Source organism: Paracoccidioides lutzii, assembly GCF_000150705.2.
Source record: "Paracoccidioides lutzii Pb01 unplaced genomic scaffold supercont2.40, whole genome shotgun sequence".
Lineage (NCBI taxonomy): Eukaryota > Fungi > Ascomycota > Eurotiomycetes > Onygenales > Ajellomycetaceae > Paracoccidioides > Paracoccidioides lutzii.
Genome location: NW_015440986.1, coordinates 14362 through 85760, shown reverse-complemented (window position 1 = coordinate 85760; position 71399 = coordinate 14362). Strand labels below are relative to the sequence as shown.

The 71399-nt window shown below is 39.0% G+C and overlaps 14 protein-coding genes across 14 annotated transcripts; 6 read left to right on the top strand and 8 right to left on the bottom strand.

Moving 5' to 3' along the window:
• Positions 1 to 12004: 12004 nt before the first annotated feature.
• PAAG_12601 (hypothetical protein) lies at positions 12005 to 12230 on the bottom strand (the record flags this gene model as incomplete). The annotated part of the gene is made up of 2 exons (XM_015848074.1): positions 12005 to 12088; positions 12207 to 12230. 2 exons carry the CDS (start codon positions 12228 to 12230, stop codon positions 12005 to 12007), a joined length of 108 nt encoding a protein of 35 aa, XP_015702316.1.
• A 30113-nt stretch (positions 12231 to 42343) lies between these two features.
• PAAG_12600 (hypothetical protein) lies at positions 42344 to 43493 on the top strand (the record flags this gene model as incomplete). The annotated part of the gene is made up of 3 exons (XM_015848073.1): positions 42344 to 42404; positions 42540 to 43160; positions 43231 to 43493. 3 exons carry the CDS (start codon positions 42344 to 42346, stop codon positions 43491 to 43493), a joined length of 945 nt encoding a protein of 314 aa, XP_015702315.1.
• Positions 43494 to 43992: 499 nt separating this feature from the next.
• PAAG_08597 (thymidylate synthase) lies at positions 43993 to 45075 on the bottom strand (the record flags this gene model as incomplete). Its single annotated transcript, XM_002789447.2, has 1 exon — positions 43993 to 45075. One exon carries the CDS (start codon positions 45073 to 45075, stop codon positions 43993 to 43995), a length of 1083 nt encoding a protein of 360 aa, XP_002789493.1.
• Positions 45076 to 45543: 468 nt separating this feature from the next.
• On the bottom strand, positions 45544 to 47433 carry PAAG_08596 (queuine tRNA-ribosyltransferase; the record flags this gene model as incomplete). The annotated part of the gene is made up of 8 exons (XM_002789446.2): positions 45544 to 45730; positions 45805 to 45992; positions 46051 to 46128; positions 46190 to 46247; positions 46318 to 46638; positions 46767 to 46850; positions 47037 to 47287; positions 47356 to 47433. 8 exons carry the CDS (start codon positions 47431 to 47433, stop codon positions 45544 to 45546), a joined length of 1245 nt encoding a protein of 414 aa, XP_002789492.2.
• A 1465-nt stretch (positions 47434 to 48898) lies between these two features.
• PAAG_08595 (hypothetical protein) lies at positions 48899 to 49153 on the bottom strand (the record flags this gene model as incomplete). Its single annotated transcript, XM_015846562.1, has 1 exon — positions 48899 to 49153. One exon carries the CDS (start codon positions 49151 to 49153, stop codon positions 48899 to 48901), a length of 255 nt encoding a protein of 84 aa, XP_015701359.1.
• A 674-nt stretch (positions 49154 to 49827) lies between these two features.
• PAAG_08594 (hypothetical protein) lies at positions 49828 to 50628 on the bottom strand (the record flags this gene model as incomplete). Its single annotated transcript, XM_015846561.1, has 2 exons — positions 49828 to 50513; positions 50595 to 50628. 2 exons carry the CDS (start codon positions 50626 to 50628, stop codon positions 49828 to 49830), a joined length of 720 nt encoding a protein of 239 aa, XP_015701358.1.
• A 734-nt stretch (positions 50629 to 51362) lies between these two features.
• PAAG_12599 (hypothetical protein) lies at positions 51363 to 52179 on the top strand (the record flags this gene model as incomplete). The annotated part of the gene is made up of 3 exons (XM_015848072.1): positions 51363 to 51404; positions 51472 to 51564; positions 51793 to 52179. 3 exons carry the CDS (start codon positions 51363 to 51365, stop codon positions 52177 to 52179), a joined length of 522 nt encoding a protein of 173 aa, XP_015702314.1.
• Positions 52180 to 52613: 434 nt separating this feature from the next.
• Positions 52614 to 52885, top strand: PAAG_12598 (hypothetical protein; the record flags this gene model as incomplete). The annotated part of the gene is made up of 2 exons (XM_015848071.1): positions 52614 to 52811; positions 52874 to 52885. The coding sequence occupies 2 exons, from the start codon at positions 52614 to 52616 to the stop codon at positions 52883 to 52885; spliced, it is 210 nt and encodes a 69-aa protein (XP_015702313.1).
• A 1522-nt stretch (positions 52886 to 54407) lies between these two features.
• PAAG_12597 (hypothetical protein) lies at positions 54408 to 54850 on the top strand (the record flags this gene model as incomplete). The annotated part of the gene is made up of 2 exons (XM_015848070.1): positions 54408 to 54564; positions 54708 to 54850. The coding sequence occupies 2 exons, from the start codon at positions 54408 to 54410 to the stop codon at positions 54848 to 54850; spliced, it is 300 nt and encodes a 99-aa protein (XP_015702312.1).
• Positions 54851 to 56123: 1273 nt separating this feature from the next.
• Positions 56124 to 56324, bottom strand: PAAG_12596 (hypothetical protein; the record flags this gene model as incomplete). Its single annotated transcript, XM_015848069.1, has 1 exon — positions 56124 to 56324. One exon carries the CDS (start codon positions 56322 to 56324, stop codon positions 56124 to 56126), a length of 201 nt encoding a protein of 66 aa, XP_015702311.1.
• A 17-nt stretch (positions 56325 to 56341) lies between these two features.
• On the top strand, positions 56342 to 58759 carry PAAG_08593 (serine/threonine-protein phosphatase PP1-alpha catalytic subunit; the record flags this gene model as incomplete). Its single annotated transcript, XM_015846560.1, has 3 exons — positions 56342 to 57778; positions 57858 to 58010; positions 58382 to 58759. 3 exons carry the CDS (start codon positions 56342 to 56344, stop codon positions 58757 to 58759), a joined length of 1968 nt encoding a protein of 655 aa, XP_015701357.1.
• A 1858-nt stretch (positions 58760 to 60617) lies between these two features.
• On the bottom strand, positions 60618 to 63309 carry PAAG_08592 (hypothetical protein; the record flags this gene model as incomplete). Its single annotated transcript, XM_015846559.1, has 6 exons — positions 60618 to 61422; positions 61484 to 62579; positions 62648 to 62879; positions 62935 to 63042; positions 63113 to 63128; positions 63206 to 63309. 6 exons carry the CDS (start codon positions 63307 to 63309, stop codon positions 60618 to 60620), a joined length of 2361 nt encoding a protein of 786 aa, XP_015701356.1.
• Positions 63310 to 64866: 1557 nt separating this feature from the next.
• Positions 64867 to 65945, bottom strand: PAAG_08591 (hypothetical protein; the record flags this gene model as incomplete). Its single annotated transcript, XM_002789441.2, has 2 exons — positions 64867 to 65376; positions 65472 to 65945. 2 exons carry the CDS (start codon positions 65943 to 65945, stop codon positions 64867 to 64869), a joined length of 984 nt encoding a protein of 327 aa, XP_002789487.1.
• A 471-nt stretch (positions 65946 to 66416) lies between these two features.
• PAAG_08590 (hypothetical protein) lies at positions 66417 to 68787 on the top strand (the record flags this gene model as incomplete). Its single annotated transcript, XM_002789440.1, has 4 exons — positions 66417 to 66426; positions 66491 to 66530; positions 66630 to 68472; positions 68560 to 68787. 4 exons carry the CDS (start codon positions 66417 to 66419, stop codon positions 68785 to 68787), a joined length of 2121 nt encoding a protein of 706 aa, XP_002789486.1.
• Positions 68788 to 71399: the final 2612 nt, after the last annotated feature.

Here is a 71399-nt window from a genome sequence, read left to right as displayed (position 1 = left end):
TGCCTGCCTGCCTTTTTATTCTATCAATCATTGTATCAATCAACTATTTCCTGCGCCAGATTCTTTGTTTCCCACTTCCAAGATCAGTTTTTTTCTCATCCTATAAAAATGACACGCCGCGGACCAAAGCCTGGAGCCACAGCTGGCCAGAAACGAAAAGCTGAAGAAGAAATGTCGATTAACCCTCACACAAAAAGAGCAATGAAACGAAGGGAAAAAATGAATGAGGAGGAGGCCACTATTGAACGGGCGAAGAATGCAGATCGTGCAGCAGTAAATTATCATATTCGACAGCTGAAAAATACCGATGCATTCAGAGAGGCAAATACTGAGGATCAAAAGAAGATGATTGAGGATAAAAGAACAGAGATCATGAATAAAAGGTAGTTAACAAATCTTGAAATCTTGTTAATATAAATATTAATAGAATATAGACTTAGCACCGGGATTACAGCTTCGATGCTGGAGCAGAGACAGGAAGATATCTCAAAACCAAGTGAAAAGTAAGTTCTATATTCTACTAATCATTATATTAATCATTCTAATGATTTATCACAGGTTTGCCGCATGGAATCATTTGTTAGATTCTGAGGACACCATGCAAGAAGTGAAATGGCGGCTGGAAGATGAAAAACGGTTTGGTAAAGAAAATATGCCAACTGAGGAAGATTCCCGGGCTGCGTATGAGGAAGGGGTGAAACTGATGAAAAAAGGAGGAAGTCTTGCTGCTGTTTTATACAAGCAGTGGATTCTCTCATGGAAAGATATCAGCAATTCTCTTTTTCAAAAATTCCGACATCATTCTTTCAACAATACTGCCAGTCATCATTGATTTTTAAAAAAAATTTCAAATCAGGAGCTTTCTGTTTTGAAAATGCTGCTTTGTGCAGAACAAATTGACTCAAATTTGGCAAAGAGATGGTGGAGTGAGCAAAAGACTGAAGATTCAGAAAAGGATATTGATGCTCGTAAACAGGCTCATAGAGCCTTGAAAGAGGAAATGACTCCAGAGGAATTTATGCAAATGAGATGGAGCCCGGATGAGTGCATGCTTTTTAAGTCTGAAAGTTGATTTTTTTTTTGTTTTTATGATTATAGCAATCATTCTACTAATCTGTTTTTTGTTGAAAAATTTTTTTATATTAAAGCAAGCTAACTTAGTTAGTTTAGTACATTATCTGTTTGTTTTGATTTTCTTATTTACTTTTTTTATGATGTTATAATATTTTCAATTTTTCATTCATTCATTCTTTCTTTCTTTCTTTATTTCTTTATTTTAGAATGATGAATACTTTTTCTTTCACTTTCTTTTAAAATGCCTCCATCTGGTTATTCATATCTTCTTTCTCACAAAGATCTTATTATTAATCTTCATCAACACAATCTAACTCAACAAGATATTATCTCTCAATTGAAACGAGATCATAATCTTGAAGTTAGTCGATCAACTCTTGTTCGTTGTCTTCGAAAATGGAATGTTAGAAAAACCAAGAAATGGGAAGCTGATGAATCAATTCACAATCTTATTCAAGAATTGTTTTCACGAGGCTTGCAGGATGCTGATATTCTATCAGTTATTCAACAAAAGCATCCTGAGTCTCAACTCTCTATACGTGAGCTTCGTCAAATTCGGCAGCAATTGAAACTTCATCAGCGAAGAGATGACTATGAGAGTGATGAGATGCAGAAAGAGCTTATATCTACTGTACAGAAAGAGCTTGACAGTGGATTTATTCAGGGTTTTGGAAGAGGACATCTGTACACCCATTTTAGGCAGCAGGGGCATAGCATTTCACGGTATGTTTTGATTAATATAATGATTAGTATAATACTAATAAAATCAGAGATCGTCTATTCAAAACAGTTCGGCTTCTCGATCCAGATGGAATTACACGTCGGCTAAATGATCTCCAACGTCACCGAGGATCCTACATTGTTCCCGGACCAAATTATCTTTGGTCTATTGATGGTTATTGCAAGCTTCAACATTGGGGAATCGAAATCTATGCAGCAATTGATGCATATTCTCGATATATAGTGTGGATATATATTGGAATCACAAACCGTACTGCTGTTTCTGTTCTTCGACAATTTCTTGATGTTCTACAAGCAACCGATACTTTTCCTCAGGTTATTCGTTCAGATAGAGGAACCGAAACTTCAATGATTGCAGCTGCACAACTCAAACTACATCAAGCAACTGATTCAAATACTTCTTTGAATGAGTGCTATCGATTTGGAACAAGTACACTAAATCAACGAATTGAATCTTGGTGGGGACAACTTGCAAAACAGTTGGCAAATTACTGGAGAGTATGAAATTCCATATTCTTTCTACTAATTATTATACTAATCTTTATGCTAATCTTCTCTCAGCGCTATTTTCTGAATCTCAGTCATACAGGTCTATATCACACCAATAAATTATCTGATCGTATTGCCTTTCTCGCTGTATATATGCCAATTATTCGACAAGAGATGACAAACTATGTGAGAGTCTGGAATAATCATCGAATTCGAGCTCAACGTAAACGACCTGATGGGGTATATGGACAGCCCTGGAAGCTCTATTATCATCCTGATAATGCATTACAGCATGGCTTAAAACCAGATTCACAAGTGCTTTCAGAACTTCACATGCACTTTGAAAACTGGGGTATGTAATATCTTCATTACTAATATCTCTGTTGATCTAATATTATAGAGATACTAATAGTTGACAGATATTAATGAGTATCTACCACTGGAGACAAAGAATTGGTGTCAGAATCAGATTTCAAAATTGGGATTTTCTTCTGGAAGAGTCACTGCTGCAGCTGTCAATGAACAGGGTGAACGTATACATAAGATAATATATCTTCAGCTGCGAAAACTTGTACATGATCATATAAGATCTCAACAAGTTCCTATTCTACAGGAATCTGAAAAGCCAACTGGTGCTTGGGACTGGCTGACAGAGCGATTGCAGGAGCATGAGATGAATTTTGATAATATGATGGAAATGAAAATCTATGATGAGAATAGTGAGAATAGTGAAGATATCAAGCCTGATATCTCTGATGAGAACAGTGAGGATGTTAAGCCAGATGTATCACAGATGTAATTAGATTGAATATGAATAAGTATTCTACTAAGTATTCTACTAAGTATTCTACTAATATTCTCAAGAATATACTTTTTAAGTTTGTTACTATAACAATTATTCTATAAATTTTATATTGTAGTGCTACATGAATTTTGAACTAGATATATATATATATATATATACAATGTATGTACACCGGACACACAGAATATATGTATTCATATACTCAAACACTCTATAACTTGAAAATTATAATCATATATAGTTATATATTCCAATCTAAAGTTATTGACAGTATTAAAATATATATCAATAAACAATTTTCTTAATTGATACAGAAATATTCTGTAGTGTGTACACTGTAACTAACTCTTTGAAGATATTTTATAATATTACTCATCATGTCTAACACTCCCAAAGCAGTTAGCTATTATACTAATCATTATACTAATCAGGTTACCGAAATCCACACACACACACATACAATCTCTCACTCTCTTACCCTCAAAAACAGATATATATATACACACACTCAAATTTTCCTGTTCTTCTCTTTGTTGTTTATTATCATCTTGATTTACTTCACTATGTGGACACCATTCTGCCCCAATTGTCCTGGATTTTCTCATGAAGCACACTGTAATAGTGAAGCTGCCTGTCCTTATTGTGGCAAAGCCAATCCATCCACACCAAAATCCTCCATCATCTCTTCAATAAATGATGAAATCATTGTCATTGAAGATAGTCCCAGTCCTCCAGCTCTGACACCGTCACTCTCTGCCACAATTCTTGATCCTGGACCTCCTCAACGAGCACGTCAACTGGCCATTCAAAAAACACAAAAAGTTTAACAAATGACCCCCAATGCTGGTACACCAGTTCAACGTACATCACCTATAAAAGAACCTGCGATCAAACCTGAGCTGAATCAACTATCCTCCTTGCGAAAATCCTACAAAATTCTTATTCATATTTGGAAGTGTGAATACAATGATGCCAAACTACAAACACACTATAACTGGGAGTCAATTCGAAAAATTCAAAATGAAATCTACTCAGATTGTGTGTTTTTCACAATGGAGGATTTTCTAGAAATCATCACTGCCAGACTTGATACAGCCTGAAAGAATATTCTTACAGTTGTTTCTCCAGTTGATGTATTCATTTCTGCCTCAGTTACAGGAAAGGATGGTGCAGTTATGCTCACTCCTGATGTTTGGATGTTGGATTTGGAAAAGTTATTGAGTTCATTTAAGAAAGTGCACTCATCAACCTCAACAACTACAATTATTCACATTTGTCTTGTTACCTATGATGAGTCCAATCACCCCATTGAACAACCGTCGGAACTGAAGAATATCAAAGTCAAATCACCAGATATCAAAGTCAAAGAAGAGAATACCTCCATATCAGTGATCAAACGCGAACGTGCTTTCTCAGTCGATTTACCCATTCTAAATCTTATCAAACGAAGACGGCCGTCCCCAATCCCTACAAAATCTGAAGACAAAGTTAATGAATTGAAGACAATGAAGCTTGAAAAGGATCTATTGTTCAAGTGGGAGAAGCTGGAATCAGAGACAGAGGAGGAAAATATAAAGAAGGAGATGGAAAACACTGTGACAGAGATGGAAAAGAGTCATTCTGATGAAATTGAAACACAATCAAACTATCTTGACCCACCTGCAAATGGGACAAGATTTCGGCATCAGCGTCGAGAGTGATTGATAGAATGATTGATAGATTCTTTTGACCTCAGAGTTGAGGGTGATTAGTAGAATGTTTGATAGATTTTAGTATGCGCTGTAAAGATTGATACTAATGTGAAGAATTATTTTGCTAGCTATTATTCTCATAATAAGTCTTATTTCTCACAGATCTATTCTTGCCCCTATTCTTACCCCTATTCTTACCCCTATTCTCACCCCTATTCTTGTCACTCATGTAATCAATTGAGTTAGTGTGCCTTGATCACAAAATTTTCTTACACAGAGGAGCTATAATCAACAAGCTCTATTTGATTACAAATTAAATGAATATGATTGGTGCGTGTTCATGGTAACACTAGTATAAAAACCATCAAAAAAACCCATTTGACCCAAATGTCACTATAGGCTGCCGTACATAGTTTGTCTAGTTTTGACTTATAGACCTTCAGTGTCTGGTTAAAGAACTTCTCATTCATGATGTCAAGACAGAAAAAATGAGGTGGCCTGTCAGGTCTTGCACCCTGTGAAAGGCTGATTTTGATGAGAAGAGTCTGATGATCAGAGGAGGTGTAAAGAGATCTGTCCACCTATGTGTCCACTTCTTTGATAACTAATTCCAGGATGGCCCAGGCCAGGTCTATCATGTTATGCTCACATGTGAGAGTGTCTGGGTCCATGATGAGAGTAAAGTTGAAATTTATGATTCATTGCAGGAATGATTCTGCCCATATGCTTGGAGGCACTGCTGGTTATCACATGGAGTGCTTGATATTGAGATCACCAGTGAGGAGCAACAGAAGTATTGGAACAGATCAGGAGAGAAGACAGCTCACATCTTGTTCAGAATTCTCTGTGCCTGAAGATGCATTGTATATGTTGACTGTCTGAAGCTGTAGACCTCAGACCTGTATGTGCAGCATGTGAATGTCTCAGTTTTCTGCTCAGAAGCCTGAGACTGCATGAGCATGAATTTGTAAGTGATTACATACATAGATGAGGACCTGTAGCTTCCTGTCCCACTTTTCAATTGAGGCAAAGCAGTTGAATGCTGAATGCTTTTTAAAGATGTGTTGACTTAAGTTTCTGTAAATTCAGAGTTCCTGTATGAGAAGAATATCAGTCTTTCTTTCAAATACTAGATTGAGAGCTGTCTTGTGTGCTGAGCTCTCTTTTTCTACATTGACTTGCATAATCTGCAGGAATTGTAGAGACCTAGAGTTCTTCTTCATTGAGTAGCTGAAAGGAGGATGTTGTTGTGTGAGATGATATGTTGAGTGTTGCATTAGATGTTGAGTTGGATGCCATGTCTAATGCTGTGTCTGATGCTGTGCTCAATGCTGTGCTTGATGCTGTGTTTGATGTTGACATGAGATTAGATCTACACTTAGTAGAATCATTCAATCTCAGGTCTGCTGATGAATCTTGATCACTGCATTTGCTGTTACTTATCTTGATCAAGTATACCTTACTCTGTGCATTGCAGATACTTCTCAGCTGATTTCTTGAGTGTCTTTGAATAGTCTCATTCTTTATCTCTGATCTGGTAAGACAGGATGAATCATTCACAGCATGTGATTCAAGACAGTTAATGCAGCAATTGAGGCATCTACATGCTTCATTCTTCTTATAACAGGATAGATTTTCTTTCACATGATTCTTAGAACTGCATTTTTTGCAGTGAGAAATGCAGAGGCAGTATCTCTCTTGATGAAATTCTCAGTATTTGCTGCATTATTGTATTTTGATCTTAGATGCCTTTCTGATCACTGATCTTTGATATTCATATAGTTTCACTTTTGATAGCAGATTTACTGCTGTCTCTTGTGAAAAGTGTAATATAAAAGTGACTGTTGGGTTTTCAGAGTGTATTTTTGCTCAGTGACTCTGGACATACTTGATTCTGATTTGAAGTATGAATTCTTCTGTCATAAATTCTGCTGAGAGATGCAGAGTTTCATCATCATAGTCACTAATCTTCATGAGCAGCTCAGAAATCAAACAGATAATTCAATGTTCTTTCTTCTCTATCTGAGCATTGATGAGAATGGTTGCTAAAACATTCTTTTTGACTAGCAGGGTCTTCATATCTTGCAAGCTTCTAGAAATGATGACAATATCTGTGGGGATGACTTGAACTGCTGTGATGACTGCTGTCAAAGACTCTGAAAGTTCAGTCTTCAGCTTTCTAAGAGTAGCAATTGAGCTTGCTTTGTGAGTTAGATGATCTGAAGACAGACATATAAGAATTTGTGATGTTTTTTCTTCTCTGAGATTATTTCTAAGCAGGAGTTTCTGTAGTATGATTACTGATATTTTTATTACATTGATACTGTCTGCAGCTGTCTTTGTGTAGATAGAAGCTCTTGCATCATTTGCATCAGTGAAGTCAGCAGACTTGATTGTAGTGAACTGCTTAACTATTTCTAAACTTTCATTGTATCAGTTCTTGACTAGTGCCTTCACAGTGACTTCAAAAGTCAGTGTTCTTGATAGATCTTTTGTCTTCATGACCTCTAAGTCTTCTTCAATCTGATCAAGCATATTTGCAGCAGCTAGTGCTTCTGTATGAGATTTCTGTGTCTCAGTCTCATGAGTGACTAGAAGATCACTAGTCATCAGATCATGTAGATTGAGATGTATTGATGCAACATTTCTGCTCTTTGAGCTGCCTGCTGATGTAGAAGAGCTTAAAGACTTCATATCATTCAGTTCATATGTGCAGCAGATGATTGAGATGAGGAGATGAGGTCTCTTGAGTGAACAGTGTATGGGGGAGCAGATGTGTGTCAAGGCTCAGGACATATTCAGTGTTGTTGAGAGGTTGAGCACACTGATGATGCTGCATCAGCACATCATCAGACTTGCTGTCTGAGAGAATGAGAGAGAGCTTATAGAAATATGATCAGAATTGATTAAGATATTTTTTAATCTCAAATGTGTCAATCTGTGTTGTTCAAGGATAGCCCGGGTAGTAAGCAAACTTCTCAAGACAGGGGAAAAATTGGCCTGGATCATATGATTACGCTCTGTTAGAAATATTATGTGACCCCTATGTGTTGAAGTCTAGACTTCCTATTATGGACTAGTGTACCGCACAGTAGTATATAGCATCTCTGAGATAGCTATCAAATACAACCACTTTAGTGTGAAGGATAGATTGCTTGATTGATTATATAGCAATCACTAGCTACGCGGAAGTTATATACAGTGTAGATTATATAAGAAGGTGAATAGACCTGACACCCCCACTCACTGATGTAACTGTACTCAAGATTACATATAAAAAATAGCTTGTAGCTAGATATCAGTATATAATTTGACTGGAAAATCCATATTGTTGAAAAATCAGTCATTTTCTTCATATAATCATTTCTGTCCATTTACTGTGTCTTCTAATATCTGCTGTCATAGAGTGTATCTAGTTGTCTCAAGTGGCTTGATCAGTCTGTCTGCTGTGTTCTCAGTGAACAGAATGTAATCAATCAAGATCTTATTCTTACAGACAAGATCTCAAAGAGTATGGAAGCAGATCTCTATATGCTTAGAATGGTGCAGAATAGCCTCACTTTTGATCAGTTCAATCATCAATTTATTATTCACTCAAATTTTATATATTAGCTTATTGACCAGTGATTTGATTGAGCTGTCATTATCATCAAGATTATTGAGTCTGGACAACATGAGGTCAGCATCCTCCAGCAATTCCCAGAGGCAGACAAGCTCATAGACAGCCTCTAAGGATGCAATATATTCAGCCTCAGTAGATGATTTTGAAACACCTGTCTGCTTGCTGCTTTACCAAGCAACAGAACCCCTTGTCATATAAATGACATATTCAATGATGAAGCAAGAACCTGGATCACAGCTCACTCAATCAGCATCAGTGAACATCACAGATTCTATATCTGTGTCTTTTCAGTAGGACACACCTATGTCAGGTGTACCTTGTAAATATCTAAGAATTCACTTGAATGCTGCTCAATTTTTTGAGATAGAGCAGAAGCTGAATCTTTCTAGAAAGTCAGCAGCAAAGCTTATATCAGAATGTGTGTTAGCAGTGAGATATTGCAGAGAGTCAACCTCTGATTGATAGAAATGTAATGTAAATTCCACTGTATAAGTAATCAGTTCTTCATTATCACTCATAAAATCAACATTCTCCTTCATAGAGGAGGATGTTGAGTGGCAGTCATTCATTGAGAATTCTTCAAGCAGGTTCTTTATGAATAGTGGCTGGGACAGTGATAAAGATTTGACATCTCAATCAATCTTCATTTTCAAATACTAGTTTGATTCATTCACATTCTTGATCTCATAATTAGCAGTGATCTGGGCTTTTGTCCATTCAATATCTGATATATTCAGACCATATAGGTGAACATTGTCTATGTAAATGATTATATAGATCTTGCAGATGTCATTTATGAAAAAACCAGCATCATGAGAACTGATATGGAAGTCTGTTTCCAATGGCATTTTTCACAGCTTCTCATATCATAATAGTGCTGCTTGCTTCAGACTATATAGTCTCTGCATCAATTCAAATACCAGATCACCACATCCCTCACAGAACCTGGTGGGTTAGTGCATATATATATGTTCATTGGTGGGAAGCTGGGCATTTAAGAATGCTGTAACCATGTCAATCTGCAGAACATGCCATTCTCAGAATATCAAGATTGTCAGAAGTGCTCAGGAGGTGAAGGTTAATACAACTGATGTGAATGTCTTTGAATAGTTGACATTCTTTTCTTGATAATTACTGCATACTACCCAGTGAGCCTTATATCATTCAATTCTACCTGCATTATTAATCTTTTTGTTGAACACCCATTGGCCATGTAGAATCATCATAACTGAGGTTCTTTCAACTAGCCATCATGCACTAATCTACTTAAAGTGGTTAATCTCCTTAACACAGACATGAAAGTAATATTTCCAATCTGCAGACGCCTGAGCCCAGGTGAGATTCTTTGAAACTAGCAAGCTGGTGATCTCAGAGTCTGCAGAAATGTCAGTCAAATTGTCAGTGAAATTTCTCACTGAGGCCTCTCTCACTGAAGTAATATTCTCAGTGAGCATTGAAGAATCCTTCATCTCAAAAGCAGATCCTGGGAGGACAGTAGTGTTCTGCATCAAAAATGTCAGAATTCATGCAGTAATCTCATAGTCTATTCATCAATTATTTGTAGAGTGTAGAAATACTGAAGGGGCAGATAGAAACTCCTCATTCATTATGAAATTATCTGTTGATAAATCATATTGAGTAGAGGGGATTGCAACTGCAGCCACACAAGCAGTAGAAGGCAGGTTCTTGACACCTTGCTCAAGCAGAGCCAGAGAATCTATCAAATGGAGATCTTCTTGAAATATTACATCTTTTGATGTGTAAAGGTGATCATTAGAAGGATCAACCAATTTATAATTAGTAAAGTCATCATAGCCTGTAAATATAAGCTTCTGCAATCATGAGGCCATCTTCATATTCAGCTTGGGCACTATTTTTAAATAAGCCTTGCACCTCCATCAGTGAATCCCATATGCAGAGGGCAGGGCCCTGAGCCAAGCTTCATATAAGGTAACTGACTTCAGATCTGAATCCTCTACATCATTATAGAGCTTGATTGATGTTAATATAAGATTAAGTATTTCAGTCACTGCAATTACCACCTTACCCCACATCTGAGGGGAGGAGGAGGAATCTATTAATAACATTCAAGCTTTTTCAATAATCAGACCAATAGAATATTTGGACACAGCATCTTGCTGTGAAGTGTGAGGTGGGGTTGATTCTCATTTAATACCCTCACTCATCATATAGATAGCTGTGGTGTTTGAATTCAACTTGCTGCAGTCAGAGTGAATAATCACAACACCACAATTGAGCAGATTCTTTATAAATTGGTTGAAGGTCTATATATATTTTAGAGCCTTATTGCAGTGCTTCAATAGAAAAGTTCACTGCATTTGTGTGGCATCATCAGTGATCATCATCATGAGCTTCTTACCTGCATAAGATGGTGTATCTTCTTCATTATCAAGCATTTCTCCACCCCCAAATAGGTCCACCCAGATCTTAAGATCTTTGCAGGTGACATGGTGTAGTGGAGCATTTTTATAACTTGCACATTTATGCTTGGCTTTAACATATGTAGTGTAGAATGAGAGCTTCTTTCAGCTGATGATGACAATTTCAAAACAGAGCTCCCACAACATTTTAATTAGATTTTTCTCATCAATATGACTCAATTGCCAGTGCCACTCATCAATCAGTAGCTGCTTCAGCATAATGATAGGTAGTCAGATTGATGAGGACAAAATGAAGGTATCAGTATTCAGATTCTTCAGATTAATTAGCTGCTCCACATCATCATGATTGAAAAGACTCAGTGATGCAGTATTCAGATCATAATCTGTTGATATCATCCTGGGCTTTGAGATCATCAAGTATGCCAGTGGTCCAAGCTCCAGATCATTCATAATACTCTCAAACATAGTAGAGATGTCAGATAGAACATATATATTATTGGGATTCAAATTTACATAGAAGATGTCATTTCCTGTAAGTGCTATTTGTAAAGGGTTAAGCTCTAAGAATTAGAGGCTAGTCCTCTTATATAACAAGGACGAATTGCTTGAGAAAGGGAAGAAAAGAATGAGATGAGAACTCGAGCTTAAGCAAGCTCGCGTAGCATGATCATGTGCGCACATATGAACGATGGCTAGGCTGAGTCAGCCAGCTAGAGCAAATCTAGGAGTTCAACCCCTTATACTATTATCTCAAAGTAATTTCCAGCGTCCACCTGCAGATCACAGTGAATATAGCCCTGATGCTCTAATAGGCCAGCAGATATGAGGTTGGCAGATAAGCTTGGCATCAAATAGATGTGATCAAATTTGATTAATCTTTCCCTAACTGGGATGGAGGTGATTTCAATCCCTTGAACCTTCAAAGTAGCCTTATTGGCCACTTGAATCATAAAGCTGCTAACCTCTATTATTCAGGAAAATCATGATTGATCACCTGCAATATGACATCTGACCCTGCTATCTCATATAGTGAGTGGGTTGATGATTGGTTCAGCAGAGTACACAAGCATCTCAATGATCTGCACTAAATTCACCATTTGAAATGTCTCAGAGCTGTCATTTGCAGTTGATGAAGTCTTTTTGCCCCCACTACTCTTCTTATTATTATATTTCTCTATTCTCACCATGTTGGTGGTCCTTCATTCTTCAGGAGTGCTATCTGGATTGGCTGCCCAGCAGAGCCCATCATGATGATATTCACATTCTAGGCAGATTGAAAGATCAGAATTTGAATATCTACCCATTTGATAGTCTTTATGTCCCCTGGGTCAGCCCTCATGGGCCAAATTATTTTAAATATTGCTGCTATTATTGGAACCCACAGCCATGTTTTCAGCCTGAGCCATGTTAGCTGAAGAATTAACTGCCTGGATAACCTTCTTGGCCTCTTTAAGGAGATTTAATCAAGAGTGTATCTCCTTCATGATTGAATGAATGTCCAACACAACAGACTTTGATTTAGACTCTTGTACCTCCTCAATTTTCTTTTGCACATAGTTTCATCATATATTGAGAAGTGCAGAATAGAACACATGGAATACCACATCATTTGACAGTAAAATATCAAGTATTTCCAATTTCATAATAATGTCATTGAACTTATTGAAAAATATGTGTATATCAGTAACTTGGACACTACTCATTGATGTAAATACCAGGACTGCTTCTCTGCAGAGCTGTGTTCTTGAAATGAAGAACTTCTTCTCAACTGCATGTCAAAGAGAATAAGTGATTCTGCCCTCATCATACTTATTAAAATAGGGCTTAATGCTGGCTGTCAATGTATTCAAAATGAATGTGTAAAGCCAGTAATTTTTGGCCTCTCAAAAAGGAGCTCATTCAGAGTCTTCATCAGGGCTTTTGACTTGCTTGTCCTTCAATATAACCTAGCATTGAGCATCAATTAGCTTGGCCTTCATATTCACATGCCAGAAGAGGTAATTCAAAGATTCAACCAGAGCATTCAGCTTGGTGGCATACTTAGTATTCTGTTTGAACTGACTGATCACCTTGCTGACGCAGCTATCTAGATCATAGAGATTATATTACATTCAGGACCTCAAGTTCAGATCTCATGCTGATGGTCAACCCATCAGTGAATTTGCAGACATTGTGGCTCTGTCATTCTGAGCACAGAGCCTCTTTAATTGAAGTTGAAGCTGCAATTCTTTGCACCTCTCTTTTTGAAGTTCTAAATCAATCTTTTGACATTCAAGATTCAACCTCCTCAGTTGCAATTCTTCAGAGTCAGTTGCCAGCAGTGAGTTAAAGATCACTGCAGGCATCTTCACCTTGTCTTTTGAAGAAGTTGAATTAACATATTCAACACAATGTAGGTAGACCAGCCTCACTGTGATAGGGGCTGTAATCAGCTTGGGTTGCTGACTGAGTGTTTTGAAGAGTCTAATCCTGGAACTTTTGAACACTTCTGAGGGGGTTGATGAGCTCAGAGCCACCTGATCATTTTCAGATCAGTCAGATTGACTGAATTGACTCAATTGTGACTGTAAGTGAGTCATCATACATTCTGTCATGTTGTATTAATCTTCTTTATAACAGAGTAATCTTATTTGGTGAGATTCTTATCTATAAGCTTGATTGAGCAGATTGACATGTTCTTGTGTGATCAGTCACTGAAAAATTAGCAAGTTGCAGATTTTTCTTTCACCTGCTAAGTGAATGAATTGAATACAGAAAAAATAATAATAATATAAGAGTGTATCAAATCAATCAATTGATATAAAATAAGATAATATTATATTGAATGAAGCAAGTAGCAATTAATATATACTATATTTGACAAGAATTCTCTGAATTGGCAGTTATTTGTGCAAAATAGGTCTCATAACCTGTGAAAGATAGATTGCTTGATTGATTATGTAGCAATCACTAGCTACGCGGAAGTTATATACAGTGTGGATTACTTAAAAAGGCGGATAGACCTGACATTTAGAACATCCTACAAGTTATGACTCAGATAGCTTGTTTTTCTTTTTGAAGAGTTTTCTGTACACTACTTTTGCATTCTATTTCTTCTTCTTCTTTTATCTGAGGTATAAAATATATCATGTGAACTATATTACTGAATTGTAGTAAGAATCTTATAAAAAGTAATTATTTTAAAAGTTTTAATTATGAGAAACAGATTGAATTAAAAAAAGATAAACAGATATCTTCAAGAACATAAGTTGCAGAATCATTGAATATCTCTGCAAGTAACAACATGAATAGAGATGAATATAATATATCTATCTCTAAATATAGAGAAGAAATTGATCAAATAAATGAAATAAATACAATTGAAAGTAATATAAATATAATATGAATAATGATGAAATATATAAAAAGACAAAATAGACATATAGAAATACTCATACAAAGACTAGAAAAAAACTCAAATTTTTTTATTAAATACTATTAAGAATTCTATTAAAGATAAAGTTGATAAATTTTACAAAGATGTAAAAATTAAATTGAAAGAAAAGTATACAATCATTCTCACTGAAGTTAATTTTCTAAAATAATAAAGTTTTATTTTTATAAATACTAATTTGATTTAAATAAAAAATATTTTCAATAAATAGTAAACAGCATCTTTTATCATAATTTCTTTTAAAATTAAGCTTTGAAATAAAAAAATAAATTTATTTATATAAAAATTTTTCAATCTTTGAATATAACTATATATGATTCTCTGAAATCATTAAATAAAGATTTCTATCTTACAGTAACTATATAAAAAAATCTTGTTCAATACTATATTATATCTCATATAGAAGATTATCTTCAAATTACTAAAAAATTAAAAGATTTATAGTTTAAAAATTATAATTTTCATATTTATTTATAACTTTTCAATATCTAAAGGTAAAATTTATATCTTTAAATAAAAATTAAGCTGAGAGTAACTATTATTATAGCTTAACTAGAGTCAGAATGATAACAAGACAATAGTTTCAATTTATTTATATAATTAAATATATACAATAAGAATACTAAACTGAGAATTAAAATAAAGAATAAATAAGTAGTTAAATATATAGAAGTAGTTGAGAATCAGATCAGATTAATTTTTATAGCAGATATAATTAAGAATTAAATTAAATCAATATAAACAATTGAATATAATTGAGATTAAAATAGATCAATCTTTAAAGCATAGTAAGATGAATTAATCTTAATTTATATACAAGCAGCTATACTATAATATTACTTTGTAATTTAAAAAAGTGCTTGTCATTAAGTAGTTATATTAGAAACAAGAAAAAAGTAAAATGAAAATTTATCAAGTTTATCAGTAGATTAAATGCTTTGATCATTATTTATCAGATTTTTATAGATTTTCTTTCATACCTCACTAACATTAGAGTTATCATTGAATTTTTACTTAGAGGCTAAGATTCTTTTAGCAGTTTGACAGTAATAGAGCTTAAATAAATGTAAATAAAAATGATAATTTTTAACTTAATAATTATGAGATTCACAGTATATGTAATACTTTTTTTGATAGAATTTTTCCTGTTGAGAGAGTGGAATTAACAAAGTATATGATAGAAAATCATCTGAAAGATTAATAATATTAATTTGAATTTAATTAAAATTTATAGAGTCATAATATTCATAATAATCAGAGTAATCAAAGTGATTAAAGTAAGTCAGATTATCAAAGTGAGCTGAACTGTCAAGTAATTAGAGTGATTCAGACACTCAATATGATCAGTTGAGAAATGTATAATAATAATAAATAGAAGAAATTAGAAGTTAATTGCAGAAAAATATATAAAAATTTCTTATATATATAAAAAAAAATTAATTACTTAATTAGATAATTGTAAATTGATATAGAAACCTTAGTAGAATTGAGATATCTTTAAAGAATTCAGTTAATTTTGAGAATATATTTAACTTAATAATATAGACTACTAGGGATTTAATTGAAATCTAGTAGAAAGAGCTTCAGATAAATTAGAATTAAGATTATAATTAGAAGTTATTGATTTGATAAAGTTTTTTAATAGTACTATCAAATTTCTGATAAATGATAGCAAGAGAAACTTTTAAAATAAAGATAAAAAAGATAAAAATTAATAAAAATTTTAAGTACTCAGTATAATCACAATCATTGAAAAAGTTATACAAATATAGACATGAATATAGACATAGATATAGACATAGATATAGACTGTAAAAATATTAAAATGAATAAACTAAGTATTAAAAGAAAGTATAAGAAGCTCTATAACTAGAATTGTAATAGAGTAGATATATATACACTGTGAGTTCTATGAAGGAAAGAGAATAGTGATGAATAAAATATATATATAGAATTGAATAGTAGCTAATCACTGAATCTTTTGAAGAAACTTTGAGAATTTAGAATGTTTATATATATAAGTAGTAATAAATTTTATCTTTAATCTTTTATGAAATAAGAAATTAACAATATAGTAATTTAAATTTTCATGAAATGCTGATTCTATTCTTCAGAAAGTGCTAATACTAAAGAACTGATTTTTGAGAAGTACTAATCTGTGCTTATCTGAAATATTAAATTTAGAAATGATATTGATTATTTAAAAGATACTGATTCTAAAGTACTTTGATAAACAATATATAGATAAGTGCTTTAATAAGTAGTATGATAAGTAATATAAGATAAGCAATATGAAATAAGCAGTATGAGAATAAAAAGCTAGTATAGAGAGTTTTGATATCACAGTTGCTCTTCTTTTTCATAGATACTGACCTTAGCTGCTACCGAGCCTCTATCACTAGCAAGCTTCACCTGTAGCTGAAGGGTAAGATTAAGCCGAACAGGAGTGCCATAAGCTTGATAACTAGGACAGGGGGTAGTGCTACTATCACAAGTAGTAAGAATGTCAATTAGAGAATCCTTATAACCAATGATAGCTATGGCTAGGGGGTCAGATGTGTGTAGAGCTTGAGTGAGACAGGCACCTGAAAGGGTGTAGAGTTAGATGATCAAAGCTATGACAAGTATAGAAGTGGAGATGTATCAGATAAACACAGACACAATGTGAGTAGAGTGAAGTAGAGATCAGGTAGATGAATTGAGAATATAAAATTGATCATAATCAAGAAGATAGACCTTTTGATTCTAGAGGTAATGAGCATGTTTATATACATGATGGAAACCTCTTGATAGATCTGACAGCTTATGATATATAGTCATACCAGTCTACCAATCTACCACCTGGTAGACTTGGTAACGTCTGATAGATAGCTATACCAATCTATCAATCTTATCAATCACGTGACCATCTCTTTAGGTTAGTTTCAGAACTCAGAGTTATTCTGTTTGAAGCTCTAGTTCCTTTATCCTCTGCAATTCTTATTCAATGATCTCTAGGAGTCTTCTATTGGTTCACAACATTAGCAGCTTTAGAAGATAGTTGTTTTAGAGATATAGTATAAGTGTGAGATATTTATTAATATAAAAGTAAGATATGAGTGTAAAGTATTTATTGATATAGAAGATAATATTTATAATATTTATTCAATCATATTGAGAGACTGATTATGTGAGATAATTATTATGAGAGTATTTATTACTATAAGAATGAAGAAAGAAGATATTTTTTACTCTCTGAACTTTTCTTTCTTTATAATCTCATAATTATAATCATTATAGATTTCTTGTAGTTGCTACTATTTCTGATTTTAAATTTTTCTTATTTTTTTCTTATTTTTATCACTATAACAAAATTAATTCCTGTACTCTTTGAGTAAGTTTCTTTGTTTTTAGTATATTTAATACCATCACATGTGTGATGATAGTTGACATATCTACTGAGTCATAATTTATGATTGTTAATTATATAACTGACTTTATTTTAAAGATATTCTCTATAAGCAATACTTGTTCAAGCTGAGTAATTTATCTATAATATATGATTATTCTCATTATAAGAAGTGCTATGATTCTTGCTGTCTTACATGTAAGCTGTGTATCTGAGTGAGTATAGTGCATTTTTTACTACTGTATCAGAGAGGTTTTTGCTCATTGTAATGACTGATAATTATTTGTATAATTTAATTTCTTTCCTGAGTTGAATCAGCTATTTATTCTTTAGAGCTTTTTATTCTTTGTAGAGTGAGTGAAATTAGTAAAGATTTTATATTATTGAGTTAAACTGCTGTATTTAATATAATATTAACAGCTTTTTCTTATGTTGTTTATTCAGTAAATGCTTATACTGCTCTTTTAATTAATATTATCTGTTATACTCAATACTGAATTCAGATTGCAGATATACTAATAGTATTTTTTGAAAATAAAAAGTGAAAGAATATAAAAAAAGAAGTTATGTATAAAAAAATAAAAAACTCTGAGTTAACTAAGAAGAACAATATTGAGTTAGAGAAGAAAAGAATTACTGTATCTGAGCAGTATATGATTATTATAATAATTATGAATAGAAAGTAAGTTAAAAAGAACTAGAGATGTGCATTTAAGTGTCATGACTTATTCAAATAATAGTGAAGTGAAATTTTCTTAAAAATTTAATGATTTTTTATATTTTACTTACCTTATTAAAATCATATAATCGAAAAAAAACTTATTTGAGAAAAAGTAGTGAAAAGGGTACATGTATGAGAAAGAATTAGTACTTAGTACACTTTTCAAAATGAGTTCAGTATGTTTATCATTATGATTTCTGTTGTTTAAAAATATTAAATATCTTAGTTTTTTGAATATTTTTAAGAGATTCTCATATATTATTAGAAGATTCATAGCTTATTCAGTATATACAGTATCATTTCTTATTTTGATATTTTTGTTTTTTTAATATCTTCTCAACTTGAAATTCTTTCTCTTCATTTACTAGCTTTAATGCTGAAAGTGAAGTAATATCATTTCTTATTTTATAGATTTCAAACAGTGAGATATTAAAAACAGAGTAAATGTTAAACATTAAGTGTAAAAGAAAGAGTTTATATATCTATATATTTTAAAATTTAATAATTTAAAAAGAATTAATAAATTTATAATTTAATTCTCTAGTGAAATAGAGTATATAAAAGTTCTTCATATTGAGAAGTACTCAGTTCCTCATATGAAAGTGTTTTATACTGTGTTTGAAGTCATAGTACATCTTTTATAAAATTTTAATCTTCTTCAGCTATTTTTAAATTTTTTTCTATATTAATTATATTTCTTTGACTCAGTCAATTATCTCAATTAAGCTTAAATAAATTAAATTACTGATATTAATTCAGAGAGCAGATCTGTAGCTGAGAAGTGTATGAGTTGAAACTTCATTAATTGAGCTATATCATAAATTATTATAGATAAAATATGCTAAAGACAGCTATTTATTACAGTTATTTTGATGGAAATTCATAAAGTATTGAAGATAATACTCTAGTATTTAATTTTGATATTTAGTTTAATTATTTATTTATAGATGAAAGGCTATAAATAGTCTTTATTTGACCTCAAATAGATAATAAAGAGTTGATCAGTATCAGCTTATGAAAAGAGCTTCTTTATCTGAAATATGATTTTTAAAAATATCAAGATGTTATAAATATGATTATAGATAATATTTATAAAGCCTTCTGCAGTAATATCTTTTGTACATAAAATGTATAAAGTATATTTGATTAAGATATCAACTAAGAAAAGGATTATGTCATAGGTTTTATCTAGTAAGATGAATAACTGAGAGGCCAGTAATGAAGTTTATAGTAATAATTTACCATAAATTAATTAATGATGAAATTGAGTCAAGTTTATCATACTATTTGTGATAGTGCATTTTTACCCTCTAGCAAGTATCGTAATTATAAACATATTTAGTGATATTTTAGGTAAGATCATATCAATAGTACTTACTTTGAATATACTCAATGAACTATTTTATATCAAAATAATCTCTTTGTAAGTCATCATAATTGATGTGAATTATCTCTTTGATTAGTATTTAGTGCAGCAGAATATAAACTCTATTATTTATCTAAAGTAGACTATTTTTTAAAATAATTCAGAATATATTACTACTCAAGATTACATTTTTATCTTTTATCTTCTGCTTTTTTGCTATTGAAAAAAAGTTTAAGTTCTATACTTTAATAAGAAGAGAGATAAGAGACTTTGATATATTTATATATGCTGATTTGAAAATTATAGTAGTATTAATAAGCAGTTTGAAAATATTTCAATTTCTAAGATATTTTTGTGAAATTAAATTTCTCTTTCTCAGAGGTTTTATGATCAACATGTTGAGTGATTTCAATAAATGTGATATGAGCTTGTAAATAAGTATCTGATATAGTGATAAAAGAGAATCTGTACTTAGAGCAGAGTATAAGGGGTTGAACCCCTAAATTTGCTCTGATTGGCTGACTCAGCCTAGCCATCATTTGCTCTGATTGGCTGACTCAGCCTAGCCATCATTTGCTCTGACTGGCTGACTCAGCCTAGCCATCATTTGCACGTGCGCACGTGATCATACTATGTGAGCTTGCTTAAGCTTGAGTTCTCATCTCATTCTTTTCTTCCCTTTCTCAAGCATTTTGTCCTTGTTATATAGGAGGACTAGCCTCTAGTTCTTAGAGCTTAACCCTTTACATTATGAATTGCTTCACTTCTTTCATTGATAGACCACTGGGAGTCTTAATTCTGTATCATGAAGCTCAGCAAACATGCTGACATATGATAGGCTATTGAGAGCCTTAAATCATGCATCATGAAGTTCAGTGATAGCACTGGTATATGAATAGACTGAGTTAGCAATTGTGCTAACAAATGAATGAGCAACATTGAAAATGTCTAGCTGAATGAGATAAAGCAGCAGACTTGTACAACAAATACATAAATAAATCAACATGAAGCAATGAGCAGGGACGCTCTCAGCAGCTTTAAACAATAATGAATAGCCTTTCTTCAACAGCAGGAACAGGTCCAGTATGAGAACAGAGATTTAATAGCAGCTCAGCAAGCTGAAATAGCTAATCTATGACAAGCTTTGAACACTCTGACATTAATTCTCTCTCAATTGAATCTACAACCACTCATTGCAGTCAGAAGACCAAAGATCAAGCTACTGGACTATGAGAAGTATGATGATTCTAATCTGAAGCACTACTCTCAGTGAGAGCTAAAGCTTCAATCAAAAGTTAAGATTGATGAGAAAGCTTTAGATAATAATGAGGAATGTGCTTGGTATGTGTACTTGAGACTGAAAGAAATGGCAGCAGCTCAAGTTTATCTCTGAGTTGAGAATAATAAGGACAAGATCAACTTCACAGTAGAGAGCTTACTGAAGCAGACACATATGCTTTTTAGTGATTCTGCACAACAGGAAAAGACTATGCAAAAGCTCAACAATCTACAACAGAGTAGAAGAGCTCTTTTTGACTTTCTGCTTGAATTTAATCAGCTACTGCTGGAAGCTGATGGTCATGAATAAAATGATCACATTAAAAAGAGGTATTTGAAATCCACTCTAAGCATGGAGCTGAGAGAAGGCATGATGAGTGTAAGAGAACTGTCTCTCTATGAGAATTACTGTAAGAAGCTTAGATTAGTTGATCATCAACTCTCTGAGCTTAAGACTTTAAGGCAGTGGTCTAAACATTATGAAGGCAGATCTTCTTTGAATCATATGACATTTAATTCACACTTTCTACTTTGTCATGCTGTTCTTGACTGATGAAATCAATCTCAAGCTTTCATTGATAATCTGATGGATCTCTCTTCTGGTGCTGTGACCCCAAGCACCCATCACATCAAATTGATAAATTAGACAGAGGTTAATCAATGAAGAGAGCAAGGCCTGTGCCTGAGATACAGAGCTGAAGGTCATATGATTAAGAGCTGCTTATTCAAATCTCCTAGACACTCTGCCATTCTCACAATAGCTAAGGTGATCCCTGAGCTGGTACTAGATAACAACAATGTGGATAAGAGTGAGGATTTGAGAAAAGAGTAGCTCCAACCAAAAGACACTGGAAGAAGTGAAATAAGAAGCTTATGAGAAAGCAATGAAGAAGATTTAAATCTAAGATGATATTCAAATCCTTCACTGTTGATGCTATAGTAGATAATGCCTTTTCAACTAGAGCAATGATAGACAGTGGATGTAATGTCTATGATTTTATTTCTCAATTCTATGTTAATAAGCATAAGCTCCTGTGCATTGAAATTCCCCCTATTAAAATGACTGGCTTTGAAGACTCCATGAGACTCTTCACAAGCATAGTGACTGGCATTCAAATTGATATAGGTGGTCATATAACTGAACAGGCCTTTCTCTACATGGTGAATGAGTTACATGATCATGATATGTATCAAGGTGACCCCTGGCTGGCCCAGCAAAAGACAACTATGATCCCTAATCAAAGAATTGTGAGATTTGAAGAGAGTGGCATAGAGATAGAGTCTAGTTCAAATGCAAAAGCTGATGTGATTCCCATCTCTGCTGTAAGCTTCTCTAGGCTTGTGAGCACTTGAGAGAAGCAAAACATTGAGATCTTCACTGTCAGTTTGACCAACATTCAAAAGACTCTAGAAGTAAAATCAAAGATTAACCCTAGAGAAAAGCTGTCTGAACATTATCATGAGTTTTTGAACATATTTGATAAGGAAGCTGCTGACACTCTACCCTCACTTTGTGACCCAGGTAGAGATCATGAGATTGAACTGATTAAAAAGACTGATGATAGCACGGAACAACCCCCTTGAGGCCTATTATATAATATATCTCAAGAGGAACTACTGGCTTTGTGAAAGACTCTTACAGATTATCTATATAAGAGTTTTATTAGAGTGAGCAACTCCCCTGCAGCTGCCTCTGTACTATTTGTGAAGAAGTCTGAGAGTGAGCTAAGATTCTGTGTGAACTATTAAGCTCTTAACAAAATCACCTGAAAGGATTGATATTCTCTATCATTAATCAGTGAGACTCTACAGCAAATTGGAAAGGTTAAATGATTCTCTAAGCTGGACATTATTGCAGCTTTTCATAAGATTCAAATCACAGAAGGTGATGAGTGGATGACAGTCTTTAGAATCAGATACAGGCTATTTGAGTGGCTGGTTACACTCTTTGGTTTGGCCAATGCTCTAAGCATGTTTCAAAAATATATCAACTGGGCATTACATGAATATCTGGACAACTTCTGCTCAGTCTATTTAGATGACATCTTGATATTTTCCTCAAGAAGCTTACAGGAGCATTGTGAGCATGTACAAAAGATGCTTATGTGTTTAGAGGAAGCAGGCCTGCAGGCAGACATCAGAAAGAGTGAGTTTGAGATGAACAGCACAAAATATCTTGAATTCATAATTGAAGTGGGCAAGGATATATGAATGAATCTGGAGAAGATTAAAGCTGTTTTGGAATGAGCAACACCTACTACTTTTAAAGGTGTATGAGGATTTTTAGACTTTGTCAATTTCTATAGACAATTTATCAGGGATTTCTCAAAGATCATGATCTCACTGATGATTCTTACATGCAAAAATGTTTCTTTTTTGTGGACAAGCAAGACTGAGAAAGCTTTTAAGTATTTAAAATCAATGTTTATCTCTGCTTCAATTCTGCTTCAATTCAACTCTGATCATGGGACTATATTGAAAATGAACTTCTCAGATTATATCTCAGAAGAAGTGCTGCTACAATATAATGAGCAAAGCATTCTATGCTCATGTGTCTTCTTCTCTCACAAGCATTCACCTGCGGAATGCAACTACGAGATTCATGATAAGGAGTTATTAGTGATAATTGAGTGTTTAAAGAAATGAGATGCTGAGCTACAAAGTGTAAAGAAATTCAAGATTCTCACAGATCATAAAAATCTAGAATACTTCATGACTACACACAGACTAAATGAAAGACAGCTATGTTGAATGGATATTCTCTATTGATTCAACTTCAGAATTGATTACCAGTCAGAGAAGTTGAATGCTGGACCAGACACTCTATCACAAAGAGAGTAGAACATATCACAGAGTGCTGATGATGAGAAAATTAAGCAGAGGCAAGCTCAACTACTTAAGTTTAATGTACTGACACCTGGAATGAAATCAATAGTGACTGCTGCCAGTGTGAAACCTGAGATGTCTCTTCAAACTCAGTGAAATGAGACTCACAAAAATGACAAGATTCTGCAGTGTCTGAAGTAAACTCTTTATGAAGGAAAATTCAGATTTTCTTCTGAACTCAGCATTAAGGTCTTTGTCTTTGAGTGCTCTTTAAACAAGAATGAGGAGCTTCTCTTTCAAGATCATAAGTGAGTGCCAGACTTCAAACCTCTTCAAACTAGGTTAATGCATGAGGCTTATGACTCACCTCTTACTGGCCATCCTGGGTGAGAGCAAATGACAGAAGTTCTAAAACATGAGTTCTACTGACCAGACTATGCTGCTGATGTGAGAAAAATGATCAGGAACTGTCATCTTTGCAGATCAAACATCACATAGAGAGATCAACATCAGAGACTGCTTAAACCTCTCTTCATTCCTGAACACATATGGCAGAAGCTTTCCATGAACTTTATTGTGAACTTATCAAGCTCTAAAGAATACATGAACATCATGATTATAACAGACAGACTGACCAAGAGAGTTATATTAAAAGCAGTTAAGAAAACTGATGTGGAGACAGTGACTAGAGTGTTCCTTCATAACATCATCCCTCAACATGACATCTCTAAGATGATAGTATCAGATCAATAATCAGCTTTCACAAGCATGTTTTGAATTCAGATGTGTGAGAAATTAAACATTAAAAGATAACTCTTCACAGTCTATCACTCAGAGACTGACAGAGCTACAAAGTGAATAAATCAAACTTTAAAAATCTATCTATGCAAGTATGTTAGCTTTCAACAGGATGACTGATGTGAATGACTATCTCTGGCAGAGCTGACCATCAATAATAGAGATGCTGTCTCAACAGATGTGAGCTCATTCTTTTTAACACATCTTTTTTATGTCTTCTTCATTGATATAGCTGATGCATCTTCTGTTGAAACATCATATAATTCCATTGAGTTTGCAGATGATTACATGAAGAAGACTTATGAAGTGTTGAAGTGAGCTCAAGTAAAAATGATGAATGCCCAGCAATCTCAAGAGAAATACACAAATAGATGAAAAGACTCAGCTTCAAGCTTTCAACCTGAAAATAAGATCTGATTGAGCTTAGAAAACATAAGAACTAATCATCTGTGCAAGAAGCTGAACACAAAATACAATCAATATACTGTGCTAGAAAAGATAGAATTTCATACTTACTGACTGAATATTTCACCCAGCATTCACAATGTCTTTAATGTAAAGCTTCTACATGCTGCAGTGACAGATTCCCTACCTAGTCAGAGGCAAACTGACTGACAGTCATCTGCTATAGAGATTTCAGAAGGACCTGAGTTTGTGATTGAGGAAATTCAGAGTGAATGAACCTACTGAAGGAAAAAGTAATACCTTGTTAAATGAGTAGGTTGAGCTGAGTCTACATAGAATGATGTGAGTCCCCTACAAGAAGTGAAGGCCTTGGATGCTTGGGAGGCCTTTCAGCAGGCAAAATTAGATGTAAAGAGGACTTTAAATAGTTGTAAAGGCCTGCAACAAAGAGGGAGAAGGGGGGTATTATAAGAGGTTGAACCCCTAGATTTGCTCTGGCTGGCTGACTCAGCCTAGCCATCATTTGCACATGCACATGTGATCATGCTACATAAGCTTGCTTAAGCTTGAGTTCTCATCTCATTCTTTTCTTCCCTTTCTCAAGCAATTCGTCCTTGTTATATAGTAAGACTAGCCTCTAGTTCTTAGAGCTTAACCCTTTACACTCTTATATCAGTTGATAAAAAAATTCAGATAGTTCTATAAAATAAAAAATAATAAGAGATATATAAAAAAATTCTCAAACTATAATAAGTTAACACTATTAGTATAGAACTTTAAATCTCTAAGAGTAAGCAGCACAGAGCAGAGTCAATAAATTACACTATTAGTGTCAATTTCACTTCTTTCAAGTCTCATCCTGCATTAATTTGAAAACACTTAAATGAGTTTAAGGTAAAAAGTTTCAAAAAACTAGAAGATTTTATCTTCTCAAGTCTTTCTATTTATATCTATTGAGGATATTAATTTGAGAATGATGATAAATGTAAGATTTTTAAAACAGTAATATATTTTAATGCTAAACTGTAACAGAAATAATAATAATACTATATTAAACTGAAGACATCAATTATTTGAAATGAATTCTATAACTAGATTCATACTAAGATCATCAACCCAAATAAGACAAGTCAGAACTATGAGTTGAAGTATCAGGCATTGAGATAATCTAAAGGTCAAATCATTTATAAGTATATGTTCACTCTTCAGTTAATTAAGAATTATCTCTTTAAAAAACATAATGATTATCAGTAAAAGATGCTTTTATTTGATAAGATTTTATCTTCTCTTTATGTAAAATTTGAGAGATATATAGTTAAGCTGTATGATCTTTTCTATAATACTTTTATCATAAAACTGAGCATTATAAAAAGTAACATTTCAAAAATTATCACATCATACTTAAAAAAAAAAGCTGAAAATTTATGAAATGCTCTAGCATCTGATGTTATATTCACTAAAGCTTTATACACTTTAACACAGACTGCAAAGCTCAAAAGAACAAGTCCTTTGAAGACAAATTCTCAACTTTAAAGTCTTCATTAAAGCTCTCTTTCAAATCAGATTCTAAAGAGGTAAAAATAAATAAAAAGTATCATTTATACTGCAATGACAACTCTTAACACACTCAAAAGTGAGCAATCACTTAGTTTATTCTTTTTTATTTCTATCTGAATCTCAATACTTATAAGAGATATACTGATTCTTGCTATTATAGATTCTGAAGTTCAGACAAGTTTTATCAGTAAATTCTGAGTCAAATTACATAAATTGTAATCAACAGAGCACATATCATATATAATAGAGAGATTTTATAATCATTAAACATGCTTATTTGAAATTATCAATCTAGAGGTAGAAGTTTTATATAGTAATAAAACTATGATTAGAGAATCTTACTTCTTTCATATTGTCAAACTTTCAGACTATGACATGATATCAGAATTTTTCTGATTCAAACAATTGAATTTTCTCATTAATTAAAAGAATAAAGAATTTTATTTCTATTAAAAATTAAATAATCAAAAGATAATTCTGAGTGTAATAAATACTACTACTGAATTACTCACTGATGTTCCTGACTATATACTTACAATAGTATCTACTTCAATCTCATAGGCCTCTGAGTCTTTTTCTGAAATCTCAATACTGTTAAAAGTTAGCTTATTTATAAATACAGCTTTCATCAATGATCTGCCTGACTATATCTGATCATATGTATATCTTTTTTCTGAAGAAAGTATGTCTAGTATATTTATATCTGATGCAGAGCATTCAATTGATTTTGAGAAAGAAGTCAAACTCTCATTTATATCTATTTATAATCTCTCTGAAACAGAGCTGAAAACTCTTCAGAACTACTTAAATAGTGCACTGAAAAGAGATTGAATATCTTCTTCTCAGAGCTTTGCAAATGCTCTTATTTTCTTTATTTTAAAAAAAAATGAGAATTTATAACTCTGTATAAATTACAGAGGTCTGAATTGTCTCACAATCAAAAACAGATATTTATTATCTCTTGTGAGTGAGATGCTAAATAGACTCTCTCAAGCACAAGTCTTCTTCAAGATTAATTTTATAGATACTTATTATAGAATACACATTCAGTGTAATGATAGATAAAAAAATAGTATTCTACATACAATATAATTACTTTGAGTATAATATTATATCTTTTGAGCTTACAAATACTTCTATCATCTTTTAAGTCTATATAAACTATACTCTAGTAGATCTTCTTGACATATATTATATAATTTATTTATATAATATTCTTATCTATTTAAACTTAATGAATAAGTATAAGATATATATACAAATATATTTGAATATATAGACTACGTAAATCTATTTACAAAATACATTAAATATAAGTTTATTAAAAATAAAACTTTTTTTTTAAGATTTATTACTGAATCTTAATATATTAAAATGAAATTATATCAAGTAATAATTATTACAGAATGATCAGTCTCAACTAGTATTAAGAAAGTTTAGAGTTTTTTAAAATTTATAAACTTCTATTACTGCTTCATTGAAAACTACTTTAAAATTATTAGACCTCTTTGTGATCTCATAGAGATCTCAATGAAGAAGGAGTAAAAGTCATAGTTCATATAAACAAAAAATACTCAATACATCTTTGACAATCTAAAAAAATACTTCACATGAACTCTTCTACTAACTTATTTTAACTCAAGCTGAGAAATTTAGATTAAATCTGATGTTTCTACAGCAGCAGTGACTGTTATTATTTTTCAAAAACAAGATGATGATTAATAATACTCAATTACATTCTGATCTTATAAACTTTTAAATATAGAAATATAATATAATATTTATAACAAGAAACTCCTTGCAATTATTGCATCTTTTAAGAATTAATATCATTATTCAAAAAAAGGTTAATATTTAATTTTTATCTATTCTGATTATATCAACCTTCAGTATTTTATGATAATTAAAATACTGAATCAATGTTAGTCTAGATGAGTAAAAGTATTGTTAACATATAATTTTATTTTGTATCACTACTTAGATAAATAAAACTCAGCTGATAGACTCAATTATTATACAGATTATATTAAATCTTTTGATAATGAGATTATACTTTATATCTTGCAACAGAAGCTCTATTACAGTGTCAAACAGAGTTGAGAACTTAACTCTCATGAAAAACTTATAACTCTTGTTAATTACATATAAGTCTATGATCAAAAGCATATACTTCATGTAGAATCTCTTAACTTCAACACTCTGAGCTCTGAATCTCTCTCAAATCTTACTCTAAGTGTAGATTCTATTTTATCATTACATCAGATACTCTTTTATAAATTTATATTATATTCATTAAAATTACTCAATATGCTGATCATAAAATCTCTGAGAAAGAAAAATCTAGTTTCAAAGAAATATTTTAAAGATTAAAGTGTTTTCATACTACTGATTAATACTGCTACAGTCTTTGAATAAGTATATATAGATATATCAGAGTCTCTCATCTCCTTTTTTGTGAAAATATAAGACTCAGACTTTTTTACAATAGTAAAAAAGTATAAAATAAGAGATAAAAATATAATCTTAAGTAGTAACATATTCTGAATTATCTCAAAATATAGTCTACTTCAGATAAAGAATAGAGTCTATATTTTATTGCAATAAGCACTAATCATAGAGATAATTCATATCAATTATAATGACTTATAAGAGAGTTATTTTAGCATAAAATAGTCTATTGAATGTGTTCAAAGTAAGTACTATTGACATGATCTTACCTGAGATATCACTAAATATATTTATACTTGTAATACTTGCCAGAGAGTGAAAGTGCACTGTCACAAATAGTATGATGAACTTGACTCAATTTTAACATTAATCAATTCATGATAAATCATCACTATAAACTTCATCACTAGTATTTCAGTCATCATCTAACTAGATAAGATCTATAATATAATTCTTGTTTTAGTTGATGTTTTAATCAAATATACTTTGTACATTTCATGTATAAAAAGATATTACTGCAGATGATCTTATAAACATCATCTATACTCATATTTATAGTATTTTTAATATCTTTAAAAATCATATTTCAGACAGAGAAGCTCTTTTCACAAGTCAATATTAATTAACTCTTTATTATCTATTTTAGATCAAACAAAGACTATTTATAGCCTTTTATTTATAAATAGATAATTAAACTGAATATTAAAATCAAATATTAAAGTATTATTTTTAATACTTCATAAATTTTCATCAGAATGATTGAGATAGATGACTGCTTTTAATGTAGTTTATCTATATTATTTTGTAACATAGCTCAATCAATGAAGTTTTAGCTCATGCATTTTTTAACTGCAGACTTGTTCTTTGAATTGATATCAATAATTCATTCTATATAAGCTCAATTGAAGCAATCAATCAGGTTAATAAAATATAAACAATACAGAAAAAGATTCAAAAATAGCTGTAAAAGATCAAACCTGTATAAAAGATGTACTATGAGTTCAAACACAATGTAAAGTTCTTTTATATAAGAAACTAACTGCTTCTCAATGCAAAGACTTTCTGCATGCTCTATCTTACTAGAAAATTAAATTATGAATTTATTAACTCTTTTCAAATCATTAAATTTTAAAATATATAAATATATAAATTTTTTCTTTCATACTCAATGTGTGATATTCACTCTGTTTTTCATATATCATTATTTAAATCTTATAAATTGAGAGATGACACTATTTTACCTCCAGCATTACAGCTAGTAAATGATGAGAAAGAATTTCAAGTTCAGAAGATATTAAAAAAAGAGAAATACTAAGATAAAGAATAATACTATATATACTAAAAAAGCTATTAATCTTCTGATAATATATGAAAATCTCTTGAAAATATTCAAAAGACTAAGATATTTGATATTTGTAAACAACAGAAATCATAGTGACAAGTATGCTGAACTCATTCTGAGAAATGTACTAAGCACTAATTCTCTTTTATACATGTACTTTTTTTACTTTTTTTTCTCAAATAAGAATTTTTTTTTTGTGATTTTAATAAGACAAGCAAGGTATCAAAAATCATTAAATTTTTTTAAAAAAAATTATTTCACTATTATCTAAACAAGTTAAAAGTCAGATGCAAATCTCTAGATTTTTCTGACTTTATTTCTATTTACAATTATCACAGTCATTATATACTGCTCGGAAATAGCAATTCTTCTCTTTTTAAGCTCAATACTTCTCTTCTTAAGCTCAACACTCTCTTTTTAAATCAACTTATAGTTCTTCATTTTATATACAATTTCTTTCCCTGTATTCTTTCACTTCTCATTCTCAGTAAATACTATTAGCACATCTGTAGTCTCAATTCAGTACTAAGCATAATAGACAACATTAATTAAAACAGTAGTACAAGCTTTTACTGAATAAATAACATAATAGAAAGCTGTTAATACTGATATTATACACAGCAACTTGATTCAATAATATGAGATCTTTACTGACTTCACTCATTTTGCAAAGAATAAAAAGTTCTGAAGAGAAAGTAACTGATTTAACTCAGAAAAAAGAGTAAACTAAATAAATAATTATTAGTCATTACAATAGATAAAGAAGTTAAAAATGCACTATACTCACTCAGATATATGATTTATGTGCAAGACAGTAAGAATTATAGCACTTTCTATAATGAGAATAATTACACATCATAGATAAATTACTCAGCTTGAGCAAGTATCATTCATAGAAGATACTTTTAAAATAAAATCAATCATATAATTAATAATAATAAGTTATAACTCAGTAGATCTATCAAACTGTTATTTTATATGTGATGATGCTAAATATATTAAAAAATAAAAGAGTTTACTTAAAGAATGCAAAAATTAATTCTATCATATTGATAGAGATTAAAAAAAATGAAAAAAACTTCAAAATCAGAGATAGTATTATGAGATTGTAAAGAAAAAAAAAGTTCAAAAAGTAAACAATATCTTTTCTCTTTATTTTTATAATAATAAATACTCTCATAGCAATCATTTAATATAATCAATCTTTAAACATCACTGAATAAATATTATAAATGTTATTCTCTATATCAATAAACACTTTACACTTATACCTTATCTTTATTTTAACAAATATATCACAATTGCATATATTTAAAAATAATTATCTTCTAAAGCTGCTGAGATCAGTATTTATAAAAAAGAGGGCAACTGTGATATCAAGACTCTTTACACTAGCTTCTTGCCCTCACACTACTTATCACATTATTTACTAAAACACTTATATTCATACTGCTTATCAAAGTACTTTAGAATCAGCATCTTTTAGAGAATCAGCATTATTTCAAAATTTAGCATTCAGAATCAGCACAGATTAGCATTTTTTAAAAATCAGTTCTTTAACATTAGTACTTTCTGAAAAATAGAATTAGTAATTTATAAAAATTCAGATTACTATATTATTAATTCTCTATTTTATGAAAGATTAAAGATAAAATTTATTATTACTCATTCATAAATATAAATATTCTGAATTTTCAAAGTTTCTTTAAGAGATTCAGTAGTTAGCTATTATTCAATCCTACATATACATTTCATCTATTGCTATTCTCTTCCCTCTATAGTGCTCACAATATCTTTACACCTACCCTCTTATAATCTTAGTTATAGAGCTTATTATACTTTCTTTTAATACTTAGTTCACTCATCTTAGTATCTTTATAAAAGTTGAAAATGTTCCAGCAAGCTGAGTGTTTTATAAAAAGCTTCAATATTAAATAAAATGACTAGAATTTGATGATAATTCAATATGATATTTAGTACAAAATCTAAAAGAATTTTTGTATCTAATTTAATAATTTTATACTATAAATTCAATGAAAGCAAAGTCTTTAAAATGATTGAGTAAATGGCTAAAGGCTTGAAAAAAGGATAATTATCTAGCAGATGAAGTGAATGATAATCTACAGATATGAGAATATGTTTAGACTTCAAGAAAAAATAATGTGATGATGTAGAACAGACTCTATAGCCTTCTTAATAGTATAAGACTGAGATGAATAGTAATTGCCACTATTTAGACACAGTAATCACAAACTGTTTAGATATTAGTATAGTAATCAACTTTACAATTACTTTATATATAAATAATATATAAATATAGTAATTATATAGTAACTATATTAAGAAAAGGACTATATAAACAGAGACTTTTCTAAACTCATCTTTTAGAAATCATTTTAATATTCACTTAGATATCTTATCTAATTGGCAATTGAATATCTATTCATCTATATGTAGATTGAAGGTGTAATAATTACTATGAGAATATAGAGTGTATTATCAAACACTACTGATATAAGAATTTAAATCTCACAAGCATTGAATGACAGAAATATAATAAGAAGTGTATTGAGATATTGAAAAATAGAAATAGAAATAAGACTAAGAATAGAAATAAAAGCAAAGATAGAAATATAGAAAATTTACTTACAAGTTAGTCAATTCAAATATTATTTACAATAATTTCTTCAAAAATTGAAGAACTTTTGAAAAGTCAGCCAAATTATGAGTGAAATAAAAAAAGGATTTAATGAATACAGCAAGTGGAAGACAAGATAGATTGACAGAGAAGATGAATATGATTGATTTGAGCAGGATAGTAGTTAATCTGTACAGTAGCTAGTTTGAAGGAAGGTGTTAGAGCCTATTATGAACTAGCGCACGGCACAGTAGTATAGCATCCCCAAGATAACTACCAAATGCAACTACTTTAGACGTCCCACATTATGGAATTGTGCTCGTCCTTTTTAGTCCTTGCATAGGCTAATTTGCCTTCCTGCTCAATCCGATGCCCCTGCGTCTTCTCATGTGATGAATATACGTGTGGTCTATATTGTGGGATGGTTGGATTTCCATTGATGGGAGGACTGGTCAGCTAACTGATATACACGTATATCACGTGAGGTAGTGCGGCTACCGGGCGGTCATGCCCAACCCCCCCCACGCACCAACGGGCGAGATACAACTGCTTAGACAATCCATTCAGGCCTGTGTGCTCTCTGTGCTCTGCTATGGAGCAGAGGCCTGGTGGCCTGGAGCCACATGAATGGAGAAGGGAAAGGAAATCTCCAATTGAATGGATTGCCTAGTCAGAAAGCTAGATCTAGCCCTTAGAGATGCTTTGCAAGAGGCACTGCCAGTCTACAAGACCACACTCATTTCAGCTCTACACTGTGAGCTAGAAATCATGTCAATGAAAGAGACACTAGACAACTGGCATGCTATATTTGCAGTAAGAATCAAAAAGCTTAACAAGAGACACCTGCTAGTGAGACACTCTAATAAAGTAGCTATCATCAAGCTCTATATCACATATCTGTCTAGAGCATCCAGTCATGCTGATGAGATAGAAGCACATGACCCTCTACTTACACTTTCTTGAATGAGATTTCTCAGAAAAGAAGATCTGCAGATTAAGTATGAGATAGATCACACAAAGAAACAGACAGCACAAGACTTTAAGAGCTGACTACAATAACACAATTCTCTGAATCTGATGATCTTTACTGATGATTCACAGATAGAGTGCTCTCAGCATGCAATTGATGCAGAATGAGCTATATGCTGAGATAGTGAACACTGTCTAATCTTCACAGAAAATTTGTCAATGAATAAAGCAGAGATCTTTGACACAGAGACAATGACAGCTCTGCAGAGTCTAAAGAAAGTCATCATCTCTTTTCAGATGAAGTTTGTCAGCAACATCTACATTTGTCTAGACAATTTGAAGATAGCATGAGTTCTTGAATCTGTGTCAAACACCTCTAGTCAGCAGATCTTTACACAGTTTCTGAAAGTCATAAAGATCTGACAGAGTAGAGATAGATTCTCATTGATCACTCAGAGCAGAGTAATCATTAGATGAGTCTCAGATCACACAGATGTGACTGATAATGAAAAGATAGATTTTGAAGTCAAAGCAGTCACAGCACAAGCAGCAAGTGCAAGTATGATATCTCAATCTGACAGCATAGACACTCTAGCTTATATAAAGTGACACATTATTAAACAAATCACACAGGCCTTTGAGAACTACTGGGTCAAAAATCAGCTCAAATGCTATATGAAGCTGAAGATCTCATTAAAGAGAGTCTCAACAGAGGTAAAACTTTCACACTTCACATTAGAAAAGCTCTATGCTGTCTGATTAGATCATGAAGACTTTGCAGTCTATCACAGTCATCTTAAGCATAAAGATGCAGAGTACTACTGCTGATGTGATCATAGCAAAATCTCTGAACATTTCTACTATTGTACTCTTGCAAGAAAAGCAGTAAAGCAGTGCTGATCTATCTACAATCTTCATGAGACACTGACAATCTCACATGAGACTCTAGAATTCAATAACTGACTAAGAGAAACAATCTTCTATCAGAATATCTGTTCAATACACTGTCACACATCTTCAGATCAGATTTCACAGATTATTTTCTTCTTTGTCTTGCTTCTGTTCTTCTCATAATCATCTTCTTCTTTTTCTCTTTTCTTCTCTTTCTTTTCTTTCTTATCTTTCTCTCTATTCATCTTCTATATCTCTCTCTCACAAATCTAAAATCTCTCAAAATCTCTGCTCTATGACAACTGACTTATGAGCTCTGCTGATGCAGCAATACACAACTCTTTTACCTCATTTGTAAGATAGCTACTAGATAGATAGTCATCTACAGATACAGCTCTACTCACTCTATAGTTTGACACAGACTCTACTAGATCATATGCTCATAAGGCACATAGATTAACCAGGTGTTAAATAAAAACACACACACACACACACATCAACGGGCGAGATGTCTCTGCGTAGTCAAAACTAGCTATTCTATTCTAGAATCTAACTGAATGAAACATGCTATATACAAAATGTTTAAACACTGCTGTACCTAAAGGCTAATCCTGTCCGCTGCCATTTCCTCTGTGAAAACACAGTTGATTTGTTGGATTGAACACTGAATTCATTGACTGTCGCCATTGCATCTCCATAATCATGAAATTGACTGATATGATTGACCACTTTGAATGCATAATAGACATCATTTTTCAAGTCTCATTCAACAATCTTATAGATGGAGCTTTGTGGTGTTTGAATCGCGGTAAATATGACACTGTTTGGCACCTGAATAATGAAATAAGATGAGCTGGATTGGGATTGGAATAGGGCCAGGATTCAGGCTAGAAGTCCTGTCATCCTCTGATGATTCATCACGTACGGGTCTTTTTCTTGAATCATGACTGGAATTGACTTCCTTCATTGCTTCCTCTGCCAATATGTATTCAGTTTCTCCTTCATCTGCTGAGCTAGGCTCTGGCACCTGGTTGTGCTCTTCTTCATACACCAGGGGAAATGAGCCTTGAGGTCTTGATTGAAAATGTAAGAATCTTTTTCATTCTGATTTAGAGGTAGAAGATAATCTGCTTATTTGATTGTAATGTGAGTGCTGATTCTTCAAAGAACACAATTGCTTCTTGCAATCAGACAATATTTCTGTGAAATCTTCTGATTTTGTTGCAAAAAGAGCCTTCTTTTATAGAATTGATGTTTTTGTTTTGATTTCTTTGCGGACATGATTGCTTTCTCATAACAGACAGTATCCCCTTGAGATCTTCTGATTTTTAGTGTAAAAAGAGTGTTTTTAAAGAAAATCTAGTCAAACTCATCCAATTGTCTTTGACGCAATGAAATCTTGAATAAAAATGTGTTTTTATTGCAAAAACATGCCGTCCGGGCTATAACCTGTGGGATGGTTGGATTTCCATTGGTGGGAGGACTGGTCAGCTAACTGATATACGCGTACATCACGTGAGGTGGTGCGGCTACCGGGGCGGTCATGCCCAACAGATATGTCTGTCGCGCATATGTTGCCCGGCTGGCCTCCTCGCCGCACGTGATATAGCATATATTAGTGTAGCGGCGCCCGCCTGGGTGGCGTTGGCGTTGCCCTAACGACCGCCCCGCCCACACGTGATCACTTGTATGTAATATAGCAATCACCTAGCTAGCTCCTCTGAATAGAAGGTTCAACCGGAACAACTCTCTGATCGTTATACAAAAACATCTTAATCAATCCTGATCACATCCCTATAAGCTCTCTCCCATCCCCTCAGGCAGCAAGCCTGATGGCGTGCTGACGCAGCGCTGCCAGCGCGCCCAGCCCCCCAACACCACCGAACGCGTCCCGAGCCTTGACGCGCATCTGCTCCCCCATACGCCGTCCACCCAAGAGACCCCATCTCCTCACCCCAATCGCCCGCCGCACATGTGAACTGAATGACATGGAGTCTCCAAGCTCCCCTACACCAGCAGGCAGCTCAAAGAGCAGAAATGTCGCACCAATTCACCTCAACCTACGTGGCCTGATGGCTAGCGATCTCCTAGCCGCCCACGAGGCTGAGGCACAGAAATCCCATGCAGAAGCACTAGCAGCTGCAAATATGCTTGATCGGATTGAAGAAGACCTAGATGTCATGAAGGCAAAAGGCCTATCAAGGGCACTGGCCCTTGGAGCCGCTGTGAAGGCGTTAGTCAAGGACTGGTACAATGGAAGTCTAGAAACAGCTAAGCAGTCCACCACAATCAAGCCTGCTGGCTCCACTGGTGCAAATGATGCAAGAGCTCCTACCTACGCAAAGACAGCTGCAGACAGCACCAATGTAACAAAAACACCAGCAACCATACTGCAGAAACCCCTGCTTAGGAATAACCCCAGAGAAGGAAAAACACCACAAATCCTCACGCGCCTGCCTTCAGATCATCTAGCTCGCAAAGCAAGCCCAATTGCTACTCTTAGAAAGCTGAAGGCTGAACTCCCAGGGCCTTTGGCAGCAGCCATCACAGCAGTTCAAGCCATCCCCACAGGCATTGCCATCATTCCTAGAAGCTTGCAAGACATGGAGGCCCTGCTAGCCCAAAAGAATGTTTTAGCAGCCACCCTCACCAATACTCAGATAGAGAAGGAAGAACATTGAATCACCTGCCTGATTCCTGGGCTGCCCATGGAGATTAGTGACTATGGTGGTGGAACTCTGCATCTCTCAGCAGAATCCATGACAGAAGAATTCACACTCCAAACCAGAATCAAGCCTGTCCAGAGTCACTGGGCAAAAATACACCCTGGAAACCCAACAGCCACTCTTATATTACACTTTTCGCAAGAGACAGCAGTAAACCTGCCATCAAAAGTGGAACTATATGGATATCAAAGACCAGTGATCAGAAAGGCACCTAAGGTCAAAATACAACAATGCAGCAAATGCTGGGGATTTCATCAAGAGAGATACTGCCTCCGCGTCCCTCACTGCAAAAAATGCAGTTCTAAGAATCATGTGAAAGGAAATCCATCCTGTCATAAGGAGAATGAAGCATGTGGATGCCCCAATCACTGCACTAACTGTCTTGGACCACATGCCGCGGATGATCCATCCTGCCCCGCCAGACCAGGGATAAAGAATGGGACTGTTCAAAGGCACTCAAGAAACCAGCTGAGGGATATCCGCAATGCACAGAGTAAGGCATACTTGGCCAAGGCAAGTAACAGCAAATGCGGTGGTTGAGGGCCATCAGCAGACCTGAGGTTGAATGATTCTACTGAGCATAGATCTAACCTCACACTGACATCAAACACAGCACCAAGCACAGCATTGAGCACAGCATCAGGCACAGCATTAGGCATGGCGCCCAACCCAACATCTAATGCAACACCCAACACGTCATCTCACGCAACAACACCCTCCTTTCAGCTACTCAATGAAGAAGAACTCTAGATCTCCGCAATTCCTGCAGATTATGCAAGTCAATGTAGGAAAAGAGGGCCCAGCACACAAGACGGCCCTCAATCTAGCGTTTGAAAGAAAGACTGACATTCTTCTCATACAGGAACCCTGGATTCACAGGAACTTAAGCCAACGCATCTCCAAAAAGCATCCAGCATTCAACTGCTTTGCCCCAATTGAAAAGTGGGACAGGAAGCCACAGGTCCTCACCTATGTGCGTAAACACCCACAAATCCATGCTCATGCAGTCCCAGGCCCCTGGGCAGAAAACCGGGACATCCACATGCTGCACATACAGGCCTGGGGTCTACAGCTTCAGACAGTCAACATATACAATGCACCCCCAGGCGCAGAGAATCCTGGACAAGGTGTGGGCTGTCTTCTCTCCTGGTCTGTCCCAGCACTCCCATTGCTCCTTGCTGGCGACCTCAATATCAAGCACCCCGTGTGGCAACCAGGAGTGCCTCCAAGCATGTGGGCGGAACCATTCCTGCAATGGACCATGAATTTCAACTTTACTCTCACCATGGACCCAGACACTCCCACACGTGGGCATAACATGATAGACCTGGCCTGGGCCACCCCGGAATTAGTTATCAAAGGAGTGGACACACAGGTGGACAGATCCCTTTACACTTCCTCTGACCACCAGACTCTTCTCACCAAAATCAGCCTTCCACAGGGCGCAAGGCCTGACAGGCCAACCCATTTTTTCCGTCTTGACACCATGAATGAGAAGGTCTTTAACCAGACGCTGGAGGCCTATAAGCCAAAACTAGACAAACTATGTGATTTCCCAGAGTACCCCAATACAGATCAGCTGGATGCCCTGGCTAAAGGTATCACAGATGCACTAATAGCTTCCCTGGAAAGTTCCACCAAGAAGAGCACTGGGCAAGGCACAGGTCAGCCATGGTGGAATGAGAACTGCCAGAAAGCAGTGACAACACTACATTGTGCACAGCACCTAGGCTCTAGTTTTTTACGAGAAGCAAAAAGCAACGTAGCCAGGACCACCAGGAAAGCCAAGAGAGAATACTGGCGAGGCAAGATAGCAGAGGCCTCAGTGGGGAAAGATATCTTTAAGATGATCAAATGGGCCCATTCAACTGGCTCCTTTCATTCCCCCCCTCTTGTAGATGAAGAGACTGGGCGAACGCGAACAACCCCTAGAGAGAAAAGAGACCTTCTGCAACGGGTGCTCTTACAGAAGGCTGCAAGCAGAGAGGATATCCCAATCAGCTGGTCCAACCCACCATCTGTCAAATTACCTTTTCCTGTTGCCTCAGCACATGAGATACAAAGTTCTCTGCTGAACACGGGTAATACCACTCCAGGAACTGATGGAGTGCCAACAGAGGTGCTACGAAAGGCATGGCCACATATTAAGGTATCAGTGGAAAGGCTGTTCAGAGCCTGCCTTAGGGTTGGCTGGCACCCAACCTCCTTTCGAGATGCCACACTGGTTGTGCTGCCTAAGGTCAACAGAGATCCAACACTCCCGCGATCCTACAGGCTTATAGCCCTTCTCTCAACGTTGGGGAAGGGACTGGAACGCCTGGTAGCCTGTAGGCTGGCCTGGACAGCTATACAAGAGAAGATTGTCCACCCCCAGCATTTTGGAGCCCTCCCTGGGCGGGCTGCCTCAGACCTAGTGGCAGCGATGGTTCATGATATAGAGGAAGCCTGGGCCCATGGAAAAGTAGTCTCTCTTCTTACTCTGGACATCAAGGGTGCTTTTGATGCTGTACTCAGAGGAAGGATGCTGCGGAGATTGCAAGAACAAGGCTGGCCACCAAATTTAATTAGATGGGTGGAAAGCTTCATGACAGGACGCACAGGCAGGATCAGATTGGATGGACTCCTGGGAGAGCTCTTTGATATCCCAGCAGGGCTTCCACAAGGCTCGCCAGTCTCACCTATTCTATTCATGCTGTTTATTCAGCCTCTGTTCTTTCTAGGAACTATACAAAGAAGACGTGCACGCTTAGGCTACGCAGATGATCTAGGACTGCTTAGTGCTGGAACCACTCTTGAAGGGAATGTTGTTACTCTCCAGGAGGATTTCAAGTTGCTAAATGATTGGGCCAGCAAAGAAGGGCTGACATTTGATTTTGCCAAAACTGAGATAGCACACTTCACACGGCGCAGAACCCTTTCAAACCCCTCAATTGACCTTGAAACAACATCTGGCACTCACTCTATTACAGCAAAGGCAGTGAAAAGCTCCATAAGATATCTAGGAATCTGGCTAGATAGAAAACTGAGCTTCAAGAAACACGTGGAGACCATGGCGGCTAAGGCACGACAGGTGTCTAATGGCATATGAGCACTAAGCAACACAGCAAGAGGCGCCCCAGTACAACTGCTTAGACAATCCATTCAGGCCTGTGTGCTCTCTGTGCTCTGCTATGGAGCAGAGGCCTGGTGGCCTGGAGCCACACGAATGGAGAAGGGAAAGGAAATCTCCAATCAAATGGATTGCCTAGTCAGAAAGCTAGATCTAGCCCTTAGAGATGCTTTGCGAGGGGCACTGCCAGTCTACAAGACCACACCCATTTCAGCTCTACACCGTGAGCTAGGAATCATGCCAATGAAAGAGACACTAGACAACCGGCGTGCTGTATTTGCAGTAAGAATCAAAAAGCTTGACAAGAGGCACCCGCTAGTGAGACGCTCTAATAAAGTAGCTACCACCAAACCCTATACCACACGTCTGTCTAGAGCGTCCAGTCATGCTGGTGGGATAGAAGCATATGACCCTCTACTCACGCCCCCTTGGATGAGATTTCCCAGGAAAGAAGATCTGCAGATTGGGTATGAGGCAGGCCGCACAAAGAAACAGGCAGCACAAGACTTTAAGAGCTGGCTACAACAACGCAATCCCCTGGATCTGGTGGTCTTTACCGATGGTTCACAGATAGAGCACCCTCAGCGTGCGACTGGTGCAGGATGGGCTATATGCTGGGGTAGCAAACACCATCTAATCTCCACAGGAAACCTGCCAATGGATAAAGCAGAGGTCTTTGACGCAGAGGCAATGGCAGCCCTGCAGGGCCTAAAGGAAGCCACCACCTTGCCTCAGGCGAAGTTTGCCAGCAACGTCTACATTTGCCTAGACAATTTGGAGGTAGCACGAGCCCTTGGATCCGTGCCAAACACCTCTAGCCAGCAGGTCTTCGCGCAGTTTCTGAAAGCCATAAAGGCCTGGCAGAGCAGGGATAGGCTCCCATTGGCCACCCAGAGCAGGGTGGTCATTAGATGGGTCCCAGGCCACGCAGGCGTGGCTGGTAATGAAAAGGCAGATCTTGAAGCCAAAGCAGCCGCAGCGCAGGCAGCAAGTGCAAGCATGGTACCTCAACCTGACAGCATAGGCACTCTAGCTTATATAAAGCGACACACTATGGAACAAACCACACGGGCCTTTGAGAACTACTGGGCCAAAAATCAGCCCAAACGCTATATGGAGCTGGAGATCCCACTAAAGAGAGCCTCAACAGAGGTAAAACTTTCACGCTTCACATTAGGAAAGCTCTATGCCGCCCGATCAGGTCATGGAGACTTTGCAGCCTACCACAGCCACCTTAAGCATGAAGATGCAGAGTGCTACTGCTGGTGCGGACATAGCAAAACTCCAGAACATTTCTACTATTGCACTCTTGCAAGAAAAGCAGCAAAGCGGCGCCAGCCTATCTACAATCTCCGCGAGACACTGGCAACCTCGCGTGGGGCCCTAGAATTCAATAACTGGCTAAGAGAAACAGCCTTCTATCAGAATATCTGTCCAATGCGCCGTTGCGCACCTCCAGATCAGATCCCACAGACCATTCTCTCCTCTGTCTTGCCCCCATCTTCCTCACCACCTCCTCCTCCTTCCTCTCTTTCCTCTCCTTTCTTTCCTTCCTTGCCTTCCTTCCTATCCGCCTCCCCTACCTCCCTCCCACAAACCTAAAACCTCTCAAAACCTCTGCTCTATGGCAACCGACCCATGGGCTCTGCCGGTGCAGCAATACGCAACCCATTTTTGCCTCATTTGTAAGATAGCTACTAGATAGGTAGTCGCCTACGGGCGTAGCTCTACCCGCCCTATAGTTCGACGCGGACTCTACTAGATCACGTGCCCTTAAGGCACGTGGACTAACCGGGCGTTAAATAAAAACACACATACAGGCGCTCCGGCCCAAAAGCTAGACAAATCTTCATTCACACAGATGGACCCCGAGCACGATCTCGAATCCATCGGCAAACACTGCCAATTCGACTACTGCAATCAACTTGACTTCCTCCCTTTTCGCTGTGAATCTTGCAAGGGAACATTCTGTCTCGACCACCGGACGGAAACTGCACATAAATGTCCACACGCCGGCGAATGGGCCGCTGCTCGACAAAAACGCTCTATCGGAACCAGCAATACCAGCAGCCTTATATCATCCCTACCCACAACTAAACCCACCGTTTACACCTCCTCACAATGTTCTCACCCGTCGTGCAAAACCCTCATCCACACTTTGCAGAACACCGGCGTCCACTGCAATGAGTGCAACCGCCAATACTGTCTCAAGCATCGTCTGCGTGAGGACCATGACTGCTCGAAACTTACCCCGATAGGCGCAAGGCTTGCAGGACAAGGCCTGTCGCAGGCTGAAAAGGCACGCTTGGCCTTCTCCCGTCTGCGGATATGGGGGAAGGAGAAGTCTTCGAACGTTGCAGCAAACTTAACCCCAAAGCCGAAGCCAAACAGCGCCGCTGCGCGCATGGCAAGGCTGGCAGATCTGAAGAAGAAAGCAAAGGGTGACCCCAACTTGCCACTTCAGAAGCGGTTTTTATCTACACGTTGAGGCGTCCGCGGATACCACAACAGCCAAGTTCCCGACGGGCGACTTCTACTTCGACCCCGCTTGGAGTGTGGGGAAAGTTCTGGACGATGCGGCGCGGAGATTGCAAGTACAGAATGTGAATAATCGGGCTAAGGGCGAGGCGGAGAGGTTGCGTATCTTCCATGTTGAAGGGGGGAAGCTCCTGGATTTTTCTGAGAAGATTGGCTTTACGGGTGGTATTTCACAGGGAGATACGATAGTATTGCTTCGTGGTGTGGGTCCGCCACCTGATCTTGTAGATCGATGAGAGTATATTCGAAAGATCTGGTTGAGTCGTTTTGATTTTATGTTACTGTTTCTGGATCCTTTCCGTGATGCATTTGGTGGCTTTAGTTATGGGCTTTCGTTTCGATGTACATTTTCTTTTGATATATCCATCCATTGTTTGGCTTATGACGACAACCCCATCTTGTGATAGCAGAAGGCGTTTAATTATTTTTTGGAATCATATCACATCTACTGTATGGATATAGCAAGGGAAGAGATAATTAGACTGCATTGAGTTTTTCTGGTCTTAATAGTATATACTACGACATTTATTATATATATATCCCATTCGCATTGGGCATTCGATGGAATATATCCAATACTATTATTATGAAAGGTGGTTGAGGTTGAGCACAATATCATCATTGGACAGACGAACAACACCCTGAACATGTATCCGACGCAAGATAAAAATGTATATTATTAAACGGCAGAATTGCAATAAACAAAACCCCAGAGCATGATTCTTTAAACTACCCCTAAATACTCATCTTCATTTTAATTCCTTTATGGGGTTTATACCCCACAACCTCAAACTCCTCTTCCTTCCACCCATCCATAACGCCACTGCCTCGATCATCCCTTTTAATCACCAGCTCAGGAAAATCCACCGGCTCCCTCTTCAGCTGCTCCTGCAATGCCTCAATATGATCCAAATACACATGCGCATCGCCCATGGTATGTATCAACGTTCCGGGATACAAATCAGCCGCATGTGCCAGCATATGCGTCAGCAGCGCATACGAGGCAATATTAAACGGCACTCCAAGGCCCATGTCGCATGATCGCTGGTAAAGTTGACATGACAAAGTTCCCTTTCCCTTCTCATATCCACCTTCAGAATTACCTCCATGAGATGGGAAAGAGACATAAAACTGCGCAAACATATGACAAGGCGGTAACGCCATCTTCTTCAAATCCGCCGGATTCCATGCGCTCAGGATAATTCGTCTATCATACGGGTTCTCGCGTAGCTTTCGTACCACCTCTGCAATCTGATCTACACCCTGGCCCGTATAGTCCGTCTGCGCATCGATGTATTCGGCGCCGAAATACCGCCATTGGAACCCGTACACGGGTCCTAGGTCGCCCACTGCACGATGTGAAAGGCCTACCGAGTCCAAATATTCACGGCTTCCATTCCCATCCCAGATCTTGATTCCAGCTTCGCTGAGAGGAAGAGAGGACGTGCAGCCCGATATGAACCAGAGAAGTTCACCAAGAACTGCGCGGAGGAAGACGCGTTTGGTGGTCAGGAGGGGCAGGATTGGGGTACGAGATGACGGGGAGGAAAAACCGGGTTTTGAGAGGGAGAAACGGAGTTGTGGGGGGGCGAAAAGGGAGCGGGTGCCTGTCCCGGTACGATCAGAACGGTTCTCACCTGTTGCCAGGATTGAACGGATTAAGTTGAGATATTGATGCTCTTCGTGGGAGGGGTTGTGAAGTGGTGAGGGGCTCGGGGATGACATGGGCGGAACAGGAGATGGAGCATTTAAGGATCCGTCTGGTTTTGGAGTTTCTGATGGAGTGACGTCGTCTATTACCACTTCAGAGGGAGACATGATTACAGTTGTCGGTTTGGGAGGTGTTTGAGGAATCTGCCCGCAGCGATGTGAAGTCCGCTACACAAATGAAGTAGAACGTGATTTTATTCAATGGATCAATCGAAATTTGTCGCGTTGACTAGGTTTTCTCTGGACGCGTCGAGAAAAACAAGTGATGTCATTGTCCACCTGAACGGTTAATGTTATTATGTCATCGAAAATATGCCATCCTTACCAAAGCTAAAAACATCTACAAGGGTGGGGGGTTGGGTTGAAATAACTAACAATTATGTTCCTGGCCAGTCATTACCAGATAAATAATAAGCAAATAAAATATAAATAATACAGGTCTGTATATAGGAATCCACAAAAGTCTATATATCAGCAGGAAACTCTTCCAAACGCCCCAATGAACCATCATAAATGCCTGCGTAGATCTCAGGCGTAACTCCACATGATAAGGTTTCGTAAATCCAAAAGGGGGTTTTAAGGAGCTAGAAAATCAACGCCAACTCCCTTCAGAGCTGTAACAGCCCACTCAGGTATATTGGATGAACTTCCATACATATTCTTGAAAAACTCATGAAGAAAAGCGGGGAACCTGTCTTCAATGATTGATTGCCTAAGGGAATTCATCATCGCGAGCATATAGTGGACATTGTGCATGGTAAGCCTGCAATTTTATTGTGGTTAGCAAGCTGTATAGTTTTCATTTCAATATAAATTTTGGATCATTGGAATCCTTACAAATGCGCTCCAACAGTTTCTTTCGCAGCAAGATGGTGAATGTATGCTCGCGTAATCTCAAGCCCTCCGTGTGTTTTGGATCGGCAGCATACGCATTGACAACCCTCTTCGATAGGCCTAAAGTCGTTTGCATATGACCCATTCCGGATATTCAAGGTGCCAAAGGATGTAACCGCATTCCCGAAACGCTTAAGAAGGTCAGTATCATCCCCAAAGAAAGTTGGGATGGTGCAGTTAAACGCTTACCGCTGTTCTTGTAGGCCACACACAGTCAAACATATCTGCTCCCAGGGCTACGGCCACAACAAGATCTTCCGGATATCCCTGAGAAAATATTAGTTGATGTTGTTGTCTCTATTGGTTTAGGAAAAGATACATAACTTACTACACCCATGACATAGCGCGGCTTCCTCTCAGGTAATAGCGCAGTGCAGGTATGTACTCTACCGGGTAGAAATTAGTAAAAGTCCGGAGACACAAACACAATAAGATCGATAGGAGCATGCTGCTCACACTTTGCAAAATTCGGCTTTCGCCTCACCGCCAGATAGCCCACCAATCGCAATCCCAGGAGTGTCTCTCTCAACCATTAGTTTGCAGCATTCTTTCCGCAGCTCCAAATCCAGGCCACCTTGGATGATGCAGAATAGATTTTGTTTTTCGGGATACTTATGTGCCTCAATGCAACGATCAAGCCACCGCACGGAGCGATCCATTGCTTCTTTTATCCTCGCATGATCGGGAGAGGTCGTAGCTATAACATCGTCAAGCTGCATAATAATGTCCGAGCCGATAGAATTTTGTAGCGAAATTGAGCGTTCAGGGGTAAGGAGCCTATGGTGAGTGGTGAGTTTGAAAATATCACTAAACTTTTGATATTGGTTGTCGTCGCCATCGCTGTCGTTGTCATCATCACCATCATCGTGGAGAACATAAGGATAAAACAAAAGCCAATAGCTCACATTGGGGCTCCATCATGCGGACTCAAAAACCGTACACCTTCCTCTGTAACCTGCGCAAGTTTCAATAATGAAACCATTTGAAACCTGTCAATCCGGAAAGCCTTAAAAGTTAGCAAAGTCTTCCCGTATCCTGTAAGGGTTTGACACCGCATCATTTATGGGGCCCTTGTCCTCAATCTGTTCTCCAAGCTTAGTCCCCCGCCGAATTCGGCTCCCTTCCGACGATAGCCAGCATTACTACCAATGGCAAGACAAAGATCATTAACCCACCCTCCACTGTCTGTCAAAATATTCCGATCCCAACCCTGGAAGACATGTGCACCCCCAACTTCATTCAGCACGGCCTGCCCAGGTTTCAAACCCAAATGATACGTGTTATTCAGACATAGCTTACATCCTGTCTGCGCAAGCTGTTCCGGCGCTAATCCCTTAAGTGACGCCTGCGTAGCGACCGGCATGAATATAGGGAGTTGGACAGGGCCATGAGGGAGGTGGAGAGTGCTTGCCCGCGCATTCGTAGTCTTGAAATAAAAGGAAAAAAAGTATTATTAGGTAGAGTTCGCTTTGCGTTGGATGTGAAATTACGTACGGAACATTTAGCCTCCAGGTCAAAGGTTAGCGCTGAGGGCATTGGCTTCCTTCCTTTGGGTGTTGAAACGCCTGACATTGCAACCGTACTATGTATGAAGGCTGTGCTGCCGGGAATTGAGAGTGGTGGGAATCGAACTCGAAAGAAAGGAGCTGATTGTAAATATCGGGAAAGAATGCATAAATGGCTTACTGGGCCATTCGCAAACATAAGATTTAATAACAAAAAACACAAGGTCCAATAAGAATTCCTAAATCTGCACAATTATCTCTGTGTCATTTCCGGTACTCAACTGGCTTCAGAGCAATATAACTAGTTAACTAGTATTACCAGTAAATTTTCAGGAAGCGATGAATAAATCAAATTGGATATAGCTAGTGGTTTTAATCACGTGAAATGACAGGGAATCCCTGACCTGGATGTTTATTTTTGTGGAAATCTGACGGTTTTTATCATACGTGGGATGGTTAATCTTCTAATATTGGAGGGAGGAGCTAGGTAACTATTTAATCTATATTCGCTATGTCCACATGCGGCGGAGAGACCGCTGAGCAACAGAGGATGCACAACACCCGGTGTGTGAGATATTAATCCTCCACAATTAGAATTCTAATCTAAACTATTTGAAGCTTTTTCTTTTAACTTCAACTTGTTTTAGATAGATTTCTTCAAAAAGTCTTATTCAGGATCTTGTTATCCAATTCTTAAAATTTTCATGATTTAAACTCGAGATAGAGAATCAATTGATTGATGTAAACATTGGTTTTATGCAGCGAGACTGTCTTTTTCTATGGTTTTCTAAGCAACAATGTGATACATCGATACCTTGGACAAGCCGTATGTGCATGGTTATCCAAGGGGTCCATGTCAGCATATGCCAGTCCTCACTTTTGATGGGAGTTACCCGTTGGCAAACTCTGGCCTTTGCAACACCACACCCAAAAAAGCGACGACTAGAACCAAACGCCACAGCTATGCCCATCAAAAAGCCGTCACTCCTCCGAAAGCTCTCTATCATAGAAGGGGCGTTTTATTTACCAGGAGACACACCCAATCTCTCCAGGAGAGTTGGAATCTTCTGGCGCATTCGGATCTAAGTAAATTAATCAGCAGTCTGTTTAACAGTGCGGAAGTTCCGAAGCAAAAAAGCTTTTGCATACTGTCGCCTACTGGGCAATCTACACCACCACAATTTCAGATTAATTATACAATAAGAACCTCCATTGCCGAATCTGGGAGAACCTGGGCTGTTTAGGTTGTACATACATAGTCCAAGTACCTACCATCTCCAGAAATATAGGCCCTATGTGGATTAGCAACTGGTCATCCATTTGTTACCAGCACTGAAAATGGAGGGGCGGCTTGTAAAGACGAACTTTTTGGGCCCTGGTGATCAAGGATTATACCTATATGAAGCACAGCATTTAGCAATTTGATACTCTCTTCGTTGTCAAGCTTTGGATCGTAAGAAGAGTCTCCATATTCCCCGTCATCATTAGGATCCTTCTTCTAGGACCTTCCTGGCCATATACGCTGTGTGCTTTTACATCTTCCACTTGCATTCTCTCCTGGGCTCGTCCGGTAGTTCAATGCCAACATCGAAAGCAGAAGTATTGTGTATCAACGGGTCAACTGAAAAACTGGGGCACTTAACCCTGGACCTCCTAGCTTCGAGCTTTTTCATTCGCTCTCCAAAAAATAGACGCTGCAATTCGCGGTCTTTCTTGGTTTCGGTACCAATGGCCGCTCCATTTAATGAGCTGCTACAAAATGCACAGTAGACGTCGAAGGAGCCCATTTGGCCAGCTGATAAATCCAAGAGTGGTCGTGGTAGAATTGGTGGTGAGGAGCAATGGAAGCAGTTCACAAAAGCATTTGGAGGTTATCAAATCCAGAAGATCGTGGTAACTCGCTAAAATAGAGTCTTTAAAGGAGGAGATATTGTACATGGTTGCTGAAGATAATGATAAGACGAGGTTGTTTTAGAGTCTGTCAAGTGATGGGTGATGCTCTGTGCAGTTTAAGAGTTTGTTAGAAGTGACGTCGATTCTTAAGCAATGCCTCCCCATTTAGCTAGTTATAGGCTCAACCCACCATAAATTTAGGCATTGCCAGTAAAGACTAGCCAATCAGCAGCGCCCAAGTGGTGTCTCCCCTGAAAATGCGTCCGGGCTTGACAGGGGTGGTTAGTGGTCAACTTTAAGGGAACGCCTGGGATTCTGGTTGAGTGAAAGCATCGAACAACATATTTCTCCGTTAATTAAAAATTATGATTAGGCCCCTGGACTTGGTGATAATTCGTACATACAAAATCCAAAACCATTCAATTAATTACGACCAATATTTTGCCAGAAAACATTACATCAGTTAAGTAAATGCAGTACCCAAATACTCCAACACCTGGTCTGTTCTTTCTTCTCACCCCTAACGGAAAGGAAGAAAAAGTCAAAAAAGCCAAGGAAAAAGACCACTTCACCGAAGATACTTTTGAACTACAAAAGCCTCAACATCCGGAGCCTCAGTGGCTTGTTGAGCTAATTCCCTCGCCGGGGCGTTCCATCCACGTGGAATCAGCCAAAACGACACCCTGACACCATCCAGGAACAACCGACGAATGACATCAAGCAGGAAAGCCCATAAATCCCAGTCTTCATCCATTCTTCTCGAAAGGTCCTGCCAATCCCACTGAAGCCATGTGGATATCTGGCCCGTGACGCCATTGACGACATGTTTCGAATCTGTCGCGATGACAACGTTCCTCCATCCTTCACCCGCCCATTGACGGATGGTCAAGGCGTGAATTGCAGCTCGAAGCTCAGCGCGCTCTTTTGTTTGTGGATATATGTTGCCCGTCGGTCCTGAATTCTCTAACCTGAAGCAGAACCGTGCTACATTGGCATTGAAGAGCCAACCACATGCTGCCCTAGAGCTACCTGATCCAGCATCGTTGCAGACGCCTGCTGCATAAACTAGCAGCTCTGGCTTTTCCCGGTTCACTCTCCAAAACCTGCGGAACATGTTGTGGTGGGCAAAAGTCTGACGCGGAGTTTGCAAGGGAGGTGGCCTAAAACGCCTTGCCAGCAACGGTGGTGGACTCTCTTCCTCCTGAGGCTCCTCTTTGGGGGTTGGAGGAGTACTAACCAGTGTAATAGGCCCCGCTGCTCAGCCTGGCATTTAGAATTCAAATAGTATATAACTAAAAAAGGGAAAAGAGCAGTAGACAAACTTATGGAACGTACCATTTCCCCCGGTAGTGGGATGTGGTGCAGTCATATTGTTGACCTATCCAAAACGATTTATTTCGGTTTCCACTTCGGCAGCAACCAGAGATCAACCCCTTGTCTGGATTCCACCAGGAATAATATTGTTAAAACTTGCCACTGGAAAGCAGCTGTATGCGTCTGCACAGAGGCCGATATTTACATTCGGCTCGTTAAATTCAAGATCCCGGATGATCTACCACAAGTCAGTTAGCGATCTCTTATTTCTATTCTCATAGGTTCCAATTGAAACGTACCGGTCCAGCCAATTTATGAAAACACAACGCCCAGCTCCTCATTACCCTTTCTCCTAATGTCTGTGGTGTGGTTTGGTGTGTTTGACAAGCACGAAAAATCCATCTCTTCTAGAAGCCGAAAGTTCCTTCCATATTTGCCGCTGCTTCATTGTTTGCACTCCAATGAGCTTTTACCCAGAACGGAAAGCCCTCCCCGCTTCTACAATTCTCCCCCTCAAAAGGCTATTATTAATAAGAAACCCAATTCCAACCACAATCCAACAAAAAAGGGTTGATCCTCAACACCGATAGAAGATGTCTCGAAGTGGGTCGTCCAAACATCGGCTTAAGATAAAATCTGGTGTTTCCATTCCAGTAGCTTAGCTGGAAGTGATGACGGGATTGCCGTAATGTCTGTATTTTTGCTTTTGCCCTTCAATTTTATAGACAGGTCATCTTTTGAGCACCTAATTTCCGATGCAAAGCTTCTCCATCAAGCGAGGTCGTCAAAATGACTGAAAAGGCCTTGGATGAATCTGCAAAAACAGTTCCAGTGTGCGAGATTTCCTTTCTTACGCAACCTATGAATTATATTTCTCCCATGGCTAATATTGCTGGAGGATGAAATAATCAGCCGGAATGCCGTGGACATGTACTCTAGTGAAGGTACCGTCAACGACAAAGCTCTGGTTTGGAAGCAGGACCTCAGAATTGTGCCCTGTCAGCTGCTCTCCATCTTCTATGCTACTTGAATAGATCAAACATAGGTGATATCGGTGGCTGTGGAGGGTCGGAAGATGCGACAAAGATATAACATCGTATACACGCTCTTTGAAGTTCCATATCGCACTATTTTCTGGAGAAACTAAAACCCAGCGTAAGGCAAACACCTTTCATTTTCATTTTCAACTTTAAACTAACTTGTCAATTTTCATATCTAGAGATGGATTGCTCTCCCCACGCTGTCATGGGGAGCAGTCGCTTCTGGTCTCGGTTGTGCCAACAACTATGCCAATGCCACTGTTCTACGCCTGCTTCCAGGCATGTCTGAAGCTGATCTATTCGCGGGCGATTGGCTTTTTACCTTATCTTCTGGTGTAAAACATCAGAACGCTCAAGGCGTATTATCTGGAAACAGCCACGTGGCTGTTTCCGACAGAAAGGGGATTTGTGAAAGAAAGACTAAGAGTAGAGGGCTCCAAAGGCGAAAGCGCATCGATTATGGAAGGACGTTAAAGAGACCTTCACTGACTGGCGTCTCTATACCCACTATGCCATACGCCCTCTCAACTATATATTTTACGTATCACGGTAGTTTGAAGAGCTAATAAAAATGCAGATTTATTTTGGCATTTCAACGCCCTTTTCTTGTCTATCCCTGTCCACGCCATCCATTATAGCAGGTCTGGGCTTCCCTGACCTCCATGCTCAGCTGATGACTGCTACTGCATATGCTGCCACATATGACATCACTGTCAGTGTGGCATCTTCAGAAGACTATTTCAACGCATAAGCTTCTCATCCCTTTTACCAATATGTGTATTGGAAATATTTATCTCTAGGTCCAAATTTTGACATGTTTGTGTTGCAGTCGAGCTTTACACTCTTCTACTTTTTCAGAAATCGGTACTGTGGGATTTCTCGGGTCTTCCGTCCTCTCACACCAGAGGCGTACCTAGAATGTTGATCTAATCTCATTCCCCTCTCTCCCTGTTCAACTTAGTTCGGGGTAAGGTAATTAATTATCTGCCACAGGATAGCTATGGCTGCCAAATCGTCTGTAGCAGTTCATTCGCTCGTGTCCCACCACCTCTCGGTTGGTTATCATCCAACGCCCAGACTGCGTAGCTCAGGTCTTGTAATTGCACTTAACGTCTCGTTTGGCATACCAGGCCAAATCGCCGGAGTCTGGATTTATAAGCCCGAAAAAGCCACGAAAGGATATCCCACAGGTCACTGGGTGAATGCAGCATTGCTATTAATAATCAGTGTGGGTTGTTTGATACTGAGGTTCTACTATAGGCTCTCGAATAAGAGAATGGCAAAGGCAGTGGGAGGCTGAGGGTGGCGAGGAAAAGAAAATGTTTGTGGGCTGAAAAATGACCCGATAGCTATTCACTGAACCCCACAAGTGGAATGAATGCAAAGCATCCCGGAAAAAAGAGAGTTGCGCAATGTATATGGTCTTGTTATTGACGAGATTTTAGGAACAATAATTAGACAGGAATTTTCTCCTCGAGTCACTGTTTGCACCAGCTCACGACACGCTCATCCGGAGGCGATTTCCCATGCCATTCCAATGAACGTAGAGCAAATACCCTTTCAACTTAGCTATCGTTGGCTTGTCCACGAGCATGTAAGCGGGCTCTCATTTACATCCGGAATATCGCATAGCCAATACCGCAACTGTAAGAGAATCACATCTTGAATCTGAATATGTCTCTCTCCTTCTTGTCCGCTCTCCCATCAGACTCACAGCATACATTTCAGAATGCGCTAGGAGTGAACGCGACGGGACAGAATTCATCATCGATTTCTAATATGCACGCCGTACGGGCTGCCCAACAATTAACTCGCTTTGTTGGAGAATTATCTTAGAAGGTATATAACCTTTCGGCCAAAGTCTAGCGGGTGTTTCAGGGACGAAGACAGTCTTGTCACTACGCCTCAGAGACATAAACTAGGCGATGAAATGTGTTTAGTTGTTTTCTGCAGATTTCTCAACATTCCTCTTGAAATAATTGGGAAACGAAAACATCATCATTCATCACGCGATCTTACAATTTTCACAAATCAGCCGAAAGTTAAATTCGGCAACTGAGTCGCAGACTGGGCCATCAATAATCAATGCCTATTTCGAGAATCATAATTTGCTTGACGAAAAGCAAACGAGAAATCTCTTCCTGGTCTTAACCAACAAGCTTCGCGGGGTCAGTCCTATCCCAATATTAGGGTCCGTTCCGAAACGCCAAAATGGCCAATGTCCAGTGACAATCTACCTTTGCGCATTTCAGGCCGTTGGGGGCAATCCAACGTGGGTGGCAATGATTGAGCCCTCTCCGATAATTGCCAAGCCCACGAGGCACCCTAGGCAGGGGTGCGGGGGACGCCACAGAGGAAAATGCAAAGTGTGAATTTCTCCGGAAGAGGCGACTCACAACTCTCGGAGCGGGGTGGAGCCCGACTTAGTGGAGACAGAATAATTTGAATTCTTCCAGACTTTGCGCACCATGATTTCTTGGCTGCTAGAGGACAATCATGCCATAACTTGCTGCTTATTAATGTTCCGTCTTCTGTGGACCGGAACAGTACGTTGGAAATTTATCATTTTGTTCTTTCAGAGTTCCCGTATATGCAGTTGTGATAATTGGCTAATGCTAACTATTTGTCGCTAATTCTCGCTTAATCGGCGATCATATTATATTTCCTGTATTTAATATGACGCTGCCCACGTAACTCCGTGGAGGAGGACAATTCCAACAGGATGTGACTTTTTCGCGCTTACATTGAATATTTGACAGCAGTCGTATCCAGAAGACTAGGCTGGGTCGGAAAAATGACCACCCCAAGCATAAAGCTGGATAGGCGCTATGACCGTCTGAGCGGCACACTCTTGGCAGACAGGATGGCAAACGTCCGCATCGAATCAGCATTGCAGCTTTCCCAGACGCTCCCAGATGATTTGTGGAAACCGAATCTCAGATCGGCATCAGGTGTAGTCACGGTTGTTGAATTCTGAGATTAGTGTATCGTTGGAACCGGAAGGATTCGATGTGTTTCTAACTATAGGAGAAAGAGGTCTGGGGTTATTCCCACGGGTCTGGATATCTTTATACTCTGCTAACCTCTTGAACAGGCTGCCGGGATTCGGAAATCATATCCGGGGTTGTGGGTGTTCAGCAGAGCATGGTTCTGAATCGGGTATGCACTCAATGCCACGTAAACGGTGATACATGTCAGGGGGATAATCCTACAAATATGGTCGAGGTGGACGCATAGCTGCAAATAGTAGTTAAAATCAATTAGTTACCTATCACTTCAGATAATAATGGGGGGTTTTATATGGAGTAGTTTGCGATGACAAACAACATCATAATAAATACGACTAAGCTGTTCGATCGTGGAACGGTCCCATCTAGGCTTAGGGTCAATGAAGTGTTTGAACAGGATTCGCTTAGACTGAACGGTGCTTGTAACACTTCCATTTCCGGCCGAAAGGGTAACTATGGAGCTGAACCCCCACATGGGCACCGACTGGACCCTACTCAACCCACCGCAACCACGGTTTCGCTTGGTCCCAGTCAGACAGTCAGATCCTCTTTCTCAAACAACAGGAATTCTCTTCTATCTCCCGTCTCTATATCTAATAAATAGCCTTGTATTTTCCTATTTTATTTTAGTTTATTTTTAAAAAAAAGAAAAAAGAACGACGAATCATCTGCTTAGACAAACTATGCACACCTAGGCGCGGGCCGACAATGGCCCGGGATGTCGTGAACCTTGTTAGTCAGCAGTCTAGATGTATCGCTCATTGTAACTTCAAACTCCAACTTCAACTTCAGCAACTTCAACTTCATCCCTCAGCAACAGTAGCAAACGCTTGACTCTTTTGCTAGCTGTCTCTATCCTACTCCTCTTGTATCGCCTTCTCTTAAAACCTGCTTCACCTTCTCTGTTGATGCTGGACTGCTCGCTTGCGCTGAAACTGTAGTCTGTCTGAGATCTTGTTGTTATCTGCCATTGCCTCGTTGGATTTTACAGTACGTTTCGTCCCATCCGAGAAATCACCCGATCAGCCCTAGGGAGGCAAATATCACTTCTTCTCTGCCCGGCCTTGCTTCCTGCAGCATTCCCCTCCGGTGCTCCGTATGTATATTATTGTGAACAGTAATTATTCTTCGCCGCCACCTGCTCCTTAAGCTTAAATTCAGCCCTGGATATCTTGCCCTGGTTCCTAGAGCTTTCTCCGTAAACCTACTAACTTTTTTCTAGAAACAATTGCAGCCATTCGTCATCTGTGAAAGCCCTTCCTTAGCTCTTCGTCAGGTCTTCACTGGTCCCGTCCGTTTAAATCTCTCTATATCTGTTTCAACTGTGCATGTGTTTTCAGATAACTCCAAATGAGCCGTTAAATACGCATACCTTCTGTCTTGGAGTCATCTCTTCCCTCGAATACCTTTTCACCTCCTCCTTTTCCTACTTACGAAACCGTGGATCGTCGACTGAGCATCGCGATTTCCATTACAGCAACGCGAGTGGCATTAACAAGAGTTTACGTAGACACTAGCTTTTTGTTTTTTCTCTCCTGCTGTGGCCGCCGTAGCTTGTGGCCGATCATACTCTCCGGGGAGAAGTTCGTGTCGATTGTAGCCGGGAAGTTTGAATCCATACTACTGCACAGATACGGCGGCTGAAATACTTCTTTGCCTCGACTATCTCGAAGTCGATATCCGGATCCTCGCATCCCAGACATTTTGTTGCCCACATACGATGGGTCAGCAACAATCCAAACGTAGTGATGGCGCTGTTATAACTCAGGAAAAATCCGGTGGTGAGGGCCTCCAATCCTACCCTTCTATCTCACGTACAGACACACGGGACTCTAGCCGGTCCATTCGTGGCTCTATACGCTCCAAAATACCCGGCGGCAAAATCGACAAGAACGACAGCCCCAGAGGCTCATTTTCCGCCTTAGCACGTGTTGAGAACGGTGTCCTGGACAAATCGGATGGAGCTTCCGTCAAATCTTATACCAGTGCAAAGTCCTTCAATTCTAGAATAAACCGCACCTCAACGTCCTCCTCTCCAAACACGCCCTCTGCCGTCTCCCCGACGTCCGATGATCAGCGCTCCCCTGTTGATGCCCCTGATCCCCCTCCCTCCCCTTCTCAGTCCTCCTCTCTAGGTCGTGGCCACAAAAGTCTTAATGATGCCCGGAAATTAGGCGAGGTCGATCATGTTTCCGACATCCCCCCCTCCCGACCAGCTCCGTCGTCCATTCACGCGAAGCCAGGAGAGTCAATTCTCGTTAGGAGAGAAGGTGCTATAAATCCAGTTCTCCACGATGCTACTGTGGACCTGTCAGGGACAAATGGTTCGCCTGGGATGGGAATCGGGGCCTTAAAATCAATCGATCTAGATGACATGATCACAAGGTTGTTGGATGCGGGATATTCAGCTAAAGTCACCAAAGCTGTCTGTTTGAAAAACGCTGAAATCATTGCCATATGCACAGCAGCTCGTGAATTGCTCCTTGCCCAGCCCGCATTGCTCGAGCTCTCGGCACCTGTGAAGATCGTAGGAGATGTCCACGGTCAATACACTGACCTTATTCGGTTGTTCGAAATGTGTGGCTTTCCTCCAGCTGCCAATTACCTCTTTCTTGGCGACTATGTCGACCGTGGCAAGCAGAGCTTGGAAACCATCCTACTTCTCATGTGCTACAAACTGAAATATCCCGAGAACTTCTTTTTGCTGCGCGGCAACCACGAGTGTGCCAATGTGACTCGAGTCTACGGATTTTACGACGAGTGTAAGCGCCGCTGTAATATTAAAATTTGGAAGACTTTCGTAGATACATTCAATTGTCTTCCGATTGCCGCCATTGTTGCCGGCAAGATCTTCTGCGTGCATGGTGGCCTGTCACCAAGCCTGGCTCATATGGATGACATCCGCGGCATTGCTCGCCCTACAGATGTTCCCGACTACGGATTACTAAACGACCTTCTTTGGAGTGATCCTGCCGATATGGACGAGGATTGGGAACCCAATGAAAGAGGCGTGAGTTATTGCTTCGGCAAAAAAGTCATAATGGATTTTTTACAGCGTCATGACTTTGACCTTGTGTGTCGCGCACACATGGTAGTCGAAGATGGTTATGAGTTCTTCAGTGAGCGGATTCTGGTTACCGTATTTTCCGCCCCAAATGTAAGTTTCCATACAATCCCTTAATTCCTCCCCCCCCCTGAAGATTGATCTAATTAATCCCTCCCCTTATGTTAAACAGTATTGCGGTGAATTCGACAACTGGGGCGCAATCATGTCTGTTTCGGCCGAATTACTATGCAGTTTTGAACTATTGAAACCACTAGATTCTAGCGCCCTCAAAAACCACATAAAGAAAGGCAGAAACAAGCGGAATAGCATGTTGAACAGTCCCGTAAGCATCGTTTCCCCACCCTATTATGTCATGCAGCTCAATCGAAGAGCTGTTTTATTTACTGATTTTATCTATTCCAAATACTATGGATTTGAACTTACACATACCACAACAGCCTGCTCTCGTATCTGCTCAGAGTTATTAAACTCGGGCATTATTGGGCCATTACATTACCCCTGACATATATTAACATCTATACCGTGCTTAATTTGTGGGTTATTCAATTAATTTTCTTTTTGGTTTCAACCTCCAATCAACTCTTCATGCCCGATCCGATCTCCATCCTGGATATGCTCATGAGCTATCTGGGTATTCTTCTAGCTCAAATATCCAAAATAGAACCTATTCTAACTCATCACCTACATAAAAAGGATGACAAAGTCAACCCCATACCTTTGTCGCCTATGATGTTCCATTCTGTCCGTACACGGTTCCGGCGCCTCAATTCCTCCTTTTCTTCAACGGCTTTTACCCCAAAAGTCCATGCCTACAGGTCTACAACACTCTCGAAATGCCCGACCGTAAAAGTAGACTCTAACGACGCCTACGAACAACGTCTAGTCCCACGCGATTCTGAAATGAGCCGCGTAACTTCTGTTTGCAGCGTTAATGCCAGCCAGGATGATGAAGAAGATGATGACAACTACGACGTTCTTCCAAATTCACGCTCTAATTTTGCCGACAGTGCAGCCGAGGCGTCTCTGAATCTGTGGATTGTGGGTGCGGAGTCGATCCCTCGCGATCCCTAAATAGGTTGGTCCTGAAGTAGTGGCGCGGAACGGATTGGGGAAAATTGAGGCTGTACTCCTGGACATTCTGATGTTGAGTATTGAAAAATTATGGATATTATGGGATATGAGAATGTGCTCTTGACGTTATTTTTTCCTTATGCCATTACCTTTTTATTGCTTCGCGTTTCAGATCCCTTTATTTTATTTTCTTTTTCTAGTCCGTTCATCATTCAATCGTATTATTTCCTTTCCTATTTTTGTTTTCCGACCTGGTTCTTATTCCACCAGGTTATCTCCTTCCACCACCGAAGTGATGATGCAGACCACTTTTGCTCTTATATACCTTACTGTTCTCTTCTTGTTTGTTTTGCATATCATTCCTCTTTCTCTCCCGCCATGTTTACAACTTCATTTTATATACGCCTCCTCCACCAATTACTGCTTATCCTCCCATGTAATAACTGGTCTTAGCTTGGGTACGCAATAAATATCACTAAAATACCCCTTCTCGTCATCACTCATTTGTGTATGTTCCTAAACCTTCCCCTTTCTATCCCATTCTCAAGTTTTTTATAGATATCTATAAAAACCTACATCTTCAATTCAACTTCCCACATCATTTCCACGTTATCTGCCCGTATCCATTCTGCCTTTCTATTACTCACACCTCTTGTCTACGCGCATTCCCTGCATCAATTTCATAGTATGTATGTATCACAATCATTCAAAAACATTAGCCAGTTAGTGTTTACATTCTGTTAATCGCAAACCACATTTTACATTTACTTTAATTACTATTGCTGTTAATGGTTGCCAGTTCTAAATAAACTTAAGCGTGTGTTTTAACCCGTGGTCTTCTGAATTTGCTCTCTATGATATGGGCCCCTATCAGTATCATGTCCTTGCACTGGTTATGAATGAACCAGTCTGGGGCTAATCTCTACTTTATCTAGGTAATCTTGTTGATAGACGTAAGCTTTGCCAACAAAATTATTGAGCTTTGTCATAGTGAGGGGATATCAATTTGCCACCTCAAAAAGAGCTCTTTCATCGTCACAATTCAATTTAAAACACATCTTCTCATAAACACCGACATAATGAGTTAACTGGCATACTGTATTTACGGATTAGAAAAATTAGTGAAACAAAAAAGGAGCAAATAAAAGCTATATATGTTCTCTCATTTTCATTTTAGAGATACATATAACCCAATTAGACACAAATGAATGGATTGCTGACTGGCAGAGCTCTTTCATGAATTTAAATAATTCATTAGCAGCAGGATTGAATCGATCCAACTACAAATCATACTATAAATGAAATGAAAAGGATATTAGCATGAGAAACACCTGTGATGAAGAAAAGTTGGCAGAACTGGTAAATCCTATTCAATGAAAATACAAAATATAAAACAAAATAGAAATGAACATGATCAGATCATAATGAGGTAGCCTGATAAAGAGTATTTAGACTAAGTAGTTGAACATCAAAGATTCTCATTAATTGATAACATAACTTCGGCATGGGAGAAGGAAAACTGTCCGGGAAGAAACAAAACTACAAATGGAAATGAATATGTGGGGGTGGAAAAGGAAAAACAATGGGAACGGAAACGAAACCGAGAATTGTTGTAAGCTCCCAGTATAATAAATCAGAGATGGAGAAAACAGTGGAATAGGGCGTTAGTGAAACATGAAGGAATAAGATGTTAGGAGAATGGGACAATGAAAAGGTAACAACACAAAAATCAAAAGTTCCTGACAATGCCGAGAAACATGAAACAATATAATACCTGCACCAGGCAAGCATTTGATACGATACTTCTTCTATAATATCTGGCCACCAATAGGCCTGGGGAATGATTTCTGTTTGTGCTTTATTTACTCTCCTCACTCTGTGGGGCGGGTGCTGCAGCAGGGACATCAGGGACAGTAGCCGGAGCTCCAGGAGCAGCGGAGGCGGCCGTATCACTCCCCGAAATCAACGTAGGAACAATACGTCTCTTTTTAGCTGCAGGAACAACGACAGTTTCATCGTTCGCTTCTGTTTCCTTGTTGTCATCCTCCTTCTCCTTCTCTTTCGAGTCATCCTTCTCCGACTCACTGATGGCACCTAGATCCCGTTTCCCCAGGACGCTGCCGCTTATCGAGCTTGTGGCGCTGTGGGAAATACCGGACATTGGTGTCTGCGGTGGCGTGGTTAGTGGGAAACCGGGGTGTGGTGGTGGTGGGGCGGAGTTTATGGCTGTTACAGACGGGACGGAGCCGAGGCTTAGTGTCGGGTTATTTATGACAGTGGAGTTGGAGCCGGAGCCTGGGATTGAGCCTGAGTTTGGTGGGATGCCCCGCAGTGCAGAAAGATCGGAGGAGAGTTGGGCTAGAGATGAGGTCATTGAACCGGCAGGGCTAACGGGCCGGAGAGGAAGAATGGTCGTTGCGCTTGGGGGAGTTGGGACAGAGAAGGCTGGGCTGGGTTTTGGGATGGAGGGGGATGTTGAAATTCTATGGGGTTGGAGAGGTGTGGGAGTTGCGGAGGAGACGGCAGTTGGTATATGAGGGTGATGTGGTGCCTTTTCACTTGGGCTCAAGGTATAGACCTGGCCTAATTCTCCTGGTGAGAAAGCCAGAGTTGAGCAGAATCCGTCGGATGAGCTCATTACTAAAGTTAACCCATCGATGGACCTGATTGGATTGTTAGTATTTGAAATGAGTCCCAGAGAAATGGAGACCTCTAATTGCTTACCAAGATAAATCAGTAAATGTAGCATAGTGTAGATTGCTCACGACACATAGTGGTGTTTGCTGTTGGGTGTCATAAACCAGAACTGCATCCTGTGTTGCAACAGCGTAAACTATCCGATATGGCAGCGCGAACGCAGAGTTGGGCTCTTGTGCTGTGCCATTTTCTTCAATAGTCTTGGGTGAAGCGAGAGGATGAGAAGTGTCTGATGTAGATGTGTTAGGTGAAGGCGGGGGTTCCATTAACGGGTTGCTTGTTGGGGTATTTGTAGAAACTGCGGCATCTGGCAAGGACGGAAATGCCTCCTCACCAGATGAAGTGTCAAGCGTGATATGTCTGGTAGGTTTCGTTCCCTGCCGTAATGTATAGAAAATCGGAGAGCATCTCACTGCAACTGACGGCTTCTTTTGGCCTGGTAGGTGTGCGATTGGGGGTTTATTGAAGCCGGCACGGGTATAAATATATACAGTATTAATCACCTCCTCAGTGGGTTTTGAAGGATCGCCCTGATTCCCTTGAGAAGCTTTATATTGTCCAGCTGGCGTAAAAAGTAAGCTCCCGTCTGGTGCAAATGTCAATCGTCTGAAAAAAGAAGCGAATGTTTCATTCGCATAGATGCTGGCGTTTTTCACCCCGATGCCACCGAAAAGGATTGGGGAGGATGCCTCCAATGGCTTCACGGCGGGAAGTGGCATTGAGGGTGCAGGTGACGCTGATCGCCGCATTGATGGAGTAGAGCCAAAAGAGGAACGACGACTACGGGACACCGGGGGAGGATCCATAGGTAAGACAGTGGTCATTGGTGTTCCCGGTGTCGATGGGCCGGGCGAAGATATGGCTAAAGAATTGGTGGTCAAAGACTGTGTTCTGAGGGCGATATCAGGAGGTGCAGGGCTATGGGACGATATTCGCCGTGCGGGGAGATCCATTTTGACAAATTTTCCGTGGGATGTCAATGTGAACTGGCCGTCCTTAGTTTTCAGTGTATAAATATGCACTGATCGATCTGACGACTGCGTCGCGACAAATTCATTAAGTGGATCCCAGGCAACTCCCTGGACGTAGTGTGAATGTTCTGCGATTTGGCGAACCATTTGGCCTTATATCATCGTGTTCAAGTCAATGATTAATTCCCGGCAGTCCCCGACAGACAATGAGAGATCCTACCTGTTTGGGCGTTATATATTCGGGCAATATTGTCCATACTACCCGTTATAAAAAAGACTCCGTCTGGAGACCAAGCCAGGTCATATATTTCTGCGCCGGAAGATCTGCACATGTGTTTCACCCTCCACGTTTCTTTATCATCCGATCTATCTTCTCCCAGACCTCCATGTGATTGCAATTCTGAAGGGACCCAAAGCAGGACATTTCCATCGTCCCCAGCGGATGCTAGCATCTCACCTTCGTAGCCATTATCAGCACTAATGGTTGCAATGTGAAAGGGACGGGACGGAACCTTTAGGACTAAACCGAACAACATTAACAGCCTGTGTGTGTTTTATGAGGGTGGAAAGGTATGTGACTTTCCGCTCTTCGCCGTTGGCTTCAACTTTCCATAGCTTTGATATATATTAGTTAGAACACATGTATTTGAGGGGAGACAAGAGGGCGGCGTGAGGAATCTTATACTCGAACATTGTTATCACTATAAGATTGTGCATTGAACTTTAGCAAATATCTTTGTATGGCAATCCGATTAAGACAATATGGAACTTTACTTACTTCCCCGCTGTGACCAGTCGCCCTTTGCCATGGGGATCGAAATGTGTAGAGTAGATAGGGGCGTTGTCGTCGTGCCAGGATATAAGCAAAGGAGTAGCCTTCATGATTAGAACAGGAGGAGCTCGAGTACAGCGTCGACGCCGACAGGATAGACTCCCCACGTCTTTAAACACTGCTGCCGCTGCTAATATCAATGCTAGTAAAGGTGGCCCGAAATGCCTGTCTGCATCGATGGATGGAGGTCAAAAATGGGGATAGCTAGCTATTGCCGGAGGCACAAATTGTGATAGTCTTGGGTAAGAGTAGGAGCAGGTGGTAGTAGAGCGGGAGAAGGAAATAGGGCGTAAGACAGCAGAGGTAGAATTACAATAGGCGTGTAGAGGGTGCGTATAGAATAGAGCAGTTAATGGAAGCGGAGTGGACATCGGGTGGCGGTTGACATAGCGTAAGAGGTGAGAGTTGAAGTTGACCGTCAAAGTCAGGTGTTTCGTTATTTGCTTCAAACAAACGAATTATTCACAGATCTAGTTTAGCCTATGCATAGTTACCTAACTAGTTATTTACATATCAATCCACAAAAAATTGATTCTTCTCTTTCTGACATGTTTAAATCAAACTATGATTAACCACTTTTTTTTATTTTTATTATTTTAATTTTAATTTTTATTTTTATTTTTTTTTTTGAAAGTAACATACCATTTGTCTGATAAGTTCCTCTGTCTAATTTATGCCCTTTGTTGTCTAGTTCAGAACCACATAACTACCCAACTGTAAGTTTCTCGTCCATGGATATCAACTCGTTTCTCGCGTCATTTTCTCCAGTCTATGACATAGATCATCTTCTCCTGTCGATTCTTACCAGCCCTAAAGGTGACCTGACTTGCATTACTTTTGACTTCGACTTCATACACCATCCACTTAATGCCAGTCGCATGCTACGGAGTACGTAAGCCGTTCGTTCCTTTCCCTCATTCCGCGGAGTGGACTAAGTATTTAGTGGATCACCCCCCCATAGGTCAACATCCAGTTTTCATATCGAGAATCCGCCGGCCTAGCTAGGCGGGTTACATTTGATATCTTTATTGTGTTATCAACCAGCTATGCATGATCTATCAAAGACCACCTGCCTTTTACCTTCTCATAAATGATGATAGGCCCCAAAGCGCCCAATCGATTTGTCAAGCCGAATGTCAAATGAGGCCGAAAGATTGGCGGATCCGTTCAACCAGCTGCAGGTGTCTTTGTCCCATGGGAAGTATTTTAAGTATCCGAGTCAGAGCCGAAATCTTGAGAGCACAACGCCTCAATTGAATTTTTCTTTCCTTTTTTTTGTGTGTGTTTGTTTTTAAGATATACACAAATCGGTTTGTAATTAGGTGATAAATTTGCGGTTAAAATAATTATACATCTGATGCAACAGATAAATATGCTAGAATCAGTCCAATCTACTGGGTGGCTGAAAGGTAAATAAAATGACTATCAAGAGGTACCCAATCGTGAACCATACAACAGCCAATCCTGTCTCCATTTGGAGAAGCAAATTGGATGTGACTCCTGATTTCAACACTCCACACATGGAAGGATATACTCATTCATTGGTGTGGCATTTATCCTTCAAAGAGACGCTTATTATAAAGATTCGCTCTCTTATTTAAGCCGCATCAAGCAAGATATTTTGCAATCGTGTCGCCAAACCACCCACTAAGCTTCTCTCGCCGCTTAACACGGGCTGAATTCTCAGCCTTCAGAACTCCCCCAACCTCTTGCATATATATCCCCTGCTGAGCCCTCTTTTGATGTAATACCTGCAACTCGAGCTCCCTTTCATGCGGTGTCATATCTTTGAGTGGCTTTGAGAATTTAGTGTTGCCGGGGATCTTCTCGCCACCTGGGATTTCACGATCTGAGTTAGTCGACTTGGAGGCAACTTCCGGTGTTGTTGTTATTGTTGTGTTGGTGGTAGGGTCTGCAGATTGAGATATAGATTGGATATTTGGTTTGAAGAGGGATTGCGGTGGTGGCGGTTCCAGGCCAGCAGATTTGGCTTCCTTCACGCGATGTTCATAGTCTAGCATCTGGTGAAATAGTTTATCCGCATGCATCTGGATACGTTCTTCTTCATCCGAATCATATTCGAAAGAAGACGCATACCCTAGGGCTTGAAGGAATTTCTAGTAGTGGTCGAAAAGCCATCAGTATTGTAAATAACATATGTAAATCTGACAGTTTTCTGAGATCCCAAAAACCCACCAAAGGAAGAACATACAATCTGCATAGTATAACATCTTGAGAATTTGGAATTCTTCTCACTGCACATGGTTGCTCGTTCTTTTACTGTCCCCGATTTGAAACACATTGACAAATTCAACTGTTCTTCCGCGCAATTCTCCAACGCCGCCACGTTCAAAGCCTCTTTCCGCTTCTTAGATTGATCAATCACCCTTTCTGCTGGTGACATACTGGATCCCTCCAGAACCTCAACGGATTTATAATCCTTCCAGAGGTGTGCATAGCGGCCATCGGGGAAAAGAGAAGCGGATGGAACGGATGGTTTATCGGAAGGCATGGTGCATTCATTGGCGACCGCAGGTTGGGGATAGCTTGGTTTCTTTTCTTCTTGAGGTTGGACGGTCGTAAGGTTATATCCTGCAGGAGTTTCTTGCTTCAGGAAGTCTTTTAGAGAGGGGTCAAGGTTCTTGGTGGGATCACTCTCAACCGAGTTGCCCCAAAACCAACCCATCACGAAAGGCGGAGAGTTTTTAGTATCCAGCAGTTGGAGTTATGTAGTTATATGGTTATTTCACCTTCCAACTGACTGTTTAGCATCCGAAGCAATTCAATGGTAAGGTAGTATGTTCTTTTTCGGGGACAACTTTCTTCTCACAATGATATATCCAGTAGATATCCAGAGCGTCTCTCTATCATTTATTTTTGGACCACTCTGAGAAGTCTTTTTTGGCTCCGATAACGGCAAATTCTTCTACTTTTCCCTACGTCACATGACATTGATAACATCGATGGATTATCTGTGGGATGGTTGGTCTTCCATTGGTGGGAGGACTGGCCAGCTAACTGATATACGCGTACATCACGTGAGGTGGTGCGGCTACCGGGCGGTCATGCCCAACATTATGCTCTTCGTCGCGTCGAAACACCATCGCGTATTGACACCTTGCTCAACAAGGGACTCAAGGGAGCCCCAAATGCAGTGATGGCTTCAAGTACGATTAGAATTAGCTACCCCTTAGATGGATAGCATCAAATGCTAACTTGGGGATTGAACAGATCGGGAAGAACGGCGGTTGATGCGCCAGCGTGGAGCCGGGTATGCTCTCTTAATTTACGCCTTTACCATTGCCAAACGAAAATGAAAAAGAAAAGAAAAGAAACCCAGAAGCTAATAGAACATCAATTGGGTGTCTAGGAATCGCATAGCTAAAGATGTCGACTTTGGTTTTGGTTTCTCGTTCAGTACTCCCAAACTACAACGCCCAACCCCGCCAGCTTCAACAGCACTGCCAGAGCCCAACATCTCACCTCCGAAAAGATCCTCCTCACGCATGAGTACAACACCAAATCAAAGGCGTCTGACTTCTCCGCATTTAACCCGACGAACCCCCACCAGATCACAAAATCCGTCTTCTAGCAGAAACATCCAGGGTAGCGTGAGAAACTCCAGCCCACGTAAACCATCGGTATTTGATATCCCGCCGGATGATGAACCAGATCAAGGAAGAGAGAATAAAAGAAGGCGACTTGCAGCATTTGAGCCAATTTCGGAGGATGCGGTGCTGAGTAGGATGAGTGTACATGGAAATGGTATTACAACGACAGGAACCTCCGCGCAACCTGTGCCCGATGTACCACTCAGACCGGATACAGTTCCGCGAGAACCTGGTCAAGGGGAATCTGGGAACGGAACTCGTGAGCCTTCAGCCCAACGCGATGCGGGAAAACATGAATCTCATCGGGCTTTAGAGGACGAGGTCGAAACACTAACTCGAAAGCCCTCCGGTCTTACTACCAGTGTATTACAAGAAGGGAGATCCCAACCCTTTAAGCCAAGCCCTCAACGTAAACGAAAGAAAAGAAAATCGGTTGTTCAGGGTCCCAAGAAGCCCAAGAGATCCTCCGTTACTGTTAGCCAGCTAAGACAAGAGACCCTGCAAGAGCCTGAACCTGAACCTGAACCTCCACTTGTATCAGGATCAGGGCCAGATATAGAGCAAGAATCAGAGCAAGGGCTCGAACATGCACCTGCACACGAACCCGAACAGGAACCGGAGACAGAGCTACAAAACAATGATGTGGAATCAAGAGATGTGGATGAACCGACTGAAGGGTTTACTAGGCCACCAAAACGCAAGCCGAAAAAGAGGAAATATATTCCAAAAATGCCCACTAAACACGAGCGTCGCGTTCCTCTTTTTCACAATGAAACTGAAGAGCAACAAATTGAGGAGCATAATCATGGCTCAGAAGAACTAAATGTGAACCATGCAGAGAGAGGAAACGAAGTTGAAAATAGAGGAAACGAGGAGCATTCACACGAACACTCCACTTCACCCCAACCAACGACAAAATCAAAACGAATACCCGGTCGTTCAGCCAAAGGCCCCCGCCAGCAGTCACAGCAACAAGAAGATCACGAAGATGCGGAAGAAAATGCAGATGTGGACCGCGCCCAGTCGAGACCATCCAAGAAGAAACAACGCAAAATATGGAGGCCCGCGGAGGAAGAGAACACGGGGGCCGATGGTGAGCCAATATCTCGCGGAGAAACCGTTCCTATTATCGTCCACCGTTTCGCAAGTCTTTCAGCTCTCCAGTGTATTTCAGGCGATGTAGAAGATCCTTCAATTGAAGCTACTCAACCGGACGACCAATCTGTTGGTCAAAAATATCCAAGTCGTAGCGAAGTCAATCCAGCAGACGTCCTGGGCCAGATCTCCCGTGAAATTCTCGAAAAGACAATCTCAACCCTTGAAAACGGCATCGCGCAGGAGTCGAATGCGCCGCGGCGAGCGGAGTGGATGCGTAAGCGAAAGGCAGTTGAACTGTTTGGCATTGAGCTTGAGCAGCGACTTTTTGAAATGAGTGAACTTCTGGACAGCAACTTCGTGCTATCCGCTCGCCTCAAGAAGCAGAAGAAGGATATGGCTTATCTTAGGAATCGTTTAGTGGAGTTGCGGAAAGAGAGGGGCAAAGTTGCGCTGCGTATCGACGAGGTACGGAGGAAGTGTATAGAGGATGAAAGGATAAAAACGGTATGCACCTGTTCCTTTTCTTCCTCGTTTTCTTTTTCTGCGGGATTGAGTAGAGAGGTTTTCTTTAGCTAACCGCCGTTCAATAAGGAGCATGACAATCTTAATAATTCCCTGTACGACCTCCAACTTGCGATCGACCGTGGTGGCAAATTTGACGACGAGCAAATCGTGGACCCGGCTGTTGGCCTTGATTTTCTTCTCCGCACAGTCGCGCAGGATGTCAGTTCCGCCGCATCAGGATCCCATGGCGGTATCTTGAATCAAATCAGACACTTCAACAGCCAACTCGAGCGCACAGCTGCTCTGTTGGAATAGCCAATGCAGGCATTTGTGTTACACTTCTTTATTGTACAGTACATAGCACATGTTCTAGATATGTGTTCCGATGCTTTTACTCTTTTTTCTTTTTTTTTAGGCGAGATATACCCTGACGAGGTTCACTTGAGGCATATATAACGGTTAATTGGATGGAGTTTTAGTCTCTTGTTTATTTTCCCCGAAGTTCGTGATTTAGCAATTGTTGGTGGACTTTTCCAACACTGTCCAGATGCATTCAACTTTCATGCTTTCATGAGGAAATACCAAGTGTTGGTCATTCGTCAAGCCTTTCTATTATTAACCTTAACATACTCGAGTAAGTCATCTACCATATTTCTACGGAGGTCGGTTTCAAAAGTTTCGTTCAAGCACTAAAAACGCCACAACTGCCGCTAGGATTTTATACTGTAATTCATATGTAATATCCCATCTATCATTTTCTTTGGTTTCTTGCTAATCTATCTCATAGCTTAACCCTGTCTACAAATCTACCAATAATCTGCCTACCTACTTGCCTGCCTATTTTCTTATCTATCTACCTACTAGATCCGTCCCTCTTTATATTCATTACCACCTTCAAGCTGTATAATCTTCTGAACATGGACAGGAATCCTCTCAATCCATGTCTGGATATTTGACTGTGGCAGCTCTTTCCATGCCTGCTCCCATGCCTCAATTGCCTCTTTTCAAGTCTTTGGAGCCCTCTTCTGAGTTGTTTTTCACTTCATCCATGGCCATGCAGCTTCAATTGCATTCAAATCAGGTGAGTTTGCACCCCAGAGTAGCTGCTGAACATCCTGAGCTTTATAGATATGTTGCTGAATGTAATGGCTATGAGCAGGTGCCCTATCCTCTTGTACAAGAGTATTTGGATGAGATTTTGCACACTCTTTTGCAAAGGGTAGTAGCTTTGGTATAAGGATTTTTCACTGATATCAATACCAATCAATTCCTTTACCCTTACTGTGAGAAAGCTTGCCATTCTTTACATTCCATCTCCATGTCAGTTTGGCACCTGGTAATTGGTGAAGACTGAGTCTTGCTGTACCAGTATTCAACTGCCACTGCTCCTTCATAATTGACTCTATTTTCATATTCATTGCTGTAATATTTCTTTCTGACTCTTTTTTTTTTCAGTGGCAGTTTCAGGGCCCCAGCAATGACATGGACCTTTTTTATCATATGAAAAGCACCTCCAAAACATGATTTCAGAGGATCCCTTCCATCACTTGTGAATACAGCTTCAATTGAATTGTTCCTGCAGTGTACACCAAATTCAATACCCTCCCTGGCGGTGAAGAAGAACAACAGATGTCTCATCTGATCATATTATATTTTTTCAGTCCTCTAAGGTCCAGTGTGCATGCTCAAGACACCACTGAAGTCATTCCTGTCTCATTTTCTTTGTAAGACCTGGTTTCCATGTCAGCTTGATCTTGTGAAGACCTGCTTTTTTCAGGATACACCATATTGTGCTTGGAGATATTTCCATTTCCTCTTGGCTGAGTTCACCAGCAATATCAGCACAAGATCACTCTCTTTCATATCAATCTCAGTGTACCTTCATAAGGACTTGCTCATGAATAGGGGCCTGCTTCCCAGGTCACCCTGAGCACAGTGCATCTTTTACTCATTCATCACAGATAATAAGATAGGGAAGCTCTGGATTGAAACTGCATTCTTGAGCAGTTTTATATATGCAATTGATTGTTTGAACAGGGAGATTAGTGATATTACTAATCTCTTTTGTGATTTTATCACCAAAGGGGGATTTAAGTGCAACAACTAGAGCGCGAGTTGATATATCAGTATTAGGAGCCATATTTAACAGATAATAGAGAGAAAAGTTTAACCCATTTCTTAATGCAGGATCCCCCTCTATTTAAAATGAGGAGTAGTTTTATACTCATATGAGTGTTTGCTGTATTTCAGCTAGTTATTTAGTGGTGTAGATAGTGTCTTGGCTGAATGAAACTTTTGAGACCGACCTCCGTACAATAAGCTGCCTTTATCATCAAGATAAAACCCAGTTGGTTACATGAGCACTATCTATGAGCGGCTCATATATTTCCTCCTCTCAAAATGGACCCTGTACTTGGCACCTGATATTATAATTTTATGTCTGGGAAGGCCACGGTCAAAAGGGTTTGATAGCTTTCGTAGGGAATATTTCATGAGTTTGGGTATTCAGATAGTCATAATATAAGAAAAGAGTTCTTTACAGAACATTTTGTCCCCTTCATTTTGAATCACCCCAGCCCCGAAAGGTTCTCAAAAGCTCCTCGTTGGCCTTATCATATATATTGACCCTTTGTCTGCGATCGGACTCTTGTGCTATCCGTTGATTATACTAGACGCTGCGCCTCTGGTTCTCTCCAATATTTGTTGGGAGCAAGGCCTATTAGAACACTGGGCCGAAAAACGCCATCAGCACTCTGGTTTTGATCCAGCTCGCCGGTCTGGCCAACACGTAACGGTAGTTTGGGATCCAGCAGAAGTTGAACTCAATTTCGTTCCTACGCTCAAAATTCTAAATCCTACAAAGTCTGAGACCTAAACCAAATAATACGGCATAGTCTGCTTACAGTATTACAATCATAGAACCATTT